The 72,089-nt window shown below is 39.6% G+C and overlaps 2 protein-coding genes across 2 annotated transcripts; one reads left to right on the plus strand and one right to left on the minus strand.

The window, feature by feature from the left end:
- Positions 1-9,259: 9,259 nt before the first annotated feature.
- On the minus strand, positions 9,260-16,176 carry LOC138877901 (secreted RxLR effector protein 161-like). The gene is made up of 2 exons (XM_070157546.1): positions 15,624-16,176; positions 9,260-9,405 (listed from the first exon to the last, which is right to left on the minus strand). Exons 1-2 carry the CDS (start codon positions 16,174-16,176, stop codon positions 9,260-9,262), a joined length of 699 nt encoding a protein of 232 aa, XP_070013647.1.
- A 30,064-nt stretch (positions 16,177-46,240) lies between these two features.
- Positions 46,241-47,680, plus strand: LOC104230911 (uncharacterized). The gene has a single exon (XM_009783818.1). It carries the CDS (start codon positions 46,241-46,243, stop codon positions 47,678-47,680), a length of 1,440 nt encoding a protein of 479 aa, XP_009782120.1.
- The last annotated feature ends 24,409 nt before the right edge of the window (positions 47,681-72,089 follow it).

Consider the following 72,089-nt stretch of genomic DNA (forward strand, 5'->3'; position numbering starts at 1 on the left):
TCTATAAGGCTTTAAAATCAGCAATGCATAAAAAGCATGCCTATAGGAGTTTCTAAATGAATCTGATTCGCTTCACTCAGTGTTAGCTATAAAATCAGTAATATTAGATGTTATCACCCGCAGAACCTGTAACCAATTTAGTTAACTTTGTATATTCTGCATCTTTTTTAATAATCTGAGTCCCTCACTTAGCCAGTTTAACAAGTATGCACATAGGAGTTCAAATAATTCATTCCAAGTTTTACTGTCTCATTACCTTCTGAATTCAGTAGATATCATGCCTATAGGACCCCGTCTAAACACTTAGGCAATCCTTAGAGCAGTAATTGAAATTGAATCTGCTTCTGTTAATTATTACAACCAGCAGGCAGACCTAATTCAGACTTCTTATCTGAGTTATGCAATAAACTAAAATTGCCTCAACAATCTCATCTCCCTCGTCTTTAATGCTTTTAAATCAGATCAAAATAGTATGTGCAAGACATGCTGTTTTATGTGTTTTGAGGAGGTATACATGAGCCTCTATTTATTTATATGTTTCCCCCAAACATGCATATGTGTTTTGTATGTCGCTTTAGATTTTTTACCTTTAAAACTCCAAATAAGCCTAACATCCCTCCCTTTTAGGATTAGTAGTCCTAAGTACCTCTGGGACTGATAGGAATGAGACAAGTAATAGCATGCAATAAGTAATCGAGACCAATTCACGCTTTAATACCTTAACGGGGTGGGAAGGGTAGATATGGATATGATGACCACATGATAATGTCACGTGTAGCCCCTCATTGAGGAGTGATTACCGGATATTGCGTGGGGTGATCCATATTTTTAATAAACCTAGGACCCCCCCTCTCTTTATTCTTTAGCATTTCAACTCTTTCTTTTAAAAAATCAGCTTTTCTATTTGTTCTTGCAAACTTTGTTTACTTTCAAACCATTATGTGAAATCCCCTCTTATTTGAGCCTTATTTGTCTACATGTTAAATTCACCAAATTTACAATAATTGTCTGGCCGGGAACTACACTAGTGGATTCTAAGGGGTGCCTAACACCTTCCCCTTAGAATAATTTCAAGCCCTTACCCTATCTTTGGTTATTCAAATCAAACTCTTTTTGTGTCCTAATACACCTTAAATCATTAGGTGGCGACTCATCAAAATTAAAACCCAGTTCCCAAAAGGAACGAGTTGTCCTTCCAAATGTCATAAATCCGATTTCGCGAGAAAAAGGGGGCGCGACAACGTGGCGACTCTGCTGGAGATTTTTAGGCTTCTACAATTTCAGACTATTATTGTGAATTTTTGCTGTATGCGCAATTATTTGTTATTTCTTTTAAGCATTCAATTTCCTTTTCGATTGCAAAACTGACTTGTCTTTTTGTTTCTTTGCCTTACTACTTTCCTTCATTACCGCTTTAAATTATGAAATTTTTATATTTACTGCTTTCTTAAACGTGCAAATACGTGACAACATTCCTTTAATTATTGCATAATCATGCTCAACATCATATTCCACTCGTTCCAAACAAATACCATAGCAACGCTTATAGTGAGTGGTTGCGCTCTTCCTATATTATTACCCCCTAAATCCGGAAAAGGCATATTTACGGTAAAACTAGTCAATCAACGGTGTAGTCGACGGTTTCGTGCCTTTTCCTCTTGAGTTGTCTGCTCAAGTGTACCGGTCTAAAACCCTATAGAAATCTTACTCTGTTCAAGTTGTGCATGCATCATGGTCAAACCTAGTCGGGCCAGTTATGTTGTCCACATAATGATCCTTTAAGATAGCCTTGTCCAAAGTCCACTGGGTTTCCCTAAAACCCAAATGGACACCATCACGTTGTGTGCATTTATTTGGAGAACTAAATGTTTTATGCTAATTGTTGATGTTAAATAGTCCAGTCTGATGGGGGTAAGGGCCTAACCTTGTTTGTCTTGCAAAAAATGAAGAACGAGGTCCCCAATTTCGGTATGGTTAGCACGCCCCCAGTTTTACTAGATTGGTGGATGAGTCTTCCATCAGATGACCAAATCAATGAGTGAAAAGAGAAGGCCGCCAGAGCTAGCGAAAAGTTGGAATATTTGGAATATAGTCTGCTGGAATTAAAAGGAAAAGTGAGGAAGAGAGTCATCGACTGCCAGAACGCTGAGGGAAACGAAGGAAAACACCTGGCCAAGGTATTTTTATTGGTGAACCTATGCGAACTGGAAGATTTGATCAATGAGAGCATTCAACCCGTGGAAGGTCCTTCTGGGACTAAATAGAAAGGAGTTTTCTTTTGCTTTTTGAAATGTAATAAGGCCAATGGCCATTAATGACATTTCATTTCTTGTTATTTAGTGTCGATTTGGGATCCTTCTATTTTATCAATAAAATGAGGCATTTAGCATCCTAAGTTCTCCAAATCAATTTGTTGCTAGGCCTACCTCGGGCACAAAGAGGTCCCCAAATTAGGACACGATTTACATTCTTGCACTATGTGTTTAAATATCACGACATTTTTCTTATAATCCTCACTAACTTGTTACCTTTTTGTTTTTATTTTTTGTTTTTACTTTTTGTTTATCTATTCCCCTCCCCAAAGGTTAGTTCGTGCATTCTGGCAACATCATCTTATCTCACGAGATCTAGGGGCCCTCTACCCGTTCCTCCTCTTAGTCCTGTCAAAAACAAGATCAAAGGAAAAATGGAAGATTTGAACAACTCCAGAAAGGAGAACTCAACTGAACGAGTAGATGTCACTCATGGTCATGGTACTCTGGTTCCTAAGGAAAATGCATCCCAACTTGAAAAAAAGCTGCTAAAATTCCAAGAAGAACTTGATCAGGTTCGGAATCTGGCAAACCTGTCATTTTCCCTCACCACTCCCGATGTCAATTTCCCAAATGCTCAGAACCCCACACCTCCACAAAATATCCCAAAGCCGCAAAACCCTCCCGCTCTTCACCACCACTGCAATACTTGACAACAATACCCCACTGCTCATCCTGGAACCCCAAAACTCCACAAATGACAACTTCCACACCCATCACAACACCCCCATCTATGTGGAGACCATGCCACACTCTACCCAAACCATATCAAGTACACCCGAGTCTGATGATAAAGACTCACTCATCAGGAATCTGGCAGAAGAACTTAAGAAATTGACTAGCCAGATTCAAGGCGTTGAAGGAAGCAAGGGAATTGAAGGGCTAAACTATAAAGATATTTGCATACAGCCCGATGTCGAACTGCCTGAGGGGTACAAACCTCCTAAGTTCGAGATGTTTGATGGTACAGGGGATCCGAGGGTCCATTTGAGAATGTACTGTGACAAGCTGGTTGGAGTAGGGAAAGACGAGAGAATCCGCATGAAGTTTTTCATGAGGAGTCTGAAAGGAGATGCTCTATCTTGGTCCATTAGCCAAGATCCGAAGAAGTGGTCAAGTTGGGTAGGCATGGAGTCCGATTTTATGGATAGGTTCAGGTTCAATATGGAGAATGTGTCGTATGAGTTCTACATTCAGAATCTAAAGAAAAAACCTACAGAAATGTTTTGCGAGTATGCTACTCGTTGGAGGTCCGAAGCTGGTAAGGTCAGACCTACCTTAGAAGAGGAACAGATGAATAAATTCTTTGTCCGGACTCAGGACCCGCAGTATTATGAAAGACTGATGATGATTCAGAGCCACAAATTTTCCGACATTATCAAGCTGGTTGAAAGGATTGAAGAAAGCATCAAAAGTGGTATGGTTACAAACCTCGAGGCCTTGCAAGCTACAAATAAGGCGTTACAGTCTGGTAGTGTGTCCAAGAAAAGGGATGTAAGAGCCGTAATGGTGGCACAGAAAACCAAATCTCCTATTAAATACCAAACCAATCCAATGCCTCCACCCACATATCAGCCTACTCCAAACTACCAAGCACCCTCACCCTCTTACCAAACTCCACCACCCACTTATCAATCATCTCCACCACCCATATATCAACCTACTTCACCCAGATATTCCCAACCCACACATGTTTACCAAGCCTACAATGCTCAACCATCCCACCATCAATCACCTCCTACACGCCAAAACTTTCCTAGACTTCGACCAAATTTTGACCGCAGACCTCCTAAATAGTATACAGCCATTGCCGAACCCATTGACCAGTTGTACGAGAGACTCAAAGTTGCTGGTTATGTCACCCCTATCCCTGCTATAACCCTTGAGAACCCTTCTCACTGGGTTAATCCAAACAAATCCTGTGCATACCATTCCGGCATGAAGGGACACACCATCGACGAATGTCGTTCTCTAAAAGGCAAGATTTATGCTCTGATTGACAACAAAATTATTGTGGCAAAGGAACCCGCTACAAATCCGCAAAAACCCTCTGCCAGACCATAAGGTGGAGGCGTTCATATGATTGAAATAGAGGATGATTGGGATCCCGAGGGGTCTATCGGGTTGATCGCAGAAGGTGATGACCCAAAGAAGCCGATAATTACTCTTAAACCGATCGTGGTCTAGATTTAGCCCTCGAGGAACACTGATATAAATATGTTTGTGCCACTTGAGTTTGAAACCACATTATCTGCTAAGACACCAGCGCCAATTGAGGTCGAATTCATGTCTCCAGCGAACGCACCTATGCCATTCGAAGTTGCAGTTTTTTCACCCAAGGCCCATGCTCCATTCGGAGTAAATATAGCCGCGCCGATCCCAGTGGCGATGTCGACCATGACACCATTCCATACAAAGGCTATACCATGAGACTATACAACAGAGGTAAGGAGGAAAGGCAAGGTTAGGTTCGAGGAAACTGTTGCCGCACAGGGTATGACAAGAACTGGTAGGGTCTATACCCCGGAACACCTAGCTGAGTCAAGCAAGAAAGCCTCTAATCGATCGCCCATCATTGAGATGGGTCCAGACGATCTTTGGAGAAAGATACAGGCCAAGGAATACTCGATCATCGACCAGTTGAACAAAATACCGGCGCAGATCTCCATACTTGTTTTGCTACAAAATTCTGAGGCACACAAGAATGCTCTGTTGAGGGTGCTAAGTGAAGCATACGTGCCAAACAACATTACTGGCGGATAAATGGCTAACATGGTCGGACAGGTATTGGAAAGTCACAAAATTACTTTTCATGAGGATGAGCTACCGCCTGAAAGGTTGGGTCACAATAAGGCACTGTAAATCACTGTGCAATGCGAGGACTACTTTATCACCAGGATCTTGATCGCCGGGGGTTCTAGTCTCAATATTTGTCCACTGGTAACACTTAAGAAGTTGGGTAAGGGACTTTACGAGATAAATGACGGAGCTATCAACGTGAAAGCTTTTGACGGTTCCCAAAGGTCCATCATTGGGGAAATTAGTCTGTGCTTACAAATGGGACAAACTTGGTTCGACGTTGATTTCCATGTGATAGACGTGCCAGCATCTTACAATCTGCTGTTGGAACGGCCATGGATTCATGCTGCTAGGGTTGTAGCATCGACATTGCATCAGGCGGTAAAGTTTGAATGGAATCACCAGGAGGTGATCATTCACGGCGACGGTAGCAACCCCATATACAGTCGCCAGACCATTCCATCAATCGAAGGGAGAAAGAAGCTAGGCGGAGAGACTTACCATCACATTAAATGAGTGAATGCTATTAACAAAGACAAATGGAGGGATAAAAAGATCGAGAGTATATTGAATTGGAGTGGGTACGAACTTGGCAAGGGGCTTGTCAAGAACCTCCAAGGAATCACTAAGCCCATAAAACTCAAGAAACATGACACCACTTTCGGTCTGGGATATGAGTACACCTGGGAAGAATTCAACAGTTGGTCGCCACATAGTGCGGTCCTTACTATTCGCTGGAGCAGCCAATACCACACTTGGAGCAGACTTTCCAACCGACCGATGTTATCTACGGGTCAGAAGAAGAAGAAGCACTGGCAGCTATGAGAAACTTGTTATTAGAGGATAATGACATGGATTGTTGTGTTGTTCTCGAGGAGGGGAGGAAGGTCCTTCCATAAAGGCCGTAAGTAGAGGGGCCTGCCTCAATAACTGGACCATCAGGACAACCAGAGCCCGACGAGCCTCGAGGTAGCAAGGCTAAAACAAGCACTATTTTGATTTACTAAAAGATTGTTATTTTTCTCTCGCGTATTTTCAATTCCTGCAATAAGATCGCCAGTGTTCAAAACAATTATGCAATTTATCAAAGCATTTTGACTTTTCTTACAAATCGACACTTATTACTATTATTTTCTCTTATTACTTTACTTATACATCATTACTATTACTTATCTTGATGAACCAATGACTGTGACATGCAACGAGACAACACAACAAATGGACATAGATTCAGAGGAGGATGACATACCAGAAGAGATTGTAAAGGAAGTTGAGAGCTTTGAGAACATGCCTAAGTCCAACCTGGACGAAACAGAAGTTGTTAACCTGGGAGATGTAGAAAACGTCAAAGAAACACGAATCAACATCCACTTATCACCGTCAGAAAAGAAGGAATACACAGAATTTCTAAGGGAATATGAGGACATATTCGCCTGGTCGTATGATGACATGAATGGTCTAAGTACGTCTATTGTGGCTCACAAACTGCCAACTGATCCAACATGTCCGCCGGTAAAGCAAAAGCTTGGGAAATTCAAGCCTAATATGAGTCTAAAAATCAAGAAAGAGGTCACTAAGCAGGTCAAAGCTAAGGTTCTCAGGGTAGTAGAATACCCAACATATTTAGCCAATATCGTGCCAGTACCAAAGAAGGACGGGAAGGTCAGAGTCTGTGTCAACTACCGGGATCTCAATCGGGCCAGTCCGAAAGACGACTTCTCCTTGCCAAACATACACATCCTGATTGATAATTGCGCCAAGCATGAGTTGAAATCATTTGTAGATTGTTTCGCTGGGCATCATCAGATCTAGATGGATGAAGAAGATGCTGAGAAAACGGCTTTCATTACGCCGTGGGGAATGTACTGTTACAAGATGATGCCGTTTGGGTTAAAGAATGCGGGGGCCACCTACATGAGCACCATGACTATCATTTTCCATGATTTGATACACAAGGAGATAGAGGTGTACATAGATGATGTTATTATCAAGTCCCCGAAAGCCACTGATCATATGGAAGACTTGAGAAAGTTTTTCAACAGATTGCGGAGGTAGAACCTAAAACTGAATCTCGCAAAATGTGCATTTGGGGTTCCTCCGGAAAACTACTTGGGTTTATTGAGAGTTGTCGAGGAATAGAACTAGATCCATCAATGGTCAAAGCTATTCAAGAATTGCCACCGCCAAAGAAAAAGAAGGACGTGATGAGTTTCTTGGGGAGACTCAATTACATCAGCCGGTTCATAGCACAATCTACAGTTGTTTGTGAGCCAATCTTTAAGATGTTAAAGAAGGACGCCGCCACTAAATGGACTGATAACTGCCAAAAAGCTTTCGACAGAATCAAGGAGTACCTGTCACCACTACCGGGTTTGGTCCCACCCGAGCCAGGTAGTCCTCTATTACTCTACCTTGCACTATTGGATGGAGCTTTCGGTTGCGTTCTGGGGCAAAATTTTGAAGAGGACCCTCAAAATTCCAAAGTTGATTTCAGCCAATTATTGCTAGCAGCAGTCAGAAGCATCAACCCAGTAAACTGGGGCAGAATTTTGAGGAGGAACCTCAAAATTCTGTAACAAGAGAGGTTGCAATGTCCTGAACCACCTCACAGTCGTCGGTTCATCTAAAAAAAATATTCTTAATTATGTACTTATGTTATGCTTTTACTAAATCAAACGTGCCTTGTTTAGTAATGCTACCCCAATGATACATATAGTATCACCAGATCAAAGCTGAGCAGGTCAAGCAGAGCCAGCGGGTATACGAACTAACCTCTCCCCTTTACAAAACTCACGATTTTTCTTTGGATGCAGACACTTGGATTACGAAAGAATCATATATACAATACACTCACGAGACAAACACTGTTCAGGAATACATCTCTCAGAACTGTTCCACTTACCAACATTCGCTATCCATACACACCAGTGGCATTCCGTATGTCATGATGTCCCCAGCAGTCACAGTATCACAATCTGCTATCAGCTAAGAAAGCTTTATTACCATTTGCTATTTTTACTTTTTGCATAAGACTACCATTCTGCCTTCACAGACTAAGCTCTGTCTCCATTTGCATTTCTGCATTGCATAAGGCTACCATTCTGCCTTCTGAGACTAAGCTCTGTCTCCATCTACATTTCTGCATTTGCATAAGGCTACCATTCTTCCTTCTGAGACTAAGCTGTCTACATCTGCATTTCCGCATTGCACAAGGCTACCATTCTGCCTTCCGAGAATAAGCTCTATCTCTGTCTGCATTTCTGCATTGCATAAGGCCACCATTCTGACTTCCGGGTTAAGCTCTACCTCCATCTACATTCCTGCATTGTATAAGGCTACCATTCTGTCTTCCGAGGTTAAGCTCTACCTCCATCTGCATTTCTGCATTGCATAAGGCTACCATTCTGCCTTCCAAGGTTAAGCTCTACCTCCATCTGCATTTCTGCATGGGCTGAAAGATCGCCACCTTATTCACACTTGCATGGCTGAAAGATCGCCACCTTCTACACTTGCATGGCTAAAACATCGCCACCCTCTACATTTGCATGGCTGAAAGATTGCTACCTTTACATTTCCATGGCTGAAATATTACCACCCTCTACATTCGCATGGCTGAAAGATCGCCACCTTTACATTTGCATGGTTGAAAGATCACCACCTTCTGCATTGCATAGGCTAAAAGATCACCAAATACTGCATCTCATGGGCTGAAAGATCGCCAAATTATCCGAAGGCGTCATTATTCGGAGGCACCATTTTCATAGCCCGAGAACACCATGTCATGACCTAAGGACCCCTTTTAATATTTTTTTTGCATATCATTATTCAAAGGCATCATAGTTCGGAGGCACCATTTTTATAGCCCAAGAACACCATGTCATGGCCTGAGGACCCCTTTTAATTTTTTGCATATCATTATTCAAAGGCATCATAGTTCGGAGGCATCATTCTCATAGCCCAAGAGCATCATTTCATGGCTTGCGAATCCTTATTATACGCTTCATGGCCCAGGACGTCATGGTTTACGGACGTCATCCTAACCGTCCGAGGACAAACATTCATGGTTCGATGGGAATTTGCATCATGTTTAAATTTACGCACAATATACGCTTGCGTCACTTATTTGTAGGTGAACCGGCGAGTAACGACTATCTCGGCAGGAGCGATTCCACTCCTGTTCCTGTAGCCCTATCAGACTTCAACCATTCGCCCCGTCCTAAATACTGTGTCCGTTCTTGAAAGTCTCCGTCGGCATACTCCGCCGACAGATCCTGAACTACATATGGCCTGATTCCTGTAGGACCAGGGATATGTAGGTAGCTCAGAAACTAGAGAACAGCCTAAGTCTCCTTGAACCATTTCGTTCGGTCAAAATTGGTCATCATATATTTACCCGACAACTCTTTCATCCTTCTCGGGTAAAGAGGGGCAGCTGTTGATACCCAATTTTCCCTATATTTTTTTTATATTTGCAAAATACTTTAAAATAGCATGTATATACATATATAAGTGTGTCCCAATGTTTTATTAATTTTTCTTAATTTTTAAAGATTTTTAAATTAATTTATTGCCTTATTTTATCAAGAAAAACCCAATAATTATCCCAAAAAGATTCATTTGTTGGATTCTCATATTTATACTAAAATATATATAGCATAAATTTTGCATATTTGTACAAAATTATTTAGTATTTTTAAAGCTAAATCACATATAATTGCAATATTAGCCTCTTTTAAGATTTAATTGTGTTTGTATTTATAAAATTAACTTCAATATTTTTAAATTAATAATTATGTATTTTTAATCATTTAGTACTTTTCATTTATTTCCAGAAATTATTTTTACTATTTCTTATAAAGTAAATAAGGGAAAAGTGGCTATTTAAATGTTAGCCCATTTTCATTTCAATTTTGGCCGGATTTGGCACCCCAATTAAACCCAACCATAGGCCCAATTACCCTGATCCAAATCCTAATCTACCAAACCCATGACCCTTTTTAAACAACCCGCCCCGATCCCCATTCAATCTAGGCCGTTGATCAAAATGATCAACGACCACCATTTAACCTTTCCTTTTTAATTCCCCATTACCCCCAAACCATAGTCATTTCTCATCTGCAGCCACCTTCGAACCCCCCTTCTCTCCCTATTCTCTCTCAAACTCCCTCTCAAACCCTGACCGCCACCTTCAACCACCACTCTAAAATCGCCCGAATCAATGGCTTCCAAAGCCATTAAAGGCCTGTATCTACTTCCTATGACTTCTACCTGCCCGATTATCATATTTTCAAGGCCAGACCTTGAAGAAATTTTGGTCCAGACCTGGGTTGATTTCAGTTATATGGCTGTCTCCGGTCATCTTTGACTTTGCTCTGGCAAGCCATGGCTATTCAAGCATGACTCTTGACTTCTCTTGCTTAGATCGATGGTTTCCGAGCCTTTCTCACCATCTGGGTCCTTCTGAAACCCTAACTTTTGAGGTTCTTCCGATTCTTTTAGATCTATTTAGATTTGTGTTTACTCTCAACTCCTAAATGTTTTCTCAAGGTTTCTTTCCAAATCTTTACCTTCAGAACCTTTATCTTTTCCGATTTAGGGTTTGGTTAAGTTATTTAAAAGCTTTCTCTGATCTTTAGCATGTTCTACTGTGTTTCTTTATGTTGTTCTTTTACTGGAGTGTGCATGATTAAAAGTCTTAGTTCCTTCTTGAGTTTTCTGATTTTATTTTGTTGATATTTTTGCCTGATTTACTTGTTTTCCATCTCTATACTCGAGTGATGGTGAAAACCGTAAAATTTGGGGTTCATTCGAGTCCTGAGACTATTTGCTATGTGATTTACTCGTTCGTCATACTCTGAATTCGATGGGTTTCAAAACCCTAATTCCTTTTAACCTATTCAAGTTTCTAAAGTTGCTTCACCTGTTGCTCGACTGAATTTCAAAATCTTTTGTTTCTTTATATGATTCTGACTTCCTGCTAAACTCTATAAGGTCTTTTACTTGACCCATTTTTCATGCTATTTGATACTCTCTCTTTTCTCTATTATTGAGTTACTGAAATTGGCCTATGTGACTACCATGTTTCGGTAGTCCACTACTTACTGATTTTGTGATTGCGTGACACTTCTCTTTGTCATAGATTTAACCTTGCATGCCTAATGTTTATGCACTCTTTATATGTTGAATTTCCCTCTGAAATGACCTTCAATTATGGACTGATTTCAAACCTCCTTGTGTAATTCTAATTGATTTTTTCCTTGTTTTACTGATTTCCCTATTTTTTGGACCAATTTGAACACTTTCCTTTGAACTTTCGATCCCTACATTTTCTACGCAATTTGATTAATTCCCTTACCTTGATTACATTGGTATTTGATTCTTACAGACCTTTTCTTGATTAAAATCTGATGAACCTAGTCTATTTTACCAATTGTGTACTTATACTATGCTGAAGTTACTTCCTTATTGGTCATATTCAGCCTTATGTGATTGCTTTCCTTATTTAGTATTTACATATTACTGTTTAACTTTAACTCCTTAATTAAAGAAAGCTCTTATACTGATTGATTTTAATTGGTACACAGTTCCATAATTATTTTCTTGCCTTATTTTTCTGCCTGTTTTCACACTATAAATACCATGCTCTTTCATCAACATAGACACACACGAACAAACTTAGTTCTGAAATCACTTACATTCAAAAACATTCTCTTGCTTTACTACTTGTACTGTGGCCTGTCTTCAAAGTCCTGCTACCTGCTTTTACTATATTTTGCTTCTCTTAACTGGTATGTTCTGATTAAGATTTCAGCATCAACAACAATATGTTTACTTAATACTTTTGCCTTCTTGTCTGCCTACTGCTTGTGATCAATTCAGTACTTATTTTAGCATGTTGTAATCTCCTTCTACCTGTTTTGAATCTATTATGTGTCCTAAACCCCTACCCCAATATGTTTGATACTGATGGCTTGTTTGAGGCACGACAGTATTAAGTATTGTTGTCTATGACTCAAACTTGATTCCCCTGGCATCATAGCCTCTATGTTATCATTATGTGTTACGTACTATGGTTGATTTTGTAAGCATAACAACACTCCTTATTGTTGTGCATGCCTAGAATTAACTAATGCCTAAGTACATAGGCTCTCTGCAAGTTCCCAACCCCTGAATCCCTTTTGTAAGAAATTATCAACTTGTTTATGTCTGTTTCCAGCACCTCTTTCCCTTTACTTTATTCCCTCAAAACTCTGTTTCTTCACTTGCATTCTCTCTTAGATTTAAGTTCTGCCCCCCTCTTGTGAGCCTCGCCTTGGGACCCATGAGCTCCCTCTGAACTTGGACACTTGAGGGCTGACACTTCCACACTGCACTTGTCCCTATTCTTGTAATACAATTCGGGTGTGAGCACTGCCCGGAGTCACGTTGAGGCTCTTAGGGAACTCTGAAACACTAAAATTGGAGAAAGGCTTTGGATCAATGGTCTTTGAGTTGGTTTATCTTGTAACTCAGAGAGGAAGTCAAGAATCAAGCCTCCTCCGGTTGTACTTTCTTTGTATTTTCATTCTGATGTAATATATTCTGGTTTGTAATAAGTTGTTAAAAACACTTGGGGCTGGCTAGTAAAAAAAGGGTGGGTGACTATGCATGCAAATGGTAGAAATCATGCCTATAAGACTGTTCTAATTATGCATATTCAACTACACATAGAAACCACGCCTATAACACTGTTCTAATTCTGCATATTCTGCTACATATAGAAATCATGCCTATAGGAATGTTTTAATTTCTGCATACTCAACTACATATAGAAATCATGTCTATAGGAATGTTTTAATTTCTGCATACTCAACTACATATAGAAACCACGTCTATAGGAATGTTTTAATTTCTGCATACTCAACTACATATAGAAACCATGCCTATAGGAATGTTTTAATTTCTTCATACTCAACTACATATGGAAATCATGCCTATAGGACTGTTCTAATTCTGTGTATTCAACTACATATAGAAATCATGCCTATAGACTGTTCTAATTCTGCATATTCAACTACATATAGATGCCATGTCTATAAGGTTTCTACATATAGATACCATGTCTACAAGATTTTTTGCATTTCGACACTACGTCTATAAGGCTTTAAAATCAGCAATGCATAGAAAGCATGCCTGTAGGAGTTTCTAAATGAATCTGATTCACTTCACTCAATGTTAGCTATAAAATCAGTAATATTAGATGCTATCACCCGCAGAACCTGTAACCAATTTAATTAACTTTGTATATTCTGCATCTCTTTTAATAATCTGAGTCCCTCACTTAGCCAGTTTAACAAGTATGCATATAGGATTTCAAATAATTCATTCCAAGTTTTACTGTCTCATTACCTTCTGAATTCAGTAGACATCATGCCTATAGGACCCCGTCTAAACACTTAGGCAATCCTTAGAGTAGTAATTGAAACTGAATCTGCTTTTGTTAATTATTACAACCAGCAGGTAGGCCTGATTCGGACTTCTTATCTGAGTTATGCAATAAACTAAAACTGCCTCAACAATCGCATCTCCCTCTTCTTTAAGTCTTTTAAATCAGACCTAAACAGTACGTGCAAGACATGCTGTTTTATGTGTTTTAAGGAGGTATACATGAGCCTCTGTTTGTTTATATGTTTCCCCCAAACATGTATATGTTTTTTGTATGTAGCTTTAGAATTTTTATTTTTGAAACTCCAAATAAGCCTAACATCCATCCCTTTTAGGATTAGTAGTCCTAAGTGCCTCTAGGACTGATATGAATGGGATAGGTAATAGCATGCAATAAGTAATCGAGACCAATCCACGCTTTAATACCTTAACGGGGTGGGAAGGGTAGATATGGATATGATGACCACGTGATAATGTCACGTGTAGCCCCTCATTGAGGAGTGATTACCGGACATTGTATGGGGTGATCTATATTTTTAATAAACCTAGGACCCCCCTCTCTCTATTCTTTAGCATTTCAATTCTTTCTTTTATAAAATCAGCTTTTCTATTTGTTCTTGCAAACTTTGTTTACTTTCAAACCATTATGTGAAATTCCCTCTTATTTGATCTTTATTTGTCTACATGTTAATTGCACCAAATTCACAATAATTGTCTGGCCGGAAACCACACTAGTGGATTCTAAGGGGTGCCTAACACCTTCCCCTTAGAATAATTTCAAGCCCTTACCCTATCTCTGGTTATTCAAATCAAATTCTTTTGGTGTCCTAATGCACCTTAAATCATTAGGTGTCGACTCTTCAAAATTCAAACCCAGTTCCCAAAAGGAACGAGTTGTCCTTTCAAATGTCATACACCCGATTTCGCAAGAAAAAGGGGGCGAGACACCAGGTCCTTCCCCCTCCGTAGCGGATTGATATGATTCAGAATCAGAGCTGGAGTCGGAGTTTTGGGCCTGGCTTGCCTTCAACTTCTGAGTTAATTTCTTCCTCAGATCCCCAGAAGCTACAGTCTTTCGAGCAAGCATTTTCACCCTTCGCAATCTAGATTTTGGAGATGTACTGGGTGAAGGAGGTGTGGATGAATTTGAGGGAGTTGGTGGTGGAGGTTTTCCAGGATTATCTTGTGGGTTAGTCATGATCGTTGGTTTCTTGAGAGAATTTGGGAATTAGAGTTTTGGAGAAGATGGCAAGTGAAAGTGAAGAAGAATTTTTGACCGTTTGGAATTATGAAGATGGAAGGAGAAATGATGTGTATTTAAAGAGAAATACACATTTAATAGGTAACACCAGCTTTTAGCAGTGGTCAACTAGAGGTCTAATCAACATGAAATTCTAGATTTTGAATGATCGGTTTATCTTCCCTAGATTTTAGGCAAATTTTCCGGTTTGTAGTTCTAGGCAGACGGAACTGGTTCAAAGCTAACAGATAGAATTTTCTAGGAATTGAACAATTATAGGACTTCTGCTCATGATTTAAATATTAATCTTTCTAATTGTGCAGAGTATAGAAAACATACCTTAGCTATCATATGAACCCATACTGATGAACCAGGTTCTTCATTTAGAAGTCTCTTGAACATGCCTCAAATGCCATAATAGAGAAAATTTTGTAAGAGATCAGTGAGTCATATAAACACATGTCACAGGAGTATACTAATTAAAGTATAAAGCTGAGTAATAATTAATCTGGATATTTACAAAAGTTCAAAATTCTGAGCCAAAAATCCTTTTTTTTTTCATTTTTCAATTTTTTTTCAATTGTGCATTCTGAGCTGGACCTATTAGGTGATCTTAATCATCCCTAATTCCAACCCGTTCCTCTCAAATTTTTCTCTACTCAGTGCTTTAGTGAAGATGTCAGCAATTTGTTTATCAGTAGCACAAAATTCTATGGAGATCAATCCTTTCTCATAGTTATCTCTTTAGAGGTGGTGTCTAACATCTATGTGCTTAGTCCTCTTATGATGAAAAAGGTTCTTTGTCATACTTATAGAACTAGTGTTATCACAGAATATAGGAATGCAACCAACTTCAATGCCAAAATCTTCCAACTGCTGTTTGATCCATAGCAATTGAGCACAACAAGAGGCAACATCAATATATTCAGCCTCAACAGTGGATAAGGCCATTGAATTTTGCTTTTTAGTGGCCCATGATACAAGACACAAACAAAGAAAGTGAGCCATACCTGAGGTGCTTTTCCTATCCACAAGGAAACCTGCATAATCAACATTAGCATATCCTACTAGATTGAAATTACTACCTTTAGGATACCAAAGACACATATAAGTGGTGCCTTTCAAATATCTTAGTATGCTCTTACCAATAGTCAAGTGAGACTCTTTTGGATTAGCCTGAAAGCGAGCACAAAGACCTACACTGAAAACTATGTTAGGTCTGCTGGCAGTAAGATACAAGAGTGAACTAATCATACCCCCATACAACTTCTGATCAACTGATGAACCAGGTTCATTTATGTCCAATTTAGTGGTAGTTGCAATGGGGGTGTCTATTTCCTTTGCTTCATCCATTTTAAACTTTTTGATCAGCTCTTTTGCATACTTCTGCTGATGGATCATGGTTCCATTTTGGCTTTATTTGATTTGTAAGCCTAAGAAAAAGTTAAGCTAACCCAACATACTCATTTCAAACTCACTCCCCACTAATTTGTCAAAATTCTTACTTATTTTATCAGTGGTGGCCCCAAAGATTATATCATCAACATATATTTATACCACAAGGAGATCCTTACCTTTTTCGCTTAAGAATAGGGCACTATCAATTTTACCTCTTTTGTAGCCATGTTCAAGCAGGAATTTGGACAGTCGTTCATACCATGCTCTAGGAGCCTACTTGAGTCCATAGAGAGCCTTGTCTAATTTGTACACATGCTCAGGACATTCTTTGCTCTCAAACCCTGGAGGTTGTTTCACAAACACTTCTTCTTTCAGATAGCCATTCGGGAAGGCACTTTTGACATCCATCTGATGGAGAGTGAATTCCATGTGTGCTGCAAAGGCTATGAGGAGTCTTATTGCCTCTAGTCTTGCAACTGGAGCAAAAGTCTCATCATAATCTATACCCTCCTCTTGGTTGTAACCTTGGACCACCTGTCTTGCCTTGTTTCTTGTAACTGTTCCATCTTAATCAAGTTTGTTTCTGAAGACCCATTTTGTGCCAATAACTGACCTGTCCTTATGGGTTCGAGAGAAGTGAAGTTTGGCATCACTTATGGGATCAAACTTACCTAGGGAGTCTTTTCCATTATTGTGCACAAAGCACTTGCATCCAAATGCCCTAAGATGGGATATATTTGCTTTTCTCCCTTTAAGTCACTCATAAGGAGTCTTCTCTACAAGAGGTCTAGTCATGCATCTATTTTTAATATAACATACAGTGTTTAAAGCCTCTGCCCAGAAGCTGTGGGGCAGTTTACTAGAAAGAAGCATAGTCCTAGCCATGTCCTCAAGAGTCATGTTCTTTCTTTCAACTACTCCATTTTGTTGAGGAGTCCTAGGGGCAGAGAAGTTATGATCAATACCATGCTCTTCACAAAATTCAGCAAACTTAGTATTTTCAAATTTAGTTCCATGATCAGACCTAATGGATGCAAGTTGATTACCTAATTGTTTCTGAGTTTTTCTAACAAAAGCAGTAAACATGTCAAATGCTTCATCTTTAGATGTTAAAAATAGTACCCAGGTAAATCTAGAATAATCATCAACAAGTACCATCACATATTTCTTTCCACCTCTACTCAAGGTTCTCATTGGACCACAGAGATCTATATGGACCAGTTCCAACGTCTTGGTTGTGCTTACCATTTTATTTCTTTTGAAGGATGATCTTACATGCTTCCCCCTTGCACAGGCCTCGCAAACTTTGTCTTCCTTGAACTTGATGTTAGGTAGCCCTATCACCAAGTCCTTGGAGACTAATTTGTTAAGCTGATTTAGACTAGCATGACCAAGTCTTTTGTGCCACAGGAGGGGATCATTATCCAACACACTTAGGCAGGTGAGTTCATTTTCTAAAAGAGTAGATAAATCTACAATGTAAATATTGTTAACTCTTTTTCCCTGCAAAATAATCTTGTCAGTGGTAAGGTTAATCACAAAGCATTTGGTAGAGGTGAATGCTACAAGGTTACCTCTGTCACATAGTTGTGACACACTGATCAGGTTGTATTTCAAGCCATCTATCAAGTAGACATTCGCAATAGAGTGTGAGTCTGTCTTACCTACCTTTCCAACCCCAATAATCTCACCTTTCTTCCCATTTCCAAAGGAGATATTACCTCTCTTTAAGTCTTCAAGTGAAAGGAACTGGTTCTTTCTTCCAGTCATATGTTTTGAGCAGCCACTATCCATGTACCATATTTGGCTACTTCCCTTCACTTGGACCAGCAAAAAGAAATCAAGGGTTAGTCTTAGGAACCCAAACTAGTTTGGGTCCCTTTCTCTAGGCAAAGGGGTAAATCAAATTCCTTTTAGCCCACCCAGGCAGCCTATGTTTCTCTTGAACAAAAGCTTTTTTCTTTTGACTGGCCTTTTCTTTTGCATTACATTCATTTTTGTAATGGACAGTCTTGCCACAGTGTGTGCAGGTTTTGTTCTCAGGAAGAGTGAGGTACTTGCCTTTAGGATCCCATTTAGATGCTTGAGTCCCATAGCAAAGTCCTCTTTTGTTGCTACTGTGATGTTCTTGTAGCCAGAAAAGTGCACCAGAAGCTTGTTCCATTTGCAAGTTCTATCTAGTTCATGTTTTACCTTCCCTAGATCTTCTTTTAAGACTTTTATCTGCTCATCCTTCATGTACAACTCATCCTTCATTTTTCCTAAGTTTTCTTCTAGGGTGAGATGTGTGTGATCAGCTTTCTTCTTACCTATTCCTAGTTTCAGTTTTATGTTCTCAAACCTAAGTTCTAAGACACTGGTGTCAAGTTCAATAACCTGGTTCTTCAACTCAGCATTTTTACTATCACTCTCATTAGCCCTAGATTCTAGATTTTTGCACTTGGCTTTTAAGATCATACATTCCCTAGACAGATCTTCCTTCTCATTGTTAATTATCTCAGACTCATCAATGAAGTCTAGTAATAGCTCAGACATCCTTTCTTTAGACAGGAATTTAATCTTGTATTTGAGATGAAAGACACTTACCTCTTGTTCCTCATCTAATTCTTCGATGGCCATAAGTGCTTGTTCATCTCCAGCTTCATCTTCTGAGTCCTCATCAGATGTTTCTCCCCAAGCAGCAACCATAGCCTTTGCTGATCCTTTGTTCCTTTTGGGTTGAACCTGTTCCTTCTTCCTGTTCCTTCGTTCGGCCGTTTCCTTCTTCCACTCAATTTCCCATTGAGGATAGTTCTTGATCATGTGATAAGTCTTACCATATTTATAGCGACCCTCGTTGGTCTGTTTCTCAGAAACCCTTAGTTTGTTGAAGGTTGTACCTTTTGAAGAACCCTTTCATCTTATCAGGTACTTTTTGAAATCTCTTGTGATCATGACCATTTCATCATCCTCCAGATCTGCACTTTCAGCTATTTTGAGAGCCAAACTTCTTTCCTTATTGGGTGCATCCATTTTCATGATTTGCCTTCTCAGTTCATAGGCAATGAGGTTTCCAATCAGTTCATCTAGCTTGAGGGTAGCAATGTTCTTTGATTCTTGAATAGCAGTAATTTTGCTTTCCCAAGTCACTGGTAAGACTCTTGTCAAGATTTTCTCAACCTTGTCTTCTTCAAGGATAATTCTCCCAAGAGATTTAAGTTCATTTGTTAGTGTTGTGAACCTTGTGTACATCTCCTGGATAGAATCTCCTTCCTTCATACTAAAATTCTCATATTGAGAATATAACTGTGTTCCTCTTGATCTCTTTACTTAAGGAGTTCCTTCATGAGCCACTTGTAAATTGTCTCATATTTCCTTTGCAGTGGTACAGTTTTGAATCATGCTGTACTCGTCTGGACCCAATCCACACACTAGCCATTTCTTGGCCTTGGCATTCTTCTCCCATTTCTTCAAGTCTTCAGCAGTGCAGTTGCCTCTTGTCTTTGGCACATCCACTCCTTCAGCATTCTTCTTTGTAGTTGCCAGAGGACTATCATTGACTATGTCCCAGAGTTCATAGTCTTCTCCTATGATGTGATCTCTCATCTTGTTCTTCCACCAAGAATAGTACTGACCATTAAAGAGTGGAGGCCTAGCAGTGAATTACCCTTCCCAGTTTCCAGGTGGTGCACTCATTTTGATCTTTTCCTAAGGTGTTAGCCTCTTCAAGGATAACCCGCTCTAATACCAATAGATTTTTAAGCGTCAAATACCACACAAGAGGGGGAGGGAGGGAGTGATTTGTGTGGTACCCAATTTTCGCTTAACTAAACTATAGAAGAACCTAGTTCTTCTAGGTGTTCCAACTATTATTGTTTGCAAAATAATAAATAGAATATAAAGAACACATAGATTTTTACGTGGAAAACACCTGGCTCAAAAGGTGAAAAAACCACGACCTACTACTCAGTAGGATTTTTTCAAAGTTCCACTAAAATCACTAAGCCAAAACAGCATTTACAAAAACTCTTTGTAAACCTAAGGATTAACTCTAATCCCGTTGTGGCACACAACCTCAACTGTTTTGACAACTTCAAGTTAGCTATGACTTGAACACTCTAGGTACCTAATACAATTGCTTCTATGAAAGCTGAAAGGTACAATTTTAAACCACCTACTACAATTGAACTAGAATAAAAGATAGACACAATGGAACTGGTTCTTCTATCTTGTTCAAGTAGGTTCAGGAGTGCACACTCAAATCACACATAAATTGCTTGCAAAATCGCCTTGCTCTTTTGCTCTCAATTTAGTTTAACTTCGGCGTATGTGCATTACCTGTAAAAGAGAACAATACTTACATTTAATAGGTTAGTAATCAGAGTTTGATTGGGACTCAATTGTTGCTCTTCTATCGTGGAAGAGTTCATGATGATCTCAAACTCTAACACTATATTCATCCTAGATTGCGTTCTCTTCATATAAGGAGACTTTCTCCCTTTATCCAATATGCAACCTTTTCGATCAGATCAAGAGATATTGCTGCTTGATCAGTAGGAATTATCTCCTTCACGTGCATCTCACATGTATAGGTTGATCATGACTGTTGCTTCACAAGATGGACCTGGTCCATGACTGAGTTCTTTTGTCAATCTTCAAAACTTCACCTGTTCTTGGGCCAATATCTACTCTTACTCGTTGGCCTGAAATATGATAGAACACTTGCACAAACATACATGTAATTATTCACCCCGATCGGTTTAAGAAGATGGATCTTGATATTATTGATCATTCATACATATCTTCGCCTACTTGCCTTCTATGTGAGAATTGCTCTATTGGCACGTGAGTTGTCCGTGCAGTTACCAGTTGTAATGAGGGAACATGATGCCAAGTGATTAGGGTTCACAAATTAGGACCCGTGAATTGTGAATATTTTGAGGTTTGGTACATCGTGGAAATTATTAGATAAACCTGGTATGAAAGTGGTTATTCTTATCGAGTTGTTACTTGTCTTTCCTTTATTTGTTTTCACCGGATTTAAACTGTGTTCAACTTACTCTACTGTGTTAATACTTGTTGTGTCTCGCTGGTAATTGTTACTTCTATTTCCTATTGCAAGTGTCGTATTATTGTTGTCATTATGCGTAGCTTTGTAGATATATCGTACTCTGTTAGTTTTATACCTATGCTTGTCCGGGTTATTTGGTCCAGTAGTTGTCTTGATTGTCCCTCATCACTATTCCAGTGAGGTTAGTATTGATACTTATGGTACCATTGTAGTGTACTCATACTACGCTTCTGCACATTTTTGTACAGATCCAGATATTTTGGAGTCAGTCGATCGCTAGCTAGCTGTATGGATCTTGCTGTGGAGACTCAAGGTAAACCTGTTGCTGCGTTCACAGGCTTCGGAGTCACCTTCTTATATTGTACTTGCACTGTTTTATCTCTATTTCGAAACAATTGTATTCAGAGGTTTTTCTATCAAACTCAATAGAGCTTATGGCTTGTACTACCGATTTTGGGATTGTAAGTTTTGTATAGAGATTTCTATTTCGTATTTGTCAGTAGTTAGTTAAATATGATTATTATTTTAGTAAATGTTAGGCTTACCTAGTCCTTAAAACTAGGTTCCATCACGACATCCTACAGAGGAAAATTTGGACCCTGACAAGTAAATTTAAAAAGAAAATAAAAATCTAATTCTACAAAGTATTTGGTTCAAAATATTGCGACCGTAGTAAAGAACCAAATAAGAAACCCATTAAAATACAAGTAAATAAGTTAATCTAAAAATAAAAGAGAATTTTTTTAAGTTTTTAATTTAAAAAGGTAAAAAAGAAAACAAAAAAGACAACGAGAAAACAAATACATATATACAGTTATCGTATGACCTCATACTGAACTCCTGTCATGTCGCCATGACATAAAGGCTTGAACAGTTAGGAATGAAACTGCCTACGGGAAGAGTGAGCTCTTTCTTCTCACCTTCGGCTACTAAAAAGGAAGGAAGACTAGTGCGACAAAAGTAATGCCAAGCCAACATCTGCTTATTTTCTTCTCATCTTAGGCATAGATAAAATTCGCTCGCCTACCCTTGAATGGACTTTATAGCCTTAAGGCGATCTATCCAACTATCCAAAGCCTAAACCAGTACATATCTGATCCTAAATCGCTCTACGTTTTAAAGCAAAAGGAGGCAAAAAAAACTTTCATGTTTTTTTTATTCTCTAAAACTTATGAACTCAACCCCTAATACTAAATTTTTTCCTTATTTTTGCTCCTAAGGGTTATTTTTGGAGCACATTTCGCCAAGTAAGTCACACCCTATATGCACATCATGCTTGTTTTTTTCACTATTGGATTCTTCATGAGTGATAAAATATTCATACATGGCAATCCTAAAATTTAAATTGCTTTCATTCAAAGGGATCCTATTCCATGCACTTCCTGAAAATATCCAATGATGAAATTCAAAGAATCATTGTTAGAGAAAGAAAATAAAGAATAATGATCGATAGAATATTTTAGATCTTCTTCCAAGTCAATGACCATTAGTTCATTATTCACTTCCACAATAGGTTGTATTTGTGAAAACCTAAAAGAAGATATAAACTCATCTGTCGAGTTAAGATCAACAAAACCTTTATCATCAATCATCTCGAATAATCATGTTCCTCAAGTTGAGTAACAACTTGCGTCAACTCATCCTTTTGAATTGTCCTATCATCACATGATGTCGTTTCACCAAGTTGCTCACCATCACAATTGAAGGAGATTAATATACTTACTAATTGATTCAATTATGTTGTCAAGTTCGTAATAATTGCATCAGTCTGTGCAAGTTGCTCATCGGTCCTTTCTATGAACTTACACATGAGATTTTCTAAGTTCTTATTCTTCTCTTCAAGTGGTTGACTCTTGTCACTTAGATTCCAATTATATGTGTCGATCCAACCGGTCATTTTACTTTCTAGATCCATGTTGTCATGACCCCAATTTTCTCCGTAAAATGTTGTGGTGGCACCTAGTATCTAAGACTAGGTAAGTCTAACATACATGCAGAATTTAACTGATATTTTATTAAAAAAACCTTCGAATAACTCAACAACTATCATATAAAGATACAAGTCATACAATAAGGAACACAACTGGCGATGACAAAAGCTCGAAGCTTTGTGAAGGCCTTTCATGGCTTCCCCTGCTACTGTCTAGCCTCTTCTTGAGGTTGGTCAGTCATCAAACACCTCCACATAGCCCATCCAATCCATAACGAACCCTAATCCTGTACAAAACTACGCCACAAATGCTTCAAACAAAAGGATTGAATGCGCCCATGCAAACCCTAGCAAAACTGCCCATCAAACCTGTAGAGTTTCTTCATGGTGAGCCTGTTATCAAGTGGAAGAAGCAACAATTAAAACAATCCATCATTCAACAAGGTTTACAATTAGCTATTCTTGGGAAATCTTCGTATATAAATCCTGTCATCAATGAATTACGTAAGGTTATTCCTATACAATGCGAATTAAAAGGAGCATGTTCTATTGGATTGATAGAGGACAATCATGTGTTGATAAGGTTATCTCTGCTGGAGGATTATATTCATCTATTGTCTAAGCCTTCCTTCTACCTCAAAACCCAGGGAGAGATGTGGCAGATGAGGTGCACGAAGTGGAACCCATGGTGGAAACTTGATGAAGAGACACCAATTGCAGTAGCATGGATTAGCTTTCCATAGTTGCCACCTAATTTTTTCTGTAAGGAATGTGTTTTTTCTTTGGCAAGTATAGTTGGGAATCCTTTACATGTTGATCTTGCAACTCAGAATGTCACTAGACCTAGTTGTGTTAAGGTTAAGGTTGAGGTTAATTTGTTATCTAAGTTTCCTCAACGTATTAAAATAGTTGACGAAGAAGATGAATCTGGGCTAGAAGAATTCAAGTGGATCAAAATAAAATATGACTACATGCCTAAGTATTGCTAGACTTGCAAGAAACAAAGTCATAATGAGGTGGATTGCTGGGTAATTCACCCATAATTGCATAGGTGATTTGATGAAGTTGTTGAGGAAGCTAAAACTGGAAAAGAGATTCTAGGTACGACAGCTAACGCTACTAAAGTGTTGTCAAGTGGTAAAGTACTGGGAAAGCCTATTCCTAATCCAGCAAAACAAGAGTGGATGCAAGGGAGAAATAATAGTTATCAAAGACACAAAAATAGGCATATTATTGAGGCTGTCAATGATAAGGAGGATGGAAAATTGAAAGGGAAGGCAAAGGATGATAAAATAGCAACAAAGAACTCTTTTAATTTACTGGAAGTTGAAGATTCATGTCAGGCTATTTTGAGGATCACTAATGGCAAGGAAGTTGAAGATGCAATTGGAAAAAACAAGAGGAATCAACTGGAGAATATTCAAAATCCAGTGCCAAAGAATAAAAAAGGTTCAATGGTGGATCAAGGACAAATTAAAGAACAAATACATGTTACTACCCAATGAGAAAATCAAGGCAATTATGGAGAAGAATGTGAATCCTATACCTACTGGGATTGCCAAACCTATGGGGAATGGGTGTCAAAGTGTGGCTAAATACATCCTAATCCTACTGATTCTGGGATTGAGGAGGCTAATATGAGGGACTCTACATTGGAGTGGGTGCATAGGCATTTTGGGGACTAATAAGGAGAACTTAGACAGCTCAATATTCCTGTGAACCATTCCTGCCAGGAAATTCCATCTCAAACTTTTGAGGAATCAGACAAGAATAGGGAGATTCAGGAAGTCAATTCAGGGAAACCATTATGGAGTGATGAGGTAGAAATTATGGAGGAACAAACAGGTGCAAAAACAACATCATGAAAGGATGAAAGAAGAGGCAATAGCCAAGAACAAGCAACAGGTGTAAAGAGCTCCAATGCTACAGTAAACCCTAGTTTATGGGAAACTAGGGTGGATGATTATCAACAACCAAACACTCAGAAAAGTAATTTGTCAATGGGAGGAGATTCAGGATCACCTAAGGAACGTGGTTCAAGTGGAAAGTCAACTGAAAAAGCTTTAGCTAAGAGACAGGCCAATGCAATAGTAAACCCTAGGGGAGCTGTTGAGATTTTTGGCTACTGTTGAGGGTGATCCAGTGGAGGTTTCAGGTAATTCTCAGGTGGAGAATATTCCTGCTAAGGTTCTAGATGATACAGTGAGGTCATATCAAGAAACAGGTTATTAGAAGCTAGTTGATCTCAATAGAACAGTAATTCCTGCACTGCATGCTACAATGAACCCTAATTTGATTTCTATTTATGAGCTTCAATTTAAGGTGATACAGGAGAATATGGGAGTTATGGAGAAGAATTCTGAGGTACTAAGGAACGCAACAAGGAATGATCCACATGGAATTGAACAGGCTATAGTTTTGAAGAACTCTAGAGGTATTGAAGCATTGCCAATGTCATATGCCTCGGGTACTGGGGAACTAATACAAATTCAAATTAATGTGCCATTGCACTCACCTAATAAGATACATCATGATATAATCACAGAAAATATTATTCTAGTTGATATTTGTCGCGCCCCCTTTTCCCTCTTCACATCGGAAAATCGGGTTTATGACGTTTTGGGTATGGGAAAAATCATTCCTTTTGGGGGTTGGGTTTACATTTGAAAAGTCACCACCTAATGATTTAAGGTGAATTAGGACAACTATAGGGTTCATTTCTATGTTTGTTTGATAACCAGAGATTGGATAAGGGCTTGAGATTATCCTAAGGGAAAAGTGTTAGGCACCCCTCAGGATCCACTAGTGTGGTTCCCAGCCAGACAACTTTGTGAATTTTGTACAATTAGCAAATAGACAAGTATAGACTCAAATAGTAAGAGATTTAGGTTTAAACACATAAGGGTTTGAAAACAACTATTAAAAGACGAATTTTGAAAAAGAGTTACAGTTTACACATACTTGAAAATGTAAAAAAAAAAAAAGAAGGGGGGGGGGATCCTAGGTTTGTTTATAATATGGATCACATCAATGCAATACCCAGTATGACACTCCTCAGAAGAGGGGATACACGCGGTATTAGCGCACCGGTCATCATATCCATATCTACCCTTCCCACCCCGTTAAGGTATTAAAGCACGGACTGGTCTCGACCTCTATTGCATGCTATTACCCGTCCCATTCCTATCAGTCCCGGATGGATTTAAGACTACTATTCCTATAAGAGGGAGGATTTTAGGCTGACTCTCAGGCTTAAAGGTAAAAGGCTAGAGCGACATACAAAACATGTAGGACTGCATTTTTAGGGAAAACATATAAACAATCTAAAGGCTCATGTACACCTCCGCAAATAGAGCATATAAATAGCATGACTTAACCACAGTTAGGGTCAGAATTTAAAGTACTAAATCAGGGTGTTTAAACTGTTGAAGCAGACCAAATTTATTACATAACTCAGATAAGAAGTCCGAATTAGGCATGCCTGCTAGTTGTAGCAGTTGCTAATTAACAAAGGCAGATTCAGTTTTATCATTATTACCTAAGGCTTGCCTAGGTATGTAATGGTGATGCCTTATGAGCATGAGATCTATCGCTGATACAGTGATCAATTTTTAAACGAGCGATTTGGATCCTATAGGCATGCTTTCTAATCGTATTAATTAAGAGGAGTAGGTTATTAATCTGATTCAGACGGACATGAGTCAAATTGATTTTTAACTAAGCTAGTTTTAGATCCTATAGGCATGATCTCTATTATAACTGATTTTAATTCCTATAGACATAGTATCTAAGTATTAAAGACTAGTTTTGGTCCTATAGGCATGATATCTAATTGAACACGAAGTGAAGTAGGCAGGATTTATTTGATCAAAGCGAAATTCCTATAGGCATGATTTTTATTAAAAGTGACTTTTAATCATATAAGCATGATCTCAATTTGTGTGAAAGTAAAGCATGCAAAATTTCATTAAACCAAAGCAGATCCTATAGGCATGTTCTCTAACAGATCATATCGAGATACACCCTATAGACATGCTATCTACCCTTCTAATAGCTAAAGCATGAATAATTACCCCCATCCCTTTCCACTAGCCAACCCCAATATTTGTTACAAATTCTTACAGACCAAATGATTGAATTACATCAGAAAAGGTGCAAAATAAGGGGTTACAACCATAGGAAGCCTGATTCTGACTTCCTCTCTGAGTAATGGAATAAACCACCTCAAATGCCAATGATGTTTCAAAGCCTTCTAATACCTGGGTGTGTCAAAGTTCCATAAGGACCTCATGGGATCCCGGGCAGTGCTCACACCCAAATTTGTATAACCAGACAGAAATGAGTGTAGTGTGGAAGGGCCAGCCCTTGTGTGTCCAAGTTTAGAGGGAGCTCAAGGGTCCCAAGGCAAGGCTCACACAAAAGGGGTAGAACCTAAATTCTAGAAATATACTGAAAGTGCAGAACATAGTTAAAAAAAGAATTTGTTTAAAACTGGAATGGCAAGTCCATTTTGAAAGTAATCAGTAGCAGAAGTGTTTGAAATCAGTTGGGGTAATGAACAAAACTCAACACACAGAATCAATAGTCACACAAAGGGGTCAGAGGGTTTCGGGAATACATTGTATGAAGCATATGACCCCAGTAGGGGTCGGGTTTAGTCATGCACAACAATAGCTAATGCTGGCATGCCCACAAACTACCAGAGAACACAAACACATACAGGGTATATGGGGGTTTGGGATTCATAAGTCAACAAACACATAACAAGTAACTGACAGAGTACACACATACGGAAACATTAATTTAAAGGGGAAGGGAACATATTACAGCATGCTAGTAATATAACTTAAATGCAGAAACATAAGCAGGAGTAGACAAGAATGAATGAAATTGGAACAATCAAAGAAACATGTTGTTGTTGGGGCTTAAAAATTAACTAGGACATACCAGTAGAGAAGCAAAGTGCAGAAAGGAAAAGTAAGCAAGATTCCACAGTCTAGCCTTGACTTTCAGCCGACTAGACAAAGCAGTAGCACAAATAGTAGTAAAGAAAGAGAGTTTTTTGAGTGTAAGTGTGTGTTCTGAACTCAATTGTTCCTGTTTGAAAGAACAGATGGTGGCTTTTTATAGTTTTGAAAACGAGTGAAGAATAAGGTAATAAGTAAAGTCTTAACACAAACATAGAAATAATCACAATCAGAATCAATTAACACAAGTGATTCCCTTTAATTAAGGGATCACTGCTTAACGGATACTAACATGTTTAATTAAGGAAAGAAATCGGTTTTAAACAGATGGATACTTGCCATATAAAGGGGCAATAAAAGTATGAAATAAATAATTGAGACTAAGTACAAAAATATGCTCAGTTTTGGGAAAAGATTCAGTAAGGTAAAACAACACAATAATTAAAGGAGGGGAATCAATTAATTCAAACAAATGAGTAATATTAGGGTTCATAAGAAAACTTTTGCAATCAGTCGCCACATTGAGGGAGTCAGAATCAATCAATGATTCTGCATCTCAACATATAAATAGCAAGGAATGAACAAGCATGCAGGGTCAAACATGTTGATAAAAAGAAACAACACAAACATACAATAGCAATAAGGGTAAGCTAGGATTTAGCAGTAAGAAAATATTCGAAGCAAAGTAGTCAAGTAGGTCAAGTAATTACATAGAATCAACAGTGAAGAACATAGTAACAGGTAAGAAAGTCAGAAGTAGGTAAAGGTCTCACAGTAACAAGTGACGAAAATTCTTTAATAAATTAGGTCTTCGACAGTAGTCGAGTTTAAAAGACGATAAGAACTCAAATCATATAAGTCAAACAAGGAAAAGAGAGTCAAAACAAAGAACTTAATCGAACAGGTACATATTTAAACAAACAATTTTAGAACTCGGATGAGACCAAAAATGAACTAGGGTTTTCAACATGCTGACTCAAGTAGAAGGAAAGCATAACAAGTTGTTTGAACATGGTAAAATCGTAAAACAACACTAGAAATCGGAGAAGATATCGTTTAAAGAAGTTAAGAGAAACCCTAATCGTTGAAAAACGAAAAGTCCTTTTTGAAAGAAAATCGAAGAACCTTCAAGAAAACACTTAAGAAGTTCGTAATAAGCACAGATCTAAGATAGATCTGAAAGAAAATTAAAAGACCTTAATGCTAGGGTTTCAGAGAACCCAGAAAAGATGAGAAAGGTTTTGAAAGTTACCGATCTAACCAGAAAAGTCAAGGATCTGACTTGAACGGCCATGGCTGGCTGGAGAAAGACTGGAGACAGAAGTTGAGCAAGGACTAGACCAGATCTCTTTGAGATCTGGCCATGAAATCACGGAAACAAACACCCAGGAGCCATAGGAGGCCGATACACATCTCAAATGGCCAAGAGAGGCCATGGATTAGGCAGGGGTTAAGGCGGATTAGGGTGGAATTAAATGGCGGAGGCTAAGGTTCATGTGAGTCTGCGAGGAGAACTAAGAGAAGAGGTATTCAAGGGCGGCATTTGGTGGAAAATGAATTAGGGTACATGGTCGTTTAGGTTTATTTTAGGAAGGGTGAACGGTGGTAGTTGATCTGAATGATCAATGGCCTGGATTAAACGGGTAGGTGGGGAATCCGAGTTTGGGTTGGTTGAAATTGGGTTGGGGTCGGGTTTAATTGGAATTGGGCCGGGGATTGGGTCTTATTTGGGTTCAATTTAGGCTAAAAGTTAAATACAAATGGGCTGTTATTTAAATAGCAAAATTTTCCCTTTTTAAATTATAAAAAATAGTAAATAAATTTCTGAAAATAAATTGAAAGCACTAAAATGATTTATAATATATAATTAAAAATTAAAAAATACAGGATCCCATTTTATAAATGTGAAACTTGATTAAACCTTAAAAGGGCTAATATTGCAATTACGTGCGATTAGCATTAAAATACTAAATAAAATTGTAAAAAATGCAAAAATTACCTTAGCCATACTTTGGCATAAATATGAAATCCAATTGATGAATTACCAAAATAATAATTTTGGAAATAATTATTGAGTATTTTTTGGATAAAAGAGGGAAACAAATTGATTTAAAAGCCTTTAGAAATCATGGGAAAATATTAAAATATTTGGATATGTTTATTTATATGTCATTTTGAAGTTATTTTGCATATTGAAAATATATTGGGAAAAATTGGGTATCAACAGCTGCCCCTCTTTGCCCGGGAAGGATGAAAGAGTTGTCGAGTAAAGATATGATGGCCAATTTTGACCGAGCGAAACGGTTTGAAGAGATTTAGGCTGCACCCTGGCTTCTGAGCTGCCTACATAGTCCTAGTTTTACAGAAATCAGGTTATATGTAGTTCAAGATCCGTCGACGGTATGCTGATGGAGACTTTTCAAGAACGGACGCAATATCTAGGGCGGGGTGAGTGGACGGCTTGCGAGAAAGATTAAGGCTTGATAAAGGATTCGCAGGCCATGAAATGATGCTCTCAGGCTATGAGGATGGTGCCTCCGAACCATGACGCCTTTGAATAATGATATGCAAAAAATTGAAAGAGATCCTCAGGCCATGACATGGTGCTTTCGGGCTGTGAGGATGGTGCCTCCGAACAATGACGCCTTTGGATGAGTTGGCCGTATTTCAGCCCATGATAGGTGCGGTAGCATGATGCAGACAATATAGAACTTAGTCTAGCAAATTGAAGGGCAGAGCTTAGCCCGTAAGAAAAGCAAAATAAATAGAGCTTGGGATAGCTCTTAGTTTCGTAGGAAATTGGAGACAAAGCTTAGCCTCGGAAGGCAGAATGATAGCCTTATGAAAATATGCAAATGCAGAGAGAGGTAGAGTTTAACCTTGGAAGGCAGAATGGTTGCCTTATGCAGGAATGCAGATGGAGACAACATTTAATCTCGGAAGGCAGAATGGTAGCCTTATGTAGGAAAACGCAGATGGAGATAGCGTTTAGTCTCGGAAGGTAGAATAGTAGCCTTATGCAAGAAATAAAAGGAGAATTGGTAGTAGAGCTTTCTTAGCTGATAGTAGATTGCGGCGTTGTGATTAATGGAAGCATTGTGAAATATAGGACATCATTAGTGGATAGCAAATGTTGGCGAGTGCAACGTTTTGGAGAGTCGTATTCTTGAACAACGTTCATTCTGTGAGCGTATAGTATGCTTAATGACTTTGCGATCCTAGTGTCTGCATCCAAAGAAAAATCATGAGTTTTGTAAAGGGGAAGGTTAGTTCGTATCCCTGCTGGTCTTGCTCGACCTGCTCGGTTTTTGATCTGGTGATACTATATGTATCATTGGGGTAGCATTGCTAAACAAAGCAGTTTCAGTAATAAACATGCATGATTTCGTAAAAATATGACATAAATATATAATTAAAATAGCTTTTCAGATGAACCGATGACTGCGACGTAGCTCGGAACATTGCAACCTCTCCAGCTACGAAATTTTGAGGGTCCCCCTCAAAATTCTGCCCCAGTTTGATGAGTTGACATTTCTGGCTGTTGCTCGAGGCGATTAACTGAAATTACTTCGGAATTTTGAGGGTCCTCCTCAAAATTCTACCCCAGTTTTGAATTGCGGGGGAAATGAAAATTTTATTGCATTGTGACTGAACCCATAGGGCTGCCTACGTATCCCCCCTTAAACGGGAATCAGGTCGGGCGTAGGTCAATTTGCATCATATAAGGAAAGCATAAAGATTACATATAGTAATGCTTGACTGCATAAAATTAATAGGTTTCGGCCAGACTTCTCTGTCCATTTCTGCAAGTATGAGGGCTCCTTCTGTCAGAACCCGGTGAACCATGTATGGACCCTTCTAGTTGGGAGTGAATTTCCCCTTGGCTTCATCTTGATGCGGAAAAATATTCTTTAACACCAGCTGCCCCGGTGTGAACTATCTTGGCGTGACTCTCTTGTTGAAGGCTCTGGACATTCTGTTCTGATAGAGTTGACCATGGCAAACTGCATTCATTCTCTTTTCGTCTATAAGGGCTAGTTGCTCATAGCGTCTTTTTACCCACTCTGCGTCGTCGAGCTCAGCTTCTTGTGTGATCCTTAGAGAAAGAATTTCTACCTCAACGAGAATGACAGCCTCTGTACCGTAAACCAGCATATAGGGGGTTTCCCCGGTTGATGTGAGGACTATGGTGTGATACCCTAATAGAGCAAATTATAACTTCTTGTGCCACTGTTTATGCTTCTCTATCATTTTCCTCAATATCTTCTTGATATTCTTATTGGCAGCCTCCATAACTCCATTCATCTGAGGCCTATAGGCTGTGGAATTCTTATGTCTGATCTTGAAAGTTTCAGCTCTTATCAAGTTGCTGTTGAGGTTGGAGCCATTATCAGTAATGATCGACTCTAGAATCCTGAATCGACAAATAATGCGGCCGCAGACAAAGTCTGCCATGACTTTCTTAGTTACTGCTCTGTAAGATGTTGCTTCAACCCATTTGGTGAAATAGTCGATTGCTACTAGGATAAACCTATGCCCGTTGAAAGCGGCAGGCTTGATTGGTCCAATAACATCCATTCCCCAGGCGGCGAACAACCATGGTGAGCTCGTTGCATTAAGATCATTTGGAGGTACCTTTATCATGTTTGCATGTATCTGAAAGAGGTGGCATTTCCGGACATACTAGATGCAACCCATTTCCATAGTCATCCAAAAGTAACCATCCCGGAGTATCTTCTTCGCTAAGACAAAACCGTTCATATGTGGACCGCAGGTCCCAGCATGAATTTCCTCTACTAGCCTGGATGCTTCCTTTATGTCGGCACACCTTAATAATCCCAAATCAGAAGTCCTCCTATACAGGATTCCTCCGCTGTGAAAGAAGTTATTAGACAATCTCCGAAGTGTGTGTTTCTGAGTAGGATTTGCATGCTCTGGGTACCCTCCTTTTGCCAAATATTCCTTGATATCATGAAACCAAGGCTTTTCGTTTCTGTCTTCTTCAACATGGGCACAATAAGCTGGCTGATCATGGATCTTTACTGAAATGGGATCATTGAAGTTTTTGTCTGGATGTTGTATCATAGATGACAGGGTAGCCAATGCATCGGCGAACTCATTCTAGACTCTGGGAACTTGATGGAACTCCGTCTTCGTGAATCTCTTTCTTAATTCCTATACATGATGCAAATACATGAGTATCTTAGAGTTCTTGGTTGCCCATTCTTATCGCACCTGATGTATAAGTAGGTCTGAATCTCTAATCACTAGCAACTCTTGAATGTTCATGTCAATGGCCATTTTGAGCCCTAAGATGCAGGCTTCATATTCGGCCATATTGTTGGTGCAGGGGAACTTGAGTTTGGAAGACACCGGATAATGCTGACCGGTTTCTAATACTAGGACTGCTCCTATGCCAACTCATTTGAAATTTGCTGCTCCATCGAAAAATATTCTCCAACCGTCATAGGATTCTGCGATGTCTTCTCCTATGAATGATACCTCTTCATCAGGAAAATACATTTTTAAGGGTTCGTATTCTCCATCCACGGGATTTTCAGCAAGGTGATCTGCTAGTGCCTGCCCCTTGATTGCTTTCTAAATCACGTAGACAATGTCAAACTCACTCAACAGGATTTGCCACTTGGCCAGCTTGCCAGTAGGCATGAGCTTCTGAAAGATGTACATCAAAGGATCCATCCTTGATATGAGATATGTAGTATAGGCGCATAAGTAATGTTTCAGCTTCTGGGCTACCCAAGTCAAAGAATAATAGGTGCGCTCTAATAGAGAATACTGGGCCTCATACGGGGTGAACTTCTTACTGAGGTAATAAATGGCCCGCTCCTTCCTCCCCGTTTCATCATGCTTCCCCAGAACACAACTGAAAGCTCCATCCAGTACTGCAAGGTAGAGTAATAAGGGTCTACCTGGCTCGGACGGGACCAAGACTGGTGGTGTTGATAGGTACTCTTTGATTCTGTCGAAGGCCTTTTGGCAGTCATCGGTCCATTTGGTAGCGGCATCCTTCTTCAACATCTTAAAGATCGGCTCACAGATAACTGTAGCATGTGCTATGAACGGGCTGATGTAGTTAAGTCTTCCCAAGAAACTCATCACATCCTTCTTGTTCTTTGGCGGTGGCAGTTCTTGAATGGCTTTGACTTTTGATGGATTCAGTTCTATTCCTCGGTGACTCACAATAAACCCAAGCAATTTCCCATAAGGAACCCCAAATACGCACTTCGCGGGGTTCAGTTTCAGGTTGTACCTCTGCAGTCTATTGAAGAACATCCTTAGATATTCCATGTGATCAGTGGCCTTCTTGGATTTGATGATAACATCATCAACATATACCTCTATCTCCTTGTGTATCATATCATGGAAAATGGTAGTCATGGCCCTCATGTAGGTGGCCACTGCATTCTTCAGACCGAACTGCATCATCTTGTAACAGTACATTCCCCATGGCGTAATGAAAGCCATTTTCTCAGCATCTTCTTTATCCATCTAGATTTGATGATAACCAGCAAAGCAATCTACAAATGACTGCAGCTCATGCTTGGTGCAATTGTCAATCAGGATGTGTATGTTCGGCAAAGGGAAGTCGTCTTTTGGACTAGCCCGATTGAGATCCCGGTAGTCGACATAGATTCTGACCTTCCCATCCATCTTTGGCACCAGTACGATGTTGGCTAACCATGTTGGGTATTCTACTACCCTGAGGACCTTAGCGTTTACCTGCTTGGTGACTTCTTCCTTGATTTTTAGACTCATATCAGGCTTGAACTTTCTGAGCTTTTGCTTTACCAGTGGGCACATCAGATCAGTTGGCAGTTTGTGAGACACAATAGACGTACTCAGACCAGTCATGTCATCATACGACCAGGCGAATATGTCTTCATATTCCTTTAAAAATTCTGTGTATTCTTTCTTTTTTGATGGCGATAGGTGAATGCTAATTCGTGTTTCATTGATGTTTTCTGCATCTCCCAGGTTAACAATTTCGGTCTCGTCCAAGTTGGATTTAGGTCTATTCTTAAAGTTCTCAACTTCTTTGACAATCTCGTCAGGTATGTGATCTTCCTCTGAATCTATGTCCGTTTGTTGCATTGTTTTATTGCATGTCACAATTATTGGTTTATCAAGATAAGTAATAGTAATGTTGTATCAGTAAAGTAATGAAAGAAAACGATAATGAGTGTTGATTCATAAGAAAAATCAAAATACTTTGATAAATTGCATAACTTTTTTGAACATTGAAGATCTTATTGTGGGAATGCGAAAAGAAAATCATTTATTAAAAACAATGGGTAATGGTTGTTTTAGCCTTGCTGCCCCGAGGCTCGTCAGGCTCTGGTTTTCCTGATGGTCCAGTTATTGAGGCGGGCCCCTCTGCTTACAGCCTGTATGGAAGGGCCTTTCTCCCCTCCTCCTCTAGAACAACACAATAGTCCATGTCATTGTCTTCTAGGAACAAGTTCTTCACCGCTGCAAGTGCTTCTTCTTCATCTAACCCATAAATAATGTCGACCTATTGGAAAGTTTGCTCCATATGCAGTATTGGCTGCTCCAGTGGATAGTAAGGACCGCGCCATGGCGGCGACCAATTGTTGAATTCTTCCCAGGTATATTCATATCCCAGACCGAAAGTAGTGCCATGTTTCTTGATTTTTATGGGCTTAGCGATTCCTTGGAGGTTCTTGTCGAGCCCTTTGCCAAGTTCGTACCCACTCCAATTCAGTATACTTTCAATTTTATTATCCCACCATTTTTCATTGTCAATAGTATTGACCCGTTCGATGTGGTGGTAAGTCTCTCCACCCAGCTTCCTCCTTCCCTCGATCATCTGAATTGTCTGGCGACTGTATATAGGGTTGCTACTGTCTCCGTAAATGATCACTTCTTGGTGATTCCATTCGAATTTTACTACCTGATGCAGTGTTGATGCTACGGCCCCAATAGCATGAATCCATGGCCGCCCCAGCAGCAAGTTGTAAGATGCTGGCACATCTATCACCTGGAAATTGACATCGAACCATGTTGGTCCCATCTGTAAGCATAGAACAATATCACCAATGGTGGACCTCTGAGATCCATCAAAGGCTTTCACATTGATTGATCCATCTTTTATCTTATACAGTCCTTTACCCAGCTTCTTGAGTGTTACCAGCGGACAAATGTTGAGACTGGAACCTCCATCGATCAGAATTCTGGTGATGAAATAATCTTCACATTGCACGGTGTTGTGTAGTGCCTTGTTGTGACCCATCCCTTCAAGTGGCAGCTCGTCCTCAGGAAAGGTGATCTTATGGCTCTCCAGCACTTGTCCTACCATGTTAGCCATTTCCCCGCCAGTGATGTTGCTTGGTACGTATGCTTCAATCAGCACCTTTAACAGAGCATTCTTGTGTGTATCAGAATTCTGCAGCAAAGAAAGAATGGATATTTGTGCTGGTGTCTTGTTTAATTGGTCGATGACTGAATACTCCTTGGACTGTATTTTCCTTAGAGGTCGTCTAGACCTATTTCAATGATTGGTGGCCGATTGAAGGCCTGTTTGCTTGACTCGGCTAGATGTTCAGGGGTATAGACTCTACCAATTCTTGTCATACCATGTGCTGCAACAGTTTCTTCGAACCTAACATTTCCTTTCCTTCTCGCTTCGACTGTATAGTCCCAGGGTACAACCTTTATATGGAACGGTGTTATGGTCGACATTGCCACTGGGATTGGTGTGGATATCCTCACCTCGAACAGAGCATGTGCCTTGGGTGGCAAAACTACAACCTCAAATGGTGCGGGTGCATTTGCCGGAGACATGAATTCAAGCTCAATCGGTGCTGGTGTCTTTGCGGATGATGTTGCTTCAAACTCAAGTGGCACAGACATATTCACCTCAGCGACCTCAGACGGTTGAATCTGGACTATGATTGGATTGAGGGTAATTATTGGCTTCTTTGGGTTATCACCTTCTGTGATCAACCCGATTGATCCCTCAGGATCCCAGTCGTCTTCTATTTCAATCATGTGGATACCCCCGCCTTTGTGGTCTGGTAATGGGTTGTTGCAGAAATTTGGAGCGGGTTCCTTTGCCACAATATTCTTGTTATCAATTAACGACTATATCTTGTCCTTCAAGGAGCGACATTCGTCGATGGTGTGTCCTTTCATGCCGGAGTGATATGCACAGGATTTGTTTGGGTTAACCCACTAAAAAGGGTTCTCAGGTGTTGCAACAGGGATGGGGGGGACATAACCAGCGCTTTGAGTCTCTCATATAACAGTTCAATGGGTTCAGCAATGGCTGTATATTATTTTGGAGGTCTGCGATCAAAATTAGGTCGGGGTCTAGGGAAGCTTTGGCGTGTAGGAGGTGATTGGTAATGGGATGGTTGAGCATTATAGGTTTGGTAGACTTGAGCAGGTTTGGAGTATCTAGGTGAAGTAGGTTGATATGTAGGAGGTGGAGGTGACTGATAAGTTGGTGGTGGAGCTTGGTCTGAGGGTGAGGGTGCTTGGTAGTTCGGAGTTGGCTGATATGTGAGTGGAGGTGTTGGGTAAGTTTGGTATTTGATGGGAGATTTGGTCCTCTGTGAAACTATTACAGCCCCCACGTCCCTTTTCTTGGACACACCACCGGACTGTAAAGCCTTATTGGTAGCTTGCAAGGCTTCGAAGTTTGTAACCATACCGCTTACGATACCTTCTTCAATTCTTTCACCCAATTTCATAATGTCGGAGAATTTGTGGTTCTCAATCATCATCAGCCGCTCATAGTACTATGGGTCTTGGGCCCATACAAAGAACTTGTTCATTTGTTCCTCTTCTAAGGCAGGTCTGACCTTAGCAGCTTCAGACCTCCAGCGAGTAACATACTCGCGAAACATTTCTGTACGTTTCTTCTTTAGATTTTGAATATAGAACACGTCAGACGCATTTTCTATATTAAACCTGAACCTGTCCATAAAGTTGGATGCCATGCCTACCCAGCTTGACCATTTCTTTGGATCTTGGCTGATGTACCAAGACAATGCATCTCCCTTCAAACTCCTCATGAACAGTTTCATGCGGATTCTCTCGTCTTTCCCTACTCCAACCATCTTGTCGCAGTATGTCCTCAGATGGACCCTTGGATCACCCGTACCATCAAACATTTCGAACTTAGGAGGTTTGTACCCCTCGGGCAGTTCGCCATCGGGTTGTATGCAAAGATTCTCATAGTTCATCCCCTCAATTCCCTTGCTCCCTTCAACACCTTGAATCTGGTTAGTCGGTTTCTTGAGCTCCTCGACCAGGTTCCGGATAAGTAGGTCATTTTCATCAGACTCAGGTGTGCCTGGGATAGGTTGGGTGGAGTGTGGCATGGTCTCCACGTAGATGGGAGTGTTATGGTGGCCTAGTATGTGGGTGTGGAAATGGTTATTTGTGGAGTTTTGAGGTTCTAGGATGAGTAGTAGAGTGTTTTTTGGGATATGGCAGGTGTTGCATTGAGTTTTTGTGGAATAGTGTGATGGTGAGGAGCGGGATGATTCTATTGCTTTGGGATATTCTGAGGAGGTGTAGGGTGCTGAGTGTTGGGGAAGTTGATATCTGGGGTGCTAAGGGAAAATGACAGGTTTTCCAGATTCCGAACCTGATCGAGCTCTTTTTGGAATTTCAGCTGCTTCTGTTCAAGTTGGGATACATTCTCATGAGGAACCTGAGTACCATGGCCATTAGTAGCCTCTGCCCGTTTAGTTGGATTCTCCTTCCTGATGTTGTTCAGATCTTCCATTTTGCTTCTGTTCTTGTTTCTGACAGGACTTAGAGTGCACGAACTAACCTTTGGGGAGGGGAATAATAAAACAGAAAATAAAACAAAAGGTCATCAAGTTAGTGCGGATTATAAAAAGCATTGAGGTATTTAAACACATAGTGCAGAATGTAAAACATGTCGTAATCTGGGAACCTCTTTGTGCCCGAGGTAGGCCTAGCGACAAATTGTTTTGAAGAACTTAGAATGCTAAATGCCTTATTTTATTGATAGAAAATAAGATGAATCCCAAATCGACACTAAATAAACAAGAAATTAAAGTCACTAATGGTCGTTGGCCTTATTACATTTATAAAGCGAAAAAGATAAACTCCTATCTACTTGGTCCTAGAAGGACCTTCCCTAGGTTGAATGCTCTCGTTGATCAAATCCTCTAGTTCGCGTAGGTTCACTGGTAAAAATGCCTTTGCCAGGTGTTCTCCTTCATTTCCTTCAGCGTTCAGGCAGTCGGTGACTCTCTTCCTCACTTTTACTTCCAATTCCAGCAGACTGTATTCCAGATATTCCAACTTTTCGCTAGCTTTGGTGGCTCTCTCTTTCCACTCGTTGATTTGGTCATTTGACGGAAGATTCCTCCACCAGTCTAGCAAGAGTGGGGGCGGGCTAATCATACCGAAACTGGGGACTTCGTGCCTCATTTTCTACAATGTAAACAAGGTTAGGCCCTTACCCCCACCAGACTCGACTATTAATATCAACAATTAGCATGAAGCATTTAGTTCTCCAAATAAATGCACAGAACATGGTGGTGTCCGTTTGGGTTCAGGGAAACCCGGTGGACTTTGGACAAGGCTATCTTAAAGGATCATTATGTGGACAACATAACTGACCCGACTAGGTTTGACCATGATGCATGCACAATTCGAACAGAGTAAGGTTTCTTTGGGGTTTTAGACTGGTACCCTTGAGCGGACAACTCAAGGGGGAAGGCATGGAATTGTCGACTGCACCACTGATCGACTAGTTTTACTACAAATATGCGTTTCCGAATTTAGGGGGTAATGACATAGGAAGAGCGCTACCACTCATTATAAGTGTTGCTATAGTATTTGTTTGGCATGAGTGGAGTATGATGTTGAGCATGATTATGCAATAATTAGAAACATGTTGACATGTATTTCCACGTTTAAGAAAGCAATAAATATAGCAGTTTTATAATTTAAAGCGGCAATAAAGGAAAGAAACAAGGAAGACATGTTAGTTTCGCATCTTGAAAAAGATACTATATGCTTAAAGAAATTTAAACAAGTAATTACACACAAGGGAGGTACAAATTCATAAGAACAGTCTGAAATGGTAAAAGCCTAAAGATCCCCAACAGAGTCGCCATGCTGTCGCGCCCCCTTCTTCCCTCTTCATTTCGGAAAATCGGGTTTGTGACATTCTGTGTATGGGACAACTCATTCCTTTTGGGAACTGGGTTTGCATTTGAAGAGTCGCCACCTAATGATTTAAGGTGCATTAGGACACCTATAGCGTTCATTTCTATGTTTGTTAGACAACCAAAGATAGGATAAGGGCTTGACATTATCCTAAGCGAAAGGTGTTAGGCACCCCTCAGGATTCCCTAGTGTGGTTCTCGGCCAGACAGTTTTGTGAATTTTGTACAATTAGCAAATAGACAAGTATAGGCTCAAATAGTAGGAGATTTAGGTTTAAACACATAAGGGTTTGAAAACAACTATTAAAAGACGAATATTGAAAAGGAGTTACAGTTTACACATACTTGAGAATGTAAAAAAAAGGAAGGGGGGGGGGTTCCTAGGTTTGTTTATAATATGGATCACATCAATGCAATACCCGGTATGACAATCCTAAAAAGAGGGGATACACGCGGTATTAGCGCACCGGTCATAATATCCATATCTACCCTTCCCACCCCGTTAAGGTATTAAAGCGCAGACTGGTCTCGACCTCTATTGCATGCTATTACCCGTCCATTCCTATCAGTCCCGGAGGGATTTAGGACTACTATTCCTATAAGAGGGAGGATTTTAGGCTGACTCTTAGGTTTAAAGGTAAAAGGCTAGAGCGACATACAAAACATGTAGGACTGCATTTTTAGGGGAAACATATAAACAATTTAAAGGCTCATGTACACCTCCGCAAATAGAGCATATAAATAGCATGACTTAACCACAGTTAGGGTCAGAATTTATAGTACTAAAGCAGGGTGTTTAAACTGTTGAAGCAGACCAAATTTATTGCATAACTTAGATAAAGCAGTAGCACATGTAGTAGTAAAGAAAGAGAGAGTTTTTTGAGTGTAAGTGAGTGTTCTGAACTCAATTGTTCCTGTTTGAAAGAACAGAGGGTGGGTATTTATAGTTTTGAAAACGAGTGAAGAATAAGGTAATAAGTAAAGTCTTAACACAATCATGGAAATAATCACAATCAGAATCAATTAACATAAGTGATTTCCTTTAATTAAGGGATCACTGCTGAACGAATACTAACAGGTTTAATTAAGGACAAAAATCAGTTTGAAACAGATGGATTCTTGCCATATAAAGGGGCAGTAAAAGTATGAAATAAATAATTGAGACTAAGTACAAAAATATGCTCAGTTTTGGGAAAAGATTTAGTAAGGTAAAACATCACAATAATTAAAGGAGGGGAATCAATTAATTCAAACAAATGAGTAAGATTAGTGTTCATAAGAAAACTTTTGCAATCAGTCACCACATTAAGGGAGTCAGAATCAATCAATGATTCTCCACCTCAACATATAAATAGCAAGGAATGAACAGGCATGTAGGGAAAACATGTTAACAAAAAGAAACAACACAAACATACAATAGCAGTAGGGGTAAGCTAGGATTTAGTAGTAAAAAATATTCGAAGCACAGCAGTCAAGTAGGTCAAGTAATTACATAGAAACAACAGTGAAGAACATAGTAACAGGTAAGAGAGTCAGAAGCAGGTAAAGGTCTCACAGTAACAAGTGAGGAAAATTCTTTAATAAATTAGGTCTTCGACAGTAGTCGAGTTTAAAAGACGATAAGAACTCAAATCATATAAGTCAAACAAGGAAAAGAGAGTCAAAACAAAGAACTTAATCGAACAGGTACACATTTAAACAAATAATTTCAGAACTCGGATGAGACTAAAAAGGAACTAGGGTTTTCAACATACTGACTCAAGTAGAAAGAAAGCATAACAAGTTGTCTGAACATGGTAAAATCGTATAACAGCACTAAAAATCAGAGAAGAGATCTTTTAAATAAGTTAAGAGAAACCCTAATCGTTGAAAAATGAAAAGTCCTTTTTGAAAGAAAATCGAAGAACCTTCAAGAAAATACTTTAGAAGTTCGTAAGAAAAACAATTAAAAGACCATAAAGCTAGGGTTTCAGAGAACTCAGAAAAGGTGAGAAAGGTTTTGAAAGTTACCGATCTAACCAGAAAAGTCAAGGATCTGACTTGAACGACCATGGCTGGCCGGAGAAAGACCGGAGACAGAGGTTGAGCAAGGACTGGACCATATCTCTTTGAAATCTGGCCATGAAATCACGGAAACAAAAACCCAGCAGCCATAGGAGGCCGATACACATCTCAAATGGCCATGAGAGGCCATGGATTGAGGTGGATTAGGGTGGAATTAGATGGCGGCGGCTAGGGTTCATGTGAGGCTGCAGAGAGAATTGAGAGAAAAAGGATTCAAGGGCGGCGTTTGGTGGAAAATTAATTAGGGTAAGGGGTCGTTTAGGTTTATTTTAGGAAGGGTGAACGGTGGTCATTGATCTGAATGATCAACGACCTAGATTAAACGGGTAGGTGGGGAATCCTGGTTTGGGTTGGTTGAAATTGGTTGGGGCCGGGTTTAATTTGAATTGGGCCGGGGAAATTGGGTCTGATTTGGGGTTCAATTTAGGCTAAAAATTAAATACAAATGGGCTATTATTTAAATAGCCAATTTTCCCCTTTTTAAATTATAACAAAATAGTAAATTAATTTTTGGAAATAAATTGAAGCACTAAAATTATTTATAATATATAATTAATAATTTAAAAATACAGGATCTCATTTTATAAATGTGAAACCTGATTAAACCTTAAAAGGACTAATATTCCAATTACGTGCAATTAGCTTTAAAATATACTAAATAAAATTTTAAAAATAGGTAAAAATTACTTTAGCCATACATTGGCATAAAGATAAAAATTCAATAGATGAATTACCAAAATAATAATTTTAAAAATAATTATTGAGTTTTTTATGGATAAAAAGGGAAACAAATTGATTTAAAAGCCTTTAGAAATCATGGAAAAATAGTAAAACATTTAGATATTCTTATATATGCATATATATGCCATTTTGAAGTTATTTTGCATATTGAAAATATATAGGAAAAAATTGGGTATCAACAATATTCAGAATACAACAGTGGAGCAAAGATAGTTTGAAGATGAAGGGGATGATGAATTAACAACATGTAATTTCAAAGATGTGGCTAAGGAGACTGACTTATCACCTAGGTTTAGTGAGAAGAGTGTTAATAATGGGAAGAAGCAATCACATAATAAAGAGCCACTTCAACCTAAAAGAATTTTGCCCATGCGGGTAGCCTCAACTACTAAATGATGATTAAAACCTTGATCTGCAATATAAGGTCTGTGAGAACTCACCAGGCCTTTTAGAGGGTGATTAATATGCATAAGGAGTATGGTTTTTTCATTGTTTCTCTCATGGAACCATTTCAAAAAGATGGACACATTCAGAGGTATAAGAGAATGTTAGGAATGGATGTTGCTTATTCAAACATTAATGGAAAAATCTGGATGTTCTTTGATAGTGTTGTGCAGTGGGAATTATTGATTGATACTGAGAAGCATGTCACTATCAAGTTCTATCATCAAGACATTGGTAAGCATATTATGATGACTTTTGTCTATGCTAAATGCTCATCGCTTAAGAGGATGGAATTGTGGACAACTTGTACTATCTTGCTAGTAACATGGAGTTTCCTTGGTTGGTTGGGGGAGACTTCAATGTGGTGTTGATTGAAGAATAAAAGATAGGTGGACTTCCAGTATATCTTCCAAAATATGAGGCCTTTGAATTTTGTGTCAACTCATGTGGTTTGTTGATCTTGGTTATAAAGGAAGTCCTTTTACATGGTGGAATGGGAGACCTAATGCAGAGTGTATTTTTAAGAGTTTGGATAGGATCTTTGTCAACCTACCTTTCCAAAATCTTTTTCCTGATATTGAGGTAGAACATCTTATAAGAACAGGCTCATATCATGCACTTCTATTGATGAGTTGTTGAGATTATGCCATGCAGTTTGCGAAGTCTTTCCGATTTCTCAACTTCTGGGCAAAGCAAAAGACTTTTAAGGAGGTTATCAGATAGAATTGGGTGGCTAATTTTATTGGGGATCCCTTCCTGATGTTCAAACATAAATTAAAGAGGGTAAAGATAGAATTATCCAAATAGAGTAAACTGACATATGGTGATATATTTAAGTAGTTGTCTATTAGGAAAGATATAGTGAGAATTAAGGAGATGTTATTTGAGGAAGAACCAACCATACAGAATAGAATTGTTCTTCAAAAAGGCACAGACGGAACTAAAGAAATATTTGACCATTGAGGAACAATACTGAAAGCAAAAGGCAGGCATGACATGGTTTGTATAAGGTGATAGAAATACTAGATTTTTCTACAACTATGTCAATGGCAAGAGGAAAAAACTGCAATTGAAAAGAATACAGGATGGTGATGGAGGATGTATTGAATTACATGAACTAATGGCTAATCTAGTAGTGGATTTCTTTCAAAACCAGTTCACACAGGAGAATAATTCTAATACTTCTGAGTTGTTACAGAATATGCCTTCAATGGTGACATTGGAGCAAAACTTGGAGCTATGTAGGATGTCAACTATTGAAGAGGTTAAAGGGGATGTCTTTTCTCTAAATGGTGATAGTGCAAGTGGACATGATGGCTTCACTAGGATCTTCTACCAGGAGTGTTGAGATATCATAGGAGAAGACATATATAGAATGCTGCAGGTCTTCTATGGAGGTGTTTCATTGCCTAAATAAATCACACATACATATCTTGTAGTTCTACCTAAGAAGCAAGTGGTGCACACATTCTCAGATTTACGGCCCATAAGTCTTAGCAATTTTATAAATAAGGTGATCTCAAGGGTACTACATGATAGATTGGAAAATATACTTCCTTCTTTGGTCTCTTCCAATCAATCTGAATTTGTAAAGGGGAGAAGCATCTTTGAGAACATCCTATTAAAATAAGAGATTGTCACTGATATTAGGTTGAGGGAAAAACCTGCAAATGTGGTGATCAAACTAGATATGGCTAAGGCTTATGATAGGGTATCATGGAAGTATCTATTGCATGTTCCGAGGAAGATGGGATTTGCTGAAAATTTCATCAATATGATATATAATCTACTTTCAAACAACTGGTACTCAGTATTAGTTAATGGTCAAGCTTCATGTTTCTTTAAGTCTACAAGAGGAGTCAAGCAAGGCGACCCTTTATCTCCAGCATTATTCATTTTATCAGCTGAGGTGCTATCAAGATCATTGAATAAACTGTTTGAGGATAAAAGGTTCAAAGGATTTGGGATGCCAAAGTGGACATACCCTTTTAATCACCTGGCTTATGCTGATGACACAATCATATTTGCTTCTGCTGATCCTTACTCTCTAAGGAAGATAGTTGAGGTGCTTACACAGTATGAGAAAACTTCTGGGCAGCTGATCAACAAGTCTAAAAGCTCTTACTATATGCATGACAATGTAGCAGGATCCCTCTTTTCTTTTGTGGGTGCAATTACAGGTTTCCAAAAAGGTGATTTCCCATTCACTTGCCTAGGTTGTCCTATTTTCTATACAAGGAGGAGGAAGGATTATTACAATGATATAATTAAAAAGGTAAGGGCAAAGTTGCATTCCAGGAAGGGAAAACTGTTGTTTTATGGTGACAAGGCAACACTTATTTTTGGTGTACTGCAAAGCTTGCCTACTCACATACTCTTAGTACTAGATCCTCCTAATAATGTATTGGAACACTTGCACAAAACTTTTGCAAGATTTTTCTAGAGTAATAAAGAGGAAAGAAGAAGCAGACACTGGCCCAAATGGCTTAACTTATGTTTACTTAAGGAGGAAGGTGGACTTGGTTTTAGATCACTGTTTGATGTATTTAAAGCTTTGTTTGCCAAGTTGTGGTGGAAGTTTAGAACATCAAAGTCATTATGGGCAAACTTCATGTGAAACAAGTACTGTAAGAAGTAAATACCTACAGTGGTGCAATTTAGATAGGGATCACACATGTGGAGAAAGATGTTGGAAGCAAGGGATGAAGTGGAGCATAAAATACTATGGGAGATGAATAGGGGCTCTACCAATGTAAGGCATGAAAATTTGACTGGATTAGGGGCTTTGTATCATGTAATACCCCCAGAGTTTTCTATAAATGAAGAACTACAAGAAGTGGAAGAATTGAGGCATGGAGATAATTGGAATGCTCAACTGATTGAGCAAACATTTCCTAAAGTTATAGCAGATCATATAATACATGAAGTGCATTTTGATGCAACTGATGAATACTTGGATACTCCTAAGTGGATGCCAACAACTTTAAGCAGATTTTCAGTGAGTAATGCATGGCAAAAACTAAGTCCTAGAGCTCCTACAAATGTAAAATATAAGATGTTGTGGACCAAAGGCTTGCCTTTCAAAATTTCTTTCTTTCTACGGAGATTATGGAGAGTAAAGATACCTACGGATGATATTTGGGGGAGGAGTGGTTATGTAGTTGTCTCTAAGTATTGGTATTGTGTTCCACCACAAGAAGACACTTTTCAGCACCTATTCCTAATGAGTACTGCTGCAACAAAAGTGTGGAAGATATTTCTTCAAGCAATATGTATTGTAATTAGCATGGTACAGGTAAGCCAATTAATAAGAGCATGGTGGAATGCAAAAAAAATTCCCAAACTCAAGCCACTGCTTCAGGCAGCTCCAGCAGTTATCACATGGGAACTGTGGAAGAGAAGAAATACAATGAAAAATGAGGGAGAAGTATTTTGCAATAGTGTCATTCATGAGGTGAATAAGACATTGCATTACCTTGCTAAAGTGAGGTATCCATGGCCATCAAGGATTTTGTTATTATGGCCAGAAATGGTCCATTGCTTTGAAGGTTACAAGCCTTTTGTGGTGACCAAAAGAATAACATGGCAGCTTCCATATGATGGCTGGTTCAAGTGTAATGTTGATGGCGCTTCAAGAGGTAACCTTGGGCCGATCTCCTATGGTTTTTGTGTGCGTGATTGTGAAGGTGATTTGATGTTTTCCAAGATAGTGGAGATAGGTGAAACTATTAATATTGTGAAAGAAGCTAAATCAATACTTGCAGGCTTGGTTTATTGTGTTGAGAAACAGCTACACCCTCTTTTTATGGAGACCGACTCACTGGTGATGAAGAGGATAATTGAAGGTGAATGGGAATCTCCTTGGTGTATAGGAGCAGAAGTGAAGAAGATTAAGGAGATTAAGAGCAATTTCAATGTGCTTTTTCTGCAAGTGCTAAGGGAGGGCAATGTTGTTGCTGATTTTTTAGCTAACCTAGTTTTTTCTTTTGCAGGTACTGTCACTTTTACCTCATATCAGGAACTATCTTCTCCACGAAAGACATTGGTAAACATGGAAAAATCTCAAATCCCTAAACTTAGGATTAGGGTTGCTAAAAGGAAAGCACCAGATTGATGAATCATCTATTGAGTTCAGTGTCTGCTATTGTCACTGCCCAGCTGTATAGTGTGTAGCTACTATCCAGTGGTATTAGCATGGAAACATGCTCAACCTGGAGGTAGTGTCACACTGTATAGCATAATTAGGGCAAGCAGACAATTCATTGGATCAGATACAAGCTTACATGGTGACAATCTCTTCTACTAGGATATGGTACTGGTTAGATTTTGAAGATAGTACTACATGATGGTTTGTTCATATGTATTATGTGTGTGAATTTATATTGTGTAATAGTAGTTTGGATAGTAGCAACAGTCTTGGTCTTTTACATGGACAACTACTACTTGTAACAAATCTCATAGGATATATACTACCATATCATTTTCCAGTGGTATTAGTGTGTTTTCATGCTCAATCTAGAGATGAGAAGGTAGTATATACTCTAATGTTTCTAAGCAAGCAGTTGGTTTTTTCTTTGTCTATAAGCACAACTTCGAGCAACTACCCAACAAGTGTTATGACTGAGGTTAGAGAGGCTTTCTCTGAGAGATCAAAATGGAAGTGGTCAATTTGGTTCAACATATAGATTTAGAAGTTTAGTATGGCTTCCATACATTAGTGTATTTGGTTGGAATCCACATTAGCTTTGTTCATTTAAATTTTATTCAATGGAATGCATACCCTGGTACCTGGTGAGAGCATTAAAGGTGCTACTTGGTATTTTCCCTTGGCTTTTGGATTCACTTACACTACTTGGAAATGAAAGCATACATCCTACTATTCTGTAATATCTAGCTCATTAGGCTTAGATTTCTTGTTCATCGTAGTAGCTAGTATATTTTTCATATTTTATATTGTTGGGCATCTTGTAAGCTTTGGACAAAATTTTGGGATTTTATATAAATATTATCCACTAGGCATCCTGCCTAGTGGTATATTTGCTTTAAAAAATAACTATCATATAAAGAAACTCCATAACTCAACAGAACACAACTCCTCAAAATCTGGCGAATAAAAGTCACAACCTCTACAAGAAAGTACTGAACATCAACAATGTCTATAAAAGGGAAAGAAAATATAATGGACTAGATAGAGGGTGACTCCGAGGCATATGGATGTCGGCAGGTGTACCTTGAAGTCTTCGAATTTGAACTCCACTCACTAGTGCCTGGACTGGTAAGAGGTACTTAAATCTGCATAAAAAGATGTGCAAAAGCGTAGCATGAGTACACCAAAATGATACCCAATAAGCGCCAAGCCTAACCTCGGTGGAGTAGTGACGAGGTCAAGTCAAGGCCGTACTGGAATAAATAGGAAACGGAAAAAGCATATGATAGTGTAATAAAGGTAAACAATGGAAATGTGACATTGAACTAAGGCAAATAAGGCATCATGGAAGAAAGCAAAGAATACTATGCCAAGGAAACAAAGAAACAAAAATAACAAGTGATGTAATCAAAAAGTATAAACAAGAATCACTACTGAGGTACCGCTTTGTAGTCTCATATCACAAACAATTCACAATCTTTCCTTATATTACCATCGGAACCTTGCATTTAGTTTTAAAATCATTTTTCCCGAAATAGATTCCCGCGTTTTAGACCACCTTATCACACCACGTGTCTTCAAGTAGTTCCCTTATTAGAAACACGCATATCAAGCCCACCTTATCTCACTGAATGCATTTCAACCCCAAGTCTTATACCACCGCATGCGTATAAATATCACAACGTATCACAAATCACACCTCAAGTGCCCAATATCATAACTTGCCAAAGAAATCAACAATAATGGTGTTTTCACAATAAATAGCCCATGGCTCAACCACAATATGCACAATAGTATCAACAATAACAACCAAAAAAGAATAACTCAACAAGAATGGTATTTCGCAACTTAAAAACTTTGCCTCAATGTGATTCACGGCCTTCATAACTCAATACCAATTTCAACAATAAGATATTCCAAGAATAACAACTTCAAGTAAGGAACTCAACGGTTAAATAATGAATACGGAATAGAGAAAACAATAACTTCAAATAAACATGCAAAAACTATCAACAAGTAAGACATAAGACAAGTAAAGCATGTGAAGATAGACTAACGATGATGAATACAACACATTATGGCAACTCAATTAAAGGCATGAGAGTAATCTATGATAAGTAGGGATTTTGACCGCTTAATTGCTCTCTTTTATTTGAGTTTTAGCTCAAAAATGCTTAAAGATATTCCTTGAAAATAACGAAATGGGCTTACTTGCAGGAATATAGGGAAATGAGCCAAAGAAGGCAAAATCAACTCATAAAGGAGTCAAAAGTGAACAAGAGCCAAAACTGTGAAAAGGGGCTAGCAGTGCAGACCGCACAATTCTAATGCGACCGCAGAATGATATTTAGAGAGGAGGTTTTAGCCAGCTCAGACAGTGTGGACCGCACTGAAAATGTGCGGCCGCAATCATTATTATGCGGTCCGCAAGATTGAAGATTCAGAGAGTTGTCCCAAGACTAAAAGCAGAAGAGTGCTGACCACAACACTTTTGTGCTACCGCATAATCGTAAGTGCGGCCACACCTACTTTTATGCAGACCATAGAAGCCTAAAGATTTCAAGCCCAATTTCCCAAGACTGTGGACCGCACTAGAATTGTGCGGCCGCAGAAGCCCATTGTATACGGCTAATATCGAAGAGTCCGATTTTGTAATCATTATGGCATTTCATAGTTCATCTCCAGAAGCCTCGAAGAACAGCTCAAGGTTTGACCCCGAGGGTTCCCAATACTCGACCTTGGGACAATGCAAATCGATGGCTATCTTAGACAAGCGGGAAATTCCCAAAAGGCACGTGGCTAAAGCTGACCAGGTCCACGAGAATAGTACAAGTTCGTACCGTGATATTAAATAGTTGTGCTAGCTGCATATCTTTGTAATAAATACATATGTACTATGTTGGTATTTACCCTCCTATATAAATGGAACCCCTGTCATTTTGTAAAGACACATGATATTCAATACAAGAACAAGAATATTTACTGCTCTCTAATTTAGACATTCTCCATTGTCTTTCCTTTGATTTACTGCATACATTTATTGTGTTTCATTTATTGTTCATCATTGATCATAAAGAACCATTATTGAGGCCCTTGGAACTATTAGTCCTTCATAGATCGACCCCAGTCAAGCTCATTAGGTCAACCTCGAGGCCCAACTTAGGCCGGTCCGAAACCCCGATTCGCAGCCATTCAGTTTGAATAACCACACTACCTCTTACTCTTATTTTACCTTCTTAGCTCATACTTAGCATCTATCGCTTAACAACTAGAATTAAAATAAATCACGTATTTTTAAAACCACAAAATCAAATCTAATTGTAAATACCATTTTCAAGGTAAATAGTTTGGTACCCACCGTGGGGCTAAAAATAATAATGATGATTTTGGTGCCAGTGTACTGAAAACCAACAAGGAGCTCAAAAAACCGCAGCTCGGGAGGAATGAGAGGTTAGCCTTCACGTCATTTTTGAAATGTTGCGGGCACATTAGCTTGCGATTGCTCAACTGCAAAGCCACCCAAAAACTCCAAGCACAACAGCACCGGAAACGGCTCCTCTAGCCGAACAAGTACTAGAAAGATCGAGCAACAATGGGTCAGTAGCCAACCCCGCTATTATGAAGATGCTCGAGGACTCACAAAGAGGATTGAATCGGGAAAAGAGAAGATAGAAGCCAATGACAAAAAGATGGAGACCTACAATTCAAGGGTCGATCAGATATCGGGTGCACCTCCGATTCTGTAGGGTGTAGATACAAAGAAATTCGTACAAAAGCCATTCCCATCGAGTGCTGCTCCAAAGCCCATCCCGAAGAAATTCAGAATGCCCGATCTCCCAAAGTACAACGGAACCTCGGACCCCAACGGGCACATCACTGCTTACACTTGTGCTGTAAAAGGAAATGACCTGAAGGACGACGAGATTGGATCCGTCCTATTAAAAGAATTCGGAGAAACACTTTCAAAAGGGGCCATGATGTGGTATCACAACCTATCCCTGAATTCGATAGACTCATTAGCCATGTTGGCCGATTCTTTTATAAATGCACATGCCAGCGCCATCAAGGTTGCTACAAGGAAATCTGACGTCTTCAAAATCAAACACCGAGAAAACGAGATGTTTTGTATCTCGCTTTCAAATGGAGTGAATGGAATTACCACCAGTCTCCGATGACTGGGTAGTACAGGCCTTCACCAAGGTTTGAACGAACGAATCTCGATAGATTTGAAGCAGCTAAATAGAACTTCGTTGAATATCCCACAGTGACTTGGGCAGATGTCCACAACCGGTATCAATCAAAGATTAGGGTCGAGGACGACCAACTAGGATCCCCTTCCGGCTTAGTATATCTTAGCAGGCTCCTACCAAATAAACCAAGGCCAAACAAGGAAAGGTACCAACCGTACACCGAAGATCAAAGAAACACCCCTAGGCGTAACATACCCCGAAATGACCGAAGGGCATATCGAGGTCAAAATCCTCAGGGACTCATGAGCAGAGCCGGATTCGACAGACACGCAGGACCGATGGAGGCACTTCGATTATCTGAGTACAACTTCAACATTGATGTTTCAGACATTGTATCAGCCATAGGTAAAATCAAAGACACCAGGTGGCCAAAACCCATACTGTTAGATCCGTTGCAAAGGAAGCCTAACCTGGTGTGTGAATTTCATGGCACACATGGTCATAGGACTGAAGATTGGAGACAGCTCCGATAAGAAGTAGCTCGGACTGATCAACAAAGGGCACCTCTGAGAGTTCCTCAGCGACCGAGCCAAAAATCAATTTCAGGAAAGAGAGGCAAATGGGAAAAATGAAACATAAGAGCCACAACATGTCATCCACATGATCGTTGGAAGAATCGACATCCCACAGGAACCCATTGTCACACGAACAAAGGTACTATATGGACAAGTGAATATGGCCATATTTACCATGTCGGTGAATATGGCCACCATACACCACTGAAATGTATCCGGTGCATTACACAACCCAAATGGCATCCTAGAAAAGGCAAAGGTACTATATGGACAAGTGAAAGTGGTCTTCTCCTGATCTTTCGGAGCAATCAAAATTTGGTTGTACCTAGAATACTCATCCAAGAAATAGTAGAAGGCACGCCCAGCAAGTCTGTCTAACATCTTATCAAGAAAAGATAATGGAAAGTGATCCTTGCGGGTCAGTTTATTCAACTTGCGGTAATCCATGCACACCCTCCACCCGGTGACAGTCTTGGTAGGAATCAACTGATTTTGTGCATTCGTAACCACGGTTATACTACCCTTCTTCAGCACATATTGCACCGGCGAAGTCCAAGATCTATCAGAGATGGGTACCCCGACATCCAACCACTTGATCACCTCTTTTTTCACAACTTCTTGCATTGCCTCGTTCAACCTCCTTTGATGTTCCAAGGAGGGCTTTTCATCATCTTCAAGAATAATCTTGTGCATACAAAAGGAGGGGCTTATTTCCCAAATATCATCTAAGGTCCATCCAATTGCCTTCTTCCACTTTTGGAGCACCGCCAATGTGGCATCAACCTACATGTTAGTAAGACAAGAGGATAGAATAACTAGCAAAGTTGAACTAGGGCCTAAGAATTCATACCTGAGGTGTGGAGGCAACAACTTCAACTCTAACACTGGAGGTTTCTCAATTGAAGGCTTTGTTGGTGGAGTCTTCCTATTCTTAAGATCCAAAGAGAGTTTTTTAGGCTCATAAGAGTAAGAGCCCATTCCATGTAGAGCATTGACACACTCCACTCGGCCTTCATCCTCATTTACATCAAGATTCAACAATACATCATCTAGAGGGTCCTCTCATTGATCATTGCACTAGTATCATCAACTATCACTGCCGTGACAAGATCCACAAAAGAGCACACTTCTGAACTGTTGGGCTGCTTCATTGACTTGCACACATGAAAGATCACTTTCTCATATCCCACCTGGAAGGTAAGTTCCCCTGCTTCCACATCAACTAAGGCCTTACCAGTTGCAAGGAAAGGTCTTCCCAATATGATTGGAACCTCATAATCTACCTCACAATCCAAGATCACAAAATCAGCCGACAAGATAAATTTGTCCACCCGGACAAGAACATCATCAATTATACCCAATGGTCTCTTCATTGTTCTATCCGCCATTTGCAATCTCATGAAAGTCGGCCTCGGTTGCCCAATACCCAAAGTCTTGAAAATTGAGTAGGGTATCAAGTTTATACTTGCCCCCAAATCACATAGAGCCTTAGCAAAGTCTGTACTCCCAATGGTGCAAGGAATGGTGAAAGCACAGGGATCTTCTAGCTTCGGAGCCATTAAGTGCACTATTGCACTAACTTGGTGGGTCATCTTGATAGTTTCACAACCCATGGATCTTTTCTTTGTCACCAAGTCTTTCATGAATTTAGCATAACCCGACATTTGCTCTAGAGCATCCACCAAAGGCACATTGATGGATAAGCTCTTCGTCATGTCAATAAACTTCTTAAACTCGTTCTCATTTTTCTTCTTCACGAGCCTTTGAGGATAAGGTGGAGGTGGCCTTGGCAAATGAGCCTTGGATTTAGGCACAACCGTTTCCGGTATGTCTATTACGTATTACCTAGAGGGGTTCATGTCATCTTGAGTTTCTACCTCAGCATCTTGGATATCAATCCTCACTTCCTCATTCACGTTCTCATCAATCACATTCTCAACCACCAAAGGAATCTCATCTTCTTGCAACTCAACTTTATCACTCAAAATTTCTTTTTGTTTGGAGGCATTCACATCACCACCTTGTCCACTTCTTGTAGTTACCACCATTACATACCCGGAATTATTCCCACCCTTTGGGTTGACTACCGTATCACTAGGTAGATCCCCCTTAGGGCAAGTATTCAAGGATTGTGAGATTTGGCCTAATTGAACCTCCAAGTTTCTAATTGAAGTATTGTGATTTGTCAACTGGGCATCGGAGTCAGCATTCTTTTTCATCTTCTGTTCAAATATCATTTAAATTCTCCCTATTTCATTGTTGGAAGAACTAGAACCTTGGGATGGAAATGGGGGTGAATTGTTCGGTTGTTGATACATTGGGGGCTTTTGAAGGCCTAGCCCCCTATTTCCTTGATTGCCATTGTTCCAACCACCCCGATTGTTGTTTCCACCCCAGTTGTTGTTGTTTCCATTCCACTTACCCTGATTGTTCTGATTATTATTCTGGTGTCCCCAATTTGCATTTTGGTTGTTGTTCCCCCAATTACTATTCCCTTGTTGTTGATTACCCCAATTTCCTTAGGGTCTCCATTGTTGTTGGTTGGAAGAATTTCCCTTAGGCCCTGATAATTGTTCACATATTGCACTTCTTCATTCTGCTCATCATAACCATCATCTTGGAAACCACCACTATCTTTGTCATATTGATCCACACTCCCTTGGTTCTGTTGACCTCTTTGTCTTCTTTTGTTCACTAACATGTTGACACTCTTCATAGAATTTACTTGGCGTGGGTTTTGAACCTGCTGTAACTGTGCCTTTGCTAGATGGTTCATTGTTGTTGTCAGCTCTGCTATTGTCTGCCCATGATCATGGAGCTCTTTGTGCAAGTGAATGACCGTAGGGTCACCCTGTGGCACATTGGCTCTACTTTGCCAAGTGGAGGATGTGTCAGCCATCTCGTCAAGAATGCTACACGCCTCAGCATAAGGCAGCTTCATGAAATTACCCCTTCCAACTAGTTCACCACACACTTATTGGTTGTATTTATACCCCGATAAAACGTCTGTTGAATCATTACTTCATTCATATCATTGTTGGGCCATTCCTTGACCATAGTTCTATATCGATCCCAGATTTCATGAAGAGGCTCATTTGGTTCCTGTTTGAATGCTAATATTTCATCCCTAATGTTGCCATATGTCCCGGTGAAAAAAACTTGGCTATTAACTTATTGGACAACTCATCTTAAGTAGTGATAGAATGGTTGGGAAGCTTCTTGAGCTAGTCCAAAGCTTTCCCTCTAAGTGAGAAAGGGAATAATCTCAACCGCAACGCATCCTCTGACACATTTGTTTGCTTGCTTCCCCAACAGGTATCACAAAACCCTTGAGATATTTATATGCATTCTGATGGGAAGCACCTGTGAAAAACCCTCGCTGTTCCAACAAAGTCAGCATAACATTTGTAATTTGGAAATTGCCCACCCGGATCCGGGGTGGGACAATTTCACTAGCATATCCTTCGTTTGGAAGCACCCGAAGAGCCACTCTTGGAGGTGGCAGGGGAGGGTCTAGAACATTATCATTGGCCTGGTGGACTCTCCTTTGTCCTTGAGGTACTATAGGAACCTCATCATCAATATTGTCATCTACCTCCTCCCCTGACGGAAGATCTCCAAGAGGTGCGTTGTTTGTTGCCATTTTGTACCTGAATGAGCGATACTCACAAATTAGTAACATAGAAGGAAAGAAAAACAATACCCAAAACTATTTAGATAGATAGCTAAAACTATTAGCTCCCCGGTAACGGTGCCAAAAAGTGATCGGTTCCAACCCTACACCACTACAAAGTGGCAAGAGCAGTCGAAGCTTTTACCTGAGATGGTCGGGATCGAATCCACAAGGAGCTAGAATTGGGATTTGGATTCCTATCTAAACTAGCAGTGCATAGTGCTCTTAATTACACTTCCAATCATAATTATTTGTTTGTTACTTCTAATTTTATGCTAAGAAGATGCTAAATTAAACTAAGAGTAAATGCTTGTAAGGTTTTCTAAATGGTTAACGAGACACTAGGGAAGTGACTTTCTCCTAGGTGAATACTTGAAGGGATCTAAAGCCTAAGGCAAAGATGTTATGTTGGAGATTGCGATATAGCCAATGCACAAAACTAATCACTCTATACCTCTCGGTAGCTTGAGTGACTTTGCCCTAATTGACTCTCTCAAGACCAATTGGGTGTCAAAATTGTGCAAGCAATATAGGCTCAAGTCGGGTATTACTATCTCAAGGTTTAACCCTTTAATTGGGGCTATCAATCTCTTGATTACACCCCAATTCCTTATTGGACTGATTTTTCCAGACTCAAGCTCTCTTTCTCAAGAAGAACCCAAGTCAAATAGGCACAAATTAGTGTTTGCAACCACTAATTCAACATGGAAAACACAAATCAGTCCAAATATCAAATACCCATAACCATCTAAGCCTTAAATAAAATACCCACACTAGGGTTGAGCCACAACCCTAGCTAATGGGTCTAGCTACTCATAATAATGGAAGAAAATAGATAAATAGATGAAGAATAACCCAAATAATTTGATTACAAACTAAGAAATTGAAGATTCAGTGTTAAACTAGCTACAAATTACTCAAAATGAAACAAAACTGTCGTTCACGTGCTCTGGATTCTAACAGATTACAAAAGATACCCTAAAAATGTGAAAAGAAAGTATTTATACTAGGCCAAATATTTTGGACAAAAATACCCCTGACGGAGGTACTGCAGTCCGCAAGAAATGGACTGCGGCTGCAGTGGATCTTTTAGCTTCAATTGCTCAGTCTCTGAATCTGGCCACCGCGGCCGCGGTGGCTTCTCTGCGGTCCGCACAAAATGCTCTGCGGACCGCGTTGGCTTCAATTGTCCAAACTCCTAACTCTTTGAATCACCTCTCCGCGGACCGTATAAAATGGATTGCGGCCGCTAAGAGGCTACTGCGGCCGCGAGAAATCCTCCACGGACCGCACTGCTTTAAGCTCCAAAGTTTTACCTCTCAGAACTTATCCACTGCGGACTGCACTAAATGGTCTGCGGGCGCGGTGGGTCTGTTGCGGCTGCAATTGATTTTATGTTGCACAGTGCCTTGACTTGTTCTTGGTATTTTGAACTGGTTTTGACTACTTTTCACTTGTTTAACCAAACCCTACAAACAAGTACAACATGTAAGCCTTTGGGACTTTTGTATACATTTTTAATCAAAACTCAAGTAAAAAGGAGTGTAAAATGAACTAGAATCCCTGGTTATCAACCGCCTCACTACCTAATTGTGGTGTGAGTTTGGGCGAGATCAATCTACACAGCTAAAACCAGTCAATTACCACCTTTAACCCGTGTACTCACTCATCACCTTGCGTACACGGCTTTCACGTATCACAATTAACACAAAACAACACCAATCCTAAGGGGTAATTCCCCCACACAAAGTTAGGCAAGACACTTATCTCAAAATACGCTACTCAATCCATTAGTAACCCTTTTACTCGATTATCCAACTGCAAACGGCTCGAATCTAGCCAAAACAACTTCATACCATAAATATAAACTATAGAAAACTATTTCGAACAATAAAGTTACGATCTTTAAAGTGAAACAAAAAGTTAACTAAAAAAGCCAACCTCGGGCTCGCATCTCAGAACCTGACCAAAATTACAAAATCCGAACATCCATTCGATAACGAGTCCAATCATACAAAAATTACTCAAATCCAAATTCAAATCACCTTTCAAATCCCTAAAATTTAGTCTAAGAAGTTTTCACAGTTTCACCAAATTTCAAACTCAAATCACTAATTAAAAGATGAAAAATAAAATGGATTCATGTAGTATAGCCAAAACCGAGTTAGAATACCTTACCCCGATGATCTCCTTGAAAATCCCTCGAAGAATCGCCACAAACCGAGCTGTCTAAGTCCAAAAATGAAAATGAGATGAAACCCTCGACCTAAGCCATTTTCTGCCTAGAGATTTCGCATTTGTGAACCCACATATGCATCTGCGGCTTCGCACCTGTAGAATTTCCATCGCAGGTGCGATCCTCGATAAGGTCCAGCACTCTCCGCTTCTGCGAACAAAATGCGCATCTGCGCTTCCGCTCCTAAGGACATAGGGGCGCTTCTGCACACGCACTCCTGTGAACGATGTCCACTTTTGCAATAATAAACCAAGCTGGACCAGTCTATATCTGCCACCAGCTCCTCCGCACCTGCGGACTCACAGATGCAAAAACCAAATCAGACCTACGATCCTAGCCAAACTCACTCAAGGCCACTTCTGCAATCAACCTCACGCACCTGCGTGTTCAGACCTGTGGCCAAACCCTCTGCAGATGAGGTGACATTAGAACAATAGCAGATTCAGCAATCCATCAAGTCTAATATTATTCCGGATTCAATATGAATCACACCTAGCCCCATCCGAATATACCAACAAGTTCCAAAACAGATAACGGACCTACTCAAGGCCAAAAATTGTAATGCCCCAAAAATTTCGCTAAGTAATTTAGGATTTTGTGGTGCCAGGTAGGCTTATTATAATATTTTATGTGCAATTAACATTATGGGCATAAATTGTAATTGGTAAATAAGTGTATAAGTCATATAATAAGTAATGTGGGGTCTAATGGGAGGCTTAAGTCTAAGTCAAGTTAGAAAATTTCATAATAGGCTAAAATTCCAAATGAGTTCACACAAGTCCACACTTTGAACGTGCATATCTAAATATATACAAGGTTTTATATGATAAACAACCTATCATATGAAAGGTCTTCGAGTCTAGTTTCCAACTCTTCAAACCGTTCATCATTTGGACATTCCTACACAAAGTTATGATCAAATTACCAAAGGCTTGAAAATGCGATCATGTGGCAGTTCTGCGATCGCAAAACCATTATGTGGTCCGCATAATTGATCTGCGACCGCAAATCTGGTCGTAAAATAGACCAGTGTAGCCCAGTTTTGGGCACCAGTTCTGCGATGCATTTTGCGACCCACATTCCTGTTTGGCGGTCCATTATGCGACTGCAGACCCGATTTCAGAGGCTTATTTTTCCTATTTTTATAACCCGATAAATAGGCTTAGGGGCTTCATTTGGGGTCATTTTTCTACTAATTTTAGAAAGAGTTGAGAGCATATAGAAAGAGAAATAAGGAGCCTAGCTTCATAATCACCCAAATTTTGCTCAAATTTTCAAGAATCAAGGAAGATAACCATTTGATTGTCCTCCATCCGGGTAAGTCCTTCTTCCAAGATTTCATGCAAGAGTTTAATGTTCAAATATGTTGTTGGAATTAGAAATAGGCCATGCATGTGTGACTAAGTTGTAGTATGTGATATTAAAGAACTAATTTGGGTAGTTCCTATTAAAATTGGTTGAGGGAAGAAGGAATTTCCATTTTCAGACCTTGTAGACTACTTCACATGTTAGGCGTTTGATGAAATTCCTAAGAGAGTTACACCATGGATAATCTTCCTAATTATTAATCGATTCCCGCTATCTCCTTATAGATTATTATTGCTAGAGGTGTTGGTGGATTGTAGAAACTTATGGAAAAGCTCTTTGAGGTATGTATGGCTAAAACCCCCTTTTCTTAGAAATTGTGCTCCCATGGTGTCCATGCAAATATTGTAAGTCCAAATTTTGATTGATGTAGTACTTGTTATTTCAAAGTAATTGGTGTTGCAAGAATATATGTGAAAGGTGTATCTCAATGTGTTCAATATGCTATTCTTGGTAATTGAGGATATGTGAAGAATGTGAACTATGTGCTAAAATTCCTAGATTTCAAGTCAAGTTTATATTGAGATTTGTATGTCAAACTATGTGAAATCCTCTATGTATAAAGATGTTTGAAATAAATCAAATGAATTTGGGAAATAGAGCGTGGCCAACGTGCCGAGAACGTGAGCTATAGTTGTGCCTGGTGATGCCTATGACATGAGAAAATATGAAACATATTATGAAATGAGCCTTGACTCTACTTTCCATAAACGACTTCAATAATATAGTGTCCTAAAGGCTTTGTACTCAATTTATGCCCATAAGTGGTTGTTCGAGATAATGTTTTGCCTTATAAGTACATCCAATGTGATCCGAGTTGTTAACATGCTCCGATGTTGAAATTGTATATAGTCGTGTTTAGAAAAGAGCAATTTAAGAATAATTGGTGTAATTGCTTGTTTATGACTTTGATGTGTGTTTCTATTATGGTTGGTGTGTCCCCTCCTTTTTGGAAGAATCCTTTGTGTTTAAATTTCCATTGTTAATGAACTTCAGGTGTATGATTTCTGAAATATTGTATATGCCCATAATTCATGATTCCTCTCATGTGTACTTGACATCTTGGATTGAATGGCTTGTTGGTGAAAGTGATATTGATGTGAAATGAGGGGCAAAAGAGCTCAAATTATGAAATGTGACCTAGTGCCAAGTATGATGCGATAATTGTGGCCCCGAGTGCCGATGAACTAATATATGTGAAAAAAAATTGAAGTGAGATGATTAATGGAAAAGGGTAATGTCTTGCTAAGACGGCTTAGCTGATCGGGCCATGATCGGACACCATGCTACACACATGGTGGTATTATATTGATATTAAACTCGGAAAGTGAGAATGAAATAGTGATTGAGGTATATGTCTCAAATGAGGCAGCTTAGCCGATCGGGCCGTGATCGGACTCCGCGCAAGAAAGCGGTGGTATTGTGAATGATGGTGCAATAGTGTGAAATGTCCCAACCTAAAGCTATGGAAATTATATGAAAGCTATGTGATTCCTTTTATTTGATGATGTGGTGATTGTTTAAAGCTTTTGTTGAATCCTTATGATTTCTTTGTTCTTGTATGGTTGTTCTTTCTAATGAGATGGTGTTTAGTCATACATACTAGTGCTATTCGACGGCACTAACGTCCCTTTTGCTAGGGGTGCTACATCTTTAAATGAATGTAGGTAGTTCCATAGCAGGCAGTGATGGTCGCAGCTAGTGACACATCTTCCTTTCAGCTGACATGGTGAGCCCCACTTCATTTCGGGGTCCTGTATCAATTGTCTATCATGTACTTTGTATTTTGAGGTATAACCGGAGCCTTATTGCCGGCATTTCCATATTGCTCTTCAGTTGTATTTAGAGGATCCGTAGACAGGTTGTGGGCGGTGTTTGATAATGGGGAATTTAGTTAAAAATCTCGATATTTGGTAAAGATTTATAAAACTTGTAATATTTTGATAATTATGAATTAAGTTGCTAATGGAAATAAAATGGAAGTTGTTAGTGAAATACTTACAAAGTATGATTAATGGAGTTCATCTCCTCTTTATCCATGAATTAGTTTGGGTAGAATGAAACCTAACAGGCTTGCTCAATCGGGTTTACTCGGTTGAGCGCCGATCGAGCTCCTCAGTTTTTGGGGTGTGACCAAAATCAAATCTAACAACATCAATTCAATGAATCACAACCCAATTCAAGCCTATTGAAACTATGAACATCCGACTTCCAAAACTAACCCTGAATCATAGCAAAGCAACTTCGATTGACCTCAAATTTTGCACATAAGTCATAAATGAAATGACGGACCTATTCCAACTTCCAGAATTGGAATCTAACCCTAATATCAATAGAGTCAACTCCCGGTCAAACTTCTCAACCTTCCAAACCTTCAACTTTCTAACTTTCGCCAATTCAAGCCAAAACGACCTATGGACCTCCAAATAAATATTTGGACACGCTCCTAAGTCCAAAATCACCATACAGAGCTATTGGAACCATCAAAACTCCATTTTAGAGTTGTCTACACAAAAGTCAAACAACGATCAACTCTTTCAACTTAAGTCTCCGACTCAGGGACTATGTGTCCTATTTCACTCTGAAACTCACATGAAACCAAAGCAAACCCCCCGACAAGTCACATAACCATAATAAAACACAAAGGAGGCAATAAATATAGGATCGAGGATCAAATACTCAAAACAACCGGCCGGTTTGTTACCTCCTCCCCCTTCTAAAACAAACGTTCGTCCTTGAACGAGTATAGAGGCATACCTGAAATGGTGTAAATATGAGGATAACGGCTACGCATATCATTCTCGGTATCCCAAGTCGCCTCCTTGACTGGTTGACCCCTCAACTGAAATTTCACTTAAGCAATGCTCTTTGACCTCAACTTTCAAACCTGCCTGTCCAAAATGGCTACCGGCTCCTCAATATAAGACAAATCCCTATCCAATAGAATTGAGCTGAAATCTAACACAACGGACAGATCTCCTTGGTACTTCTGAAGCATAGAAACATGGAATACTGGATGAACTGTAGCTAGACTAGGTGGCAGAACAAGCTTGTAGGCCACCTATTCCTCTCAAGAATCTCAAAAGATCCGATATACCTAGGGCTCAACTTGCCATTCTTCCCGAACTTCATAACACCGTTCATGGGCGAAACCCGAAGAAAGACTCGCTCCCCAACCATGAATACAACATCACGAACTTTCCGATCTGCATAACTCTTCCATCTAGATTGGGTTGTACGAAGCCGATCTTGAATCGGTTTAACCTTTTCCAAAGAATCTTGAACCAAGTTAGTACCCAATAGCCTAGCCTCACCCGACTCAAACCAACCCACCGGAGAGCAACACTGCCTCCTGTCCACCACCTTTTCACTACCACGATAGGGGTATAAGGGAGTTTTTTCCAATTTAAGTGACAATCGAAACGGGATTATTTATTTAAGAATTAGAGTCGCCACTTGGGATAGTTTATTGGTGTCCCAAGTCACTGGCTTAAAATCCCTAATCGAGCAAAATGACTCTATTTATGGTCTGCGAACACAGAAATCCGAGTAAGGAATTCTGTTAACTCAGGAGAAGGTGTTAGGCATTCCCGGGTTTCGTGGTTTTAGCACAGTCGCTCAACTGTTAATATTGGCCTATTTATTTGATTTTAAAAATATCCTTGAAACCTCTGTGCATTTTTATTCCCTTTAAACCGCTTTTAAAAATCCACAATTGTTATACAACTAATTACTTTGATTACACATCGTGAATCGTGTCACAGGAACCGTACCCACAATCCACAACGTGTTTATTTTATTAACAAGATTAAATTATGGTCGGGTCACATAAATGTACCCCCGAATTTTAGAAATTAAGCATCACAACTACGACACAGGAACCGTACCCGTAGTTATGACAATTATTTAATTAACGCGCCTAAAGACAACTACGAAAAGTTCAAGGCATTTTACATACTAGTTAAGTTATCGATGTGAGGGCCATAGACTAGATGATTGGATGGCACACCTCAATTTTATTAAAGGAAAAACATTCAACTAAGTGAACTACGTATATTCATTTTTTAATTCTAATTTGAAATTAAGTATCACAACTACGCCACGGGAACGATACTCGTAGTCATGATGATTTAGTATTAATCGCACTTAAAGCAAGCTACATCGAACACTATTTTAAATCCCAAATTCTTTCCCCAATTACTACCTTACATGATTAATTTGCATTCATTCTCAAAATTTAAATTCATTTGCATTAAAAAAACGCAATCAATATAAATAAAACGAAATAATACGCTAACCTAACAATGGTATCTAACACGTAACTTAATTGGAAAGATTAACAAAACTCTTTCCAAGATGTTTTAAGCAAAATACATCAAACAAAATAGGGCAGCTTCCCATAAACTCACAATAAAGAGAAGATGACAAAATAAACTCAAATCTAACAGATTTCATTGTTCACCGGCTAGAAAAATTCGGTCTACTCCTAAAATTCCTTAGAAAATCTTTACACTTTCTGCTATTAAAAAATATTAGTACCAAACTTTAGGTTTAGGGTTTTAGGGTTATATTTAGGTTAGAGGGTATGGGTCTAGGAATTATGGGCTTGGGAATTATGGGCTAGGTACAAAAATTAGGCTTACAATGGGTTGTTTGAGCCCAAACTTTATTCTTTCTCCATGAACAAGACTAAAAATACGACCTCAGTTACCAATTAATCCTACTTAAGTAAAATAACTATTAAGATAAGACTAACTGTTAAAACAAACCTATTTTTTGGTATTTTCAAATATCATATTAAAATAAAAATAAGGTACTATTTTTGTATTTTTTTTAGTTTTACGAAAGGTATATAAACTAAAAGCAACTAAAAAGAAGAAATATTTTTGTAATTTTTATTTTTTGATAAAATAAAGTAAAAGAGTCAAAACTAATTGAAATATCGATATTAGGCCTAACTAAGTATTTTTATGATAAAATATGTCACCTCCCATAAAAGGCCTCAGACGTAGCCATCTGAATGCTAGATTAGCAACTGTTATTTTAGGCAAACTCCGCAAGCGGCAAGAATTGATCCCAAGAATCCCCGAACTCCATAACACATGCACGAAGCATATCCTCCAATATTTGAATAGTGCACTCGGATTGTCCGTCCATCTGAGGGTGGAATGTTGTACTCAACTCAACCCGTGTCCCTAACTCACACTGTACGACCTTCCAAAATCGTGATGTAAACTGCGTACCCCGATTAGAGATGATGGATACCGGCACGCCATGAAGTCGAACAATCTCACAAATATAGACTTGAGCCAGCTACTCTACAGAATAAGTAGTCATCACTAGAATGAAATGAGACGACTTGGTCAACCTATACACAATCACCAATACTCAATCAAACTTCTTTTGAGTCCGTGGGATCCCAACAATGAAATCCATGGTAACTCGCTCCCATTTCCACTTGGGAATATCAAGCCTCTAAGGCAACCCACCTGGCTGTTGATGATCATACTTCACATGCTGACAAATTAGGCACCAAGCTACATACTCCACTATGTCTTTCTTCATTATCCTCTACCAATAGTGCTACCTCAAGTCCTGATACATCTTAGCAGTACCCGGATGAATGGAATACCGCAAATTGTGGGCCTCCTGAAGAATGAAGTCATGCAAACCATCCACATTGGGCACATATAACAAGCCCTGCATTCGCAACACACCATCATTCCCAATAGTAACCTCATTGGCATCGCCATGCTAAACCGTGTCTTTGAGGACAAGCAAATAGGGTCGTCATACTGACGCTCTCTGATGCGATCATATAGAGAAGATCGAGAAACCATGCAATCCAACACTCGACTCGGCTCCGAAACATCCAATCTAACAAACTAGTTGGCCAAGTCCTGAACATACAATGCTAATACCTATCCATTGTCGGTAAATATACTAAACTGCCAAAGCTCTCCGCCTTTCAACTCAAGGCATCGGCCACCACATTGGCCTTCCTGGGATACTATAGAATTGTGATATCAGAGTCCTTAAGCAACTCTAACCATCTCCATTTCTACAAGTTAAGATCCTTCTGTTTTAACATATATTGTAGACTCAGGTGGTCAGTATAGACCTCACAAGGGACACTATACAAATAGTACCGCCAAATCTTCAAGGCATGAACAATAGCTGCTAACTCAAGGTCGTGGACAGGATAGTTCTTCTCATGTACTTTCAGCTGTATAGATGTGTAGGAAATCACCCTACCATCTTACATCAACAATGCACCAGGTCAATATGTGACGCATCATACTACATAGTGTAAGACCCCAAACTCGAAGGCAGCACCAACACTGGGGCTGTAGTCAAAATATTCTTGAGCTTTTAAAAGCTATCCTCACATTCCTCGGTCCACCTAAATGAGCACCCTTCTGGGTCAATCTGGTCATAGGTGCAACAATAGATGAGAAACCCTCTACGAATCGACGGTAATACCCTACCAAACTAAGAAAACTCCAGATCTCAGTAGCTGAAGACAGTATGGACCAACTCTACACCTCTTCAATCTTTCTCGGATCTACCTTGATCCCCTCATTCGACATCACATGACCCAAAAATTCCACCGAGTTAAGCCAGAATTCACACATTGAAAATTTTGCATATACACCAAGATGTTTTTAATAAACACAATGACAGAGGAGTCAAGATAGGGCTGGAATACACTGTATCAAGTAAATGAATGCTACTGGAGCGTTGGTCATCCCAAATGAAATCACAAGGAACTCATAATGAATATACCGAGTCCTGAAGGCAGTCTTCGAAATATCTAGATCTTGAATTTTCAATTGATGATAGCTTGACCGTAAATCAATCTTTAAGAACACTCTAGCACCCTGTAATTGATAAAATAGGTCATCAATGTGTGGCAATGGATACATGTTCCTCACTGTGCCCTTGTTCAATTGTCGATAGTCAATACACATGCACATAGAGCTGTCCTTCTTCTTTACAAACAACACCAAAGCACCCCAAGGTGACACACTTGGCCGAATAAAGCCCTTATCAAGCAACTCTTGCAACTGCTCCTTCCACTCCTTCAACTCCACTAAGGCCATACGATATGGTGGAATAGAAATGGGCTGAGTGCTTGGCAACAAATCAATTCTAAAATATATATCCCTATCGGGTGGCATGTCTGGAAGATCCGCTGGAAATACATCTATATAGTCCCTCACTACCGAAACTGACTCAACGGTAGGAGTATCAATACTGACATCCCTCACAAAGGTTAAATATGCATCACACCCCTTCCCAACCATCCGATGTGCCTTAAGGAAAGACATCACCCTACTAGGAACATATTCCAAAGTACCTCCCCACTCTAATCTGAGCAAACCTAGCATAACCAACATTACCATCTTGGCATGACAATCAAGAATAACATTATAGGGTGACAACTAGTACATGCCTAAAATAACATCAAAATCTACCATACTGAGCAGCAATAGGTCAACTCTAGTCTCAAAACCACCAAAAACAACTAAGCACGATCGATACACATGGTCAGCAACAATGGAATCACTCACTGGCGTGGACACATAGATAAGAGAACTTAAGAAATCACGGGATATACCCAAATATTGAGCAAAGTAAGATGATACATAGGAATAAGTGGAGCCTAGATCAAATAAGACTAATGCATCTTTATGACAAACCGGAACGATACATGTGATGACTGAGTCTGATATAACCGCCTCCGTCCTAGTTGGTATAGCATAACATTTGGCCTGGCCTCCCCCTATATGGCGACCCCTATCCGTACAACCTCTACTTCTAGATGGTTGTGTAGGTGGAGTGGCAAATGGTGTTGTAACTACGGTCCGAAAAGTCTGAGGATTCGGTGGAAGATATGGAGCTTGAGTGGTCTGTGGAGGTGCACCCCTCCTGAGTTAGGGGCAGTCCCTCACCATATGACGAGTATCACCACACTCAAAATAAGCTCTTGGAGTATGTGACTGCTGAAACTGGCTTGTGCCTAGTCGGGTGGACTGACTGCTGAAAGCACCCCATGTAGGAGGTACACTAGATAGTGGTGGTGCATAATAGGCAACCTGAGACCTAGGAGTATCCAGAATACCTTTGGAAGCTGGAAGTGCTGAATAAACTGGGTGGCTCACATAGACTCTACCATGAAGGGCTGCAACTAGGGCATGGGGTGCCATTATATATATTAGAATCTCGAGGCCTCTTGGCCTCTCTGTCCTCTCTCTCTTGACCCCACATACCCTCAATTCTCCGAGTGATCTCCGTCATCTGCTAGTATGGGGTATTAGTTTCCAACTCTAGAGCCATGTTGAATCTAATACCATGGTTTATCCCCTCACTAAATCAACAAACTCGCCCTCTGACTATGGAGACTAAGGTCGATGCATGCTTGGACAACTCGATGAACCGACCACATACTCTGACATGGTCATAGCACCCTGGCGCAACTACTCAAACTTCGCGCATCGTGCATCTCGAAGGCTCTGGGAAACAAACTCTCTCATGAACATCTTTGAAAACTGAGCCCATGTGAGTGAAACTGCCTCGGCCGGGCTACCCAACTCATACGCTCACCACCACTGCTAAGCGGCACCCTTAAGCTGGAACATACTGAAAACAACCCCACTCGTCTCCACAATACCCATAGTACGGAGGATACAATGACACTTCTCAAGAAAATCATGTGCATCACCTGAAGCTAAGCCGCTTAAAGTAGGGGTGGTACTTCTGGTACCTCTCGAGCCTAAGCTGCCCCCCTCAGGCGTTGATGCCCTAAACTTGGGCTGAACTGGGATAACCGGTTGTACTAGTATGACCTTTGGTACCTAGTCAACTTGGACCCACTGCTCTAGGGTATAGGCGGCGGGAGTCTGTGCTCTTCCCCCGGCCTGATATATGACAGGAGCAAGTGAAATCAACCCCGCCTAAGCTAAAGTGCCAAATATGCTCAAAAATTGGGTGAGGGTCTCCAGAAGTGCAAGGCCAGTAATAGGCGTTTCAGGTGCCTACCCCTCAAACTGGAGCTACTAGTGACTCCTCTGTCGTAGCTCGGGCAGGTGCTCTGGCAACACCACGTTCTAGTCCTCGGCCTCTGCCCCAGCCCCAACCCCAGCCTCTCATGGCTCTTGTAGGGGCGCGGGTGTCTGATCATCAGATCCATCTGTGCGTGTCCTTACTATCTATGAAAGATTAGAAAGAAAGAGACATAGAATTTCGAAGTCAACAAATTCTCACGATAAGGAATCAAAGAAGTAAAGCTTCTCCAAACAGTCCCATAGCCTCCCGAAAATAAGTACAGACGCTTTCATACTGATCCGCGAGAATCTACTAAACCTGCTTGTAACTCATAAAACTTATGAACTTAGACCTCTGATACCAACTTGTCATGATCCCAACTTCCCTCTATGGGATGTAAGCCTAACATGCATGTAAAATTTAACTGAGAATTTATTAAAAAAATCCTTCAAATAACTCAACAACTATACAACTCCTCAAAATCCGGTGAATACAAGTCACAAGCTCTACAAGAAAGTACTGAACATCCCTATACAATAGTGTCTATAAAAGGGAAAGAAATTGAAATGAACTAGATAGACGGTGACTCTGAGGCTTGCGGATACCGGCAGGTGTACCTTGAAGTCTCCAAATCTGAACTCCACTCGCTGGTGCCTGAACTGGTAAGAGGTACCTGGATCTGCATAAAAAGATGTGGAGAAGCATAGCATGAGTACACCACAATGGTACCCAGTAAGTATCAAGCCTAACCTCAGTGGTAGAGTGACAAGGTTAGGTTAAGGCCCTACTGGAATAAATAAGAAACTGAAAAAGTATATGATAGTGTAATAAAGATAAATAATGGAAATATAACATAAGAAATATGCCAAGAATAACTACGCTAAACTAACGCAAATAAGGCATCACAGAAGAAAGCAAAGAATATTGTGCTAAGGAAACAAAGCAACCAAAATAACAAGTGATTTAACAGAAAAGTATCTACAAGAATCACTATCGAGGTACCTCCTTGTAGTCTCATATCACAAGCAATTCACAATCTTCCCTTATATCACCACGAGAGCCTTGCATTTAGTTTTAAGAAATATTTTTCCCGAAATAGCTTCCCGCGTTTTATCCCGCTTTACCATACCACGTGACTTCAAGTAGCTCCCCTACTAGCAACACGCATATTAAGCCCACCATATCTCACCGCTTTCGTTTCAACCCCAATCCTTATACCACCACATGTATATCAATATCACAACATATCACAAATCGCACCTCAATTGCCCAATATCACAACTTGACAAAGAAATAAAAAATAATGGTATTTTCACAATAAATAGCCCATAGCTCAACCACAATATGCACAATAGTATCAACAATAACAACCAAAAGTGAACAACTCAAGAAGAATGGTATTTCGCAACTTTACAACTTTGCCTCAATGTGAATCACGACCTTCATAACTCAATACAAATTTCAACAAAAAGATATTCCAAGAATAACAAATTCAAGTAAGGAACTCAACGGTTAGATAATGAATGCGGAATAGAGAAAACAATAACTTCAACTAAACATGTAAAGACAATTAACAAGTAAGAGATTAGACTAGTAAAACATGTGACGATAGACTAACGATGATGAATACAACATATTATGGTAACTCAATTAAAGGCATAAGAGGAAACTACAGAGCTAAAACTGCTCAATTACCACTTTTAGCCTGTGTACTCACTCGTCACCTTGCGTATATGGCTTCCACGAGTAACAATTAACACAAACAACACCAATACTAAGGGGTTATTCTCCACATAAAGTTAGGCAAGACACTTACCTCAAAACACGTTACTCAATCCACTAGTAAGCATTTTCCTCGATTATACAACTCTGAACGGCTCGAATCTAGTCAAAACAACTTTATACCATAAATATAAACTATAAGAAACTATTCCGAACAATAAAGTTATGATCTTTAAAAAGAAACCAAAAGTTAACTCAAAAAGCCAACCTCGAACTCGTATTTTGGAACCCCGACTAAAATTAAAAAATCCGAACACTCATTTGATAACGAGTCCAACCATACAAGAATTAATCAAATCCGACTTCAAATCGCCTTTCAAATCCCCAAAATATAGTCTAAGAAGTTTTCACAATTTTCCCCCAAATTTCCAACTAAAATCACTAATTAAATGATGAAAAACAACAACAGATTCATATAATATATCCAAATCCAAGTTAGAATCTCTTGTCTTGATGATTTCCTTGAAATCCTTTAAAGAATCTCCACAAACTGAGCTCTTTATGTCCAAAACATAAAATGCTTTAATGGTAGGAGCAAAATCCCCTTTTGGTTTGGAAGGTTGATATAGCAGAAATTCAAGTTTTAGACCCCTCCCATAAGATGAAACCCTCGACCTAAGCCCTTTACTGCCCAATGATTTTGCATATGCAAACCCACAACCGCATATATGGCTCCGTACCTACAGAATGTCCATCACAGGTGCGGTCCTCACTATGGTCCAGCACTCTCCGCTTATGCGAACAAAACACGCATCTGCACTTCCGCTCCTACGGACATAAGGGTGCTTTTGCACACACGCTCATGTGGATGATGTCTGCTTCTGCGATAATAGACCAAGTCGTCCATGTCTGCATCTGCGACTAGCTTCTCTGCACCTGCGGACTCGCAGATGCAAAATCCACCTCGCACCTGCGATCCTAGCCAAAATCACTGAAGGCCACTTCTGCGATCAACCTCACGCACATGTGTGTCCGTACCTATGGCCAAACCCTTTGCAGGTGCGATGACACCAGAACACCAGCAGGTTCTCAATCCATCAAGTCCAAAATTTGTTTCAGATTCAATCTGAATCACTCTCGGTGCCCTTGGACCCCATCCGTATATACCAACAAGTTCCAAAACACATAACTGACCTACTCGAGGCCAAAATTCAAATCAAACATCAATTCAACAAATTGCAACCCAATTTAAGCCTATTGAAACTATTTACATCCAACTTCCAAAACTAACGTCGAATCATACCAAAACAACTCCGATTGACCTCAAATTTTGCACGCAAGTCATAAATGATATGACGGACCTATTCCAACTTTCAGAATTCCCGATATCAATAAAGTCAACTCCCGGACAAACTTCTCAACCTTGCAAACCTTCAACTTTCTAACTTTCACCAATTCAAGCCGAAACCACCTATGACCTCCAAATCAATATCCAGACACACTTTTAAGTTCAAAATCACCATACGGAGCTATTGGAACCATCAAAACTCCATTCAGGAGTCATCTA

Source organism: Nicotiana sylvestris, chromosome 9, assembly GCF_000393655.2.
Source record: "Nicotiana sylvestris chromosome 9, ASM39365v2, whole genome shotgun sequence".
NCBI classification, from domain to species: domain Eukaryota; kingdom Viridiplantae; phylum Streptophyta; class Magnoliopsida; order Solanales; family Solanaceae; genus Nicotiana; species Nicotiana sylvestris.

What these genes read in the sequence shown, in the direction of transcription:
- LOC138877901 (XM_070157546.1), bottom strand. Translation starts at nt 16,176, where the DNA reads ATGATCCATCAGCAGAAGTATGCAAAAGAGCTGATCAAAAAGTTTAAA. An exon ending in AGATTTTGGCATTGAAGTTG is followed by an intron (nt 9,406 to 15,623) that starts GTTGCATTCCTA and finishes CTGGTCCTACAG; the next exon opens with GAATCAGGCCATATGTAGTT.
- LOC104230911 (XM_009783818.1), top strand. Translation starts at nt 46,241, where the DNA reads ATGTGGAGAAAGATGTTGGAAGCAAGGGATGAAGTGGAGCATAAAATA.